This window comes from Silurus meridionalis, chromosome 8, assembly GCF_014805685.1.
Source record: "Silurus meridionalis isolate SWU-2019-XX chromosome 8, ASM1480568v1, whole genome shotgun sequence".
In the NCBI taxonomy this organism is placed as follows: Eukaryota; Metazoa; Chordata; class Actinopteri; order Siluriformes; family Siluridae; genus Silurus; species Silurus meridionalis.
Genome location: NC_060891.1, coordinates 20,477,037 through 20,549,125, shown reverse-complemented (window position 1 = coordinate 20,549,125; position 72,089 = coordinate 20,477,037). Strand labels below are relative to the sequence as shown.

The 72,089-nt window shown below is 35.6% G+C and overlaps 3 protein-coding genes, 1 non-coding gene and 1 gene segment (V, D, J or C); 2 read left to right on the top strand and 3 right to left on the bottom strand.

Annotated features, from left to right (window-relative positions):
- LOC124389565 (M1-specific T cell receptor beta chain-like) overlaps positions 1–19,737 on the top strand; it is a 20,161-nt gene extending 424 nt beyond the window's left edge. Inside the window, exons 2-12 of the mRNA XM_046854944.1 lie at positions 1–29; positions 3,988–4,047; positions 12,486–12,824; positions 12,981–13,007; positions 13,180–13,283; positions 13,401–13,411; positions 14,616–14,692; positions 17,748–18,101; positions 18,463–18,474; positions 18,573–18,670; positions 18,959–19,737. The exon at positions 1–29 is cut by the window's left edge and continues 250 nt beyond it. Of these exons, the coding sequence (XP_046710900.1) occupies positions 1–29; positions 3,988–4,047; positions 12,486–12,824; positions 12,981–13,007; positions 13,180–13,283; positions 13,401–13,411; positions 14,616–14,692; positions 17,748–18,101; positions 18,463–18,474; positions 18,573–18,670; positions 18,959–19,012 (1,165 nt within the window). The 3' untranslated portion in view covers positions 19,013–19,737. The remainder of the gene's footprint in view (positions 30–3,987; positions 4,048–12,485; positions 12,825–12,980; positions 13,008–13,179; positions 13,284–13,400; positions 13,412–14,615; positions 14,693–17,747; positions 18,102–18,462; positions 18,475–18,572; positions 18,671–18,958) is intronic.
- On the top strand, positions 19,724–19,796 carry trnag-ccc. Its single transcript has one exon. It is a non-coding gene; the product is annotated as a tRNA-Gly (tRNA).
- A 10,315-nt stretch (positions 19,797–30,111) lies between these two features.
- LOC124389564 lies at positions 30,112–30,721 on the bottom strand. The segment is given in 3 exon segments: positions 30,112–30,122; positions 30,209–30,505; positions 30,585–30,721. Coding segments are annotated over 3 exon segments (366 nt in total).
- Positions 30,722–32,268: 1,547 nt separating this feature from the next.
- paplna (papilin a, proteoglycan-like sulfated glycoprotein) lies at positions 32,269–63,651 on the bottom strand. The gene is made up of 29 exons (XM_046854943.1): positions 63,429–63,651; positions 60,211–60,257; positions 60,060–60,123; positions 59,584–59,687; positions 54,736–54,796; positions 54,321–54,423; positions 53,634–53,764; positions 53,007–53,130; positions 52,846–52,926; positions 52,363–52,535; positions 52,125–52,248; positions 51,823–51,949; positions 50,412–50,483; positions 48,274–48,478; positions 46,941–47,120; positions 46,608–46,758; positions 45,337–45,420; positions 44,691–44,814; positions 42,569–42,653; positions 42,370–42,475; positions 41,760–42,132; positions 38,720–38,878; positions 37,409–37,536; positions 37,150–37,204; positions 36,915–37,061; positions 35,379–35,506; positions 35,180–35,288; positions 34,880–35,043; positions 32,269–32,866 (listed from the first exon to the last, which is right to left on the bottom strand). Exons 3-29 carry the CDS (start codon positions 60,114–60,116, stop codon positions 32,694–32,696), a joined length of 3,528 nt encoding a protein of 1,175 aa, XP_046710899.1. The 5' UTR covers positions 60,117–60,123; positions 60,211–60,257; positions 63,429–63,651; the 3' UTR covers positions 32,269–32,693.
- Positions 63,652–66,909: 3,258 nt separating this feature from the next.
- psen1 (presenilin 1) overlaps positions 66,910–72,089 on the bottom strand; it is a 10,617-nt gene continuing 5,437 nt past the window's right edge. For both annotated transcript variants that reach the window (XM_046856556.1, XM_046856557.1), the window contains exons 7-11: positions 71,811–71,909; positions 71,620–71,706; positions 71,242–71,409; positions 69,834–69,952; positions 66,910–68,127 (exon numbers count right to left, since the gene is read on the bottom strand). In XM_046856556.1, the coding sequence (XP_046712512.1) occupies positions 67,972–68,127; positions 69,834–69,952; positions 71,242–71,409; positions 71,620–71,706; positions 71,811–71,909 (629 nt within the window). In that variant the 3' untranslated portion in view covers positions 66,910–67,971. The remainder of the gene's footprint in view (positions 68,128–69,833; positions 69,953–71,241; positions 71,410–71,619; positions 71,707–71,810; positions 71,910–72,089) is intronic.

Below are 72,089 nucleotides of genomic sequence, written 5' to 3'. Positions count from 1 at the left end.
CACGCTGCAGGACGGTGGTGTTTATTACTGTGCTGCCAGTCACAGTGAAACAAGAATTGGGCTCAGTCTTACAAGAACCCTCACCTGATGTTTCTGATTTATATGATTTTGTTTCTGAACTGCTTTTGGATTTGAAAAGAAATTTAAATGTCATGTCTGCCCCTGTCCCTCTTTTGTTGGTGGTTCTCTACATTTATGAGGCTTTTTATTTTAAATTAAATTGTTATTTCTTATTACTTCTCAAATAAGTGAAAAGGTGTCAGAAATTGAGGTCGTTTTAAAGGTCCTGTGCAACTGCAAATATTTAATATTTTATAATATATATTATAAAAAGAATCTTTAAATGGAGTCCAAATCATCCAAAATCCATCTATACTTATTATAAAATATGGTGAATTGATGAAAATTGAATGCCAGCATGATGACATCACTCATTATTACATGTACTGGTACAGGAAGAAAGGTCTGGGTGAAATGGACATGATTACTATGTCTAATTAGAAAAAAATGGCTCAAATAGTTGAACCATATGAAAAGAGTAAATACTCTATGAGCCGTCCTGAGGTGCAAAACACAACCCTGCAGATAAATAGACTAGAAGCAAATGATTCAGCTGTGTATTTCTGTGTATCGAGTAACACTATGTTTAAGCTGAGCTACACACATGAGCAATAAAAGAGCTTTCTCTAATATATTTGTGTGGTTACTAAGAGAGCAATGATGCGACTACAGTGAGATAAAGTGGATTATAAATCATATGCTGACCTCTGCAGGATAAAATGAGAAAATCTAAAGCAACATTTACAGTAAACTACATCAAAGCACTATCGAAGTGAAAGTATAGCTGTTACATCGATTTACATTGTCATATAACATAACATTGGGTATGAAATAAAACAATAATTTTAATTAAGAACTTTTTGTATTTTCAATTTAGTATAGTGCTATTTATATTGAATAGAATATACAGTAAATTTTTATACTGGTAAGAATACAAATGCATGCACTAATGCTCATGAAATATATATATAAAGTTATATATTCATTAACTGAAATATCTATAAAAAGTTCATTCATTTTTAAAAAGTTAAATATATCAATATAAATATATTGAATATATTAAAATATATTAATATTTGTTAGCCAGTTCAGTTAATACACATCATGACTTATCAAAGACTAAAACATAGATTACATAGATGATACATGATGCTGAACCTGTGTTTTGTATATATATATATATATATATATATATATATATATATATATATATATATATATATATATAAAGTTCATAATGAAAGTTTATAATGAATTTATGTCATCTAATGTAGTACCTAACGTCGATAAAATCAGTTATGACAAGCTTATATTAATGTTAGGTTGGTTAGTTGCTTAAGTCCAAGGTTTATGTCACCGTTAGTGTTAATAGACTTTTACTCAGTCATCAGACATCTTTGCATTTAAAAAATATATAAAATATGATCAAATATTATAAAATATAATCAGAATCAGAAATAGATTTATTACCAAGTTTGTTTATACACACAAGTATTTTTAACTTGGCAACAGGAGATTCCAGTGCAGGAGGAAGTACAGACATAGTGCAGCATATGCAGGGTCAGCCATGATACAGCACCCCTGGAGCACAAAGAGTTAAAGGCCTTGCTCAAGGGCCCAAGAGTGACAACTAGGCAATACTAGGGCTTGAACCCCCGATTATCTGATCACTAGCCCAGCTTCTTAACCACATATAACCAAATATAAGTGTGCAGTTTACAAATGTACCATTCGGATTCTATTTATAAATGTGTCACTTATGAAGGGCAATGTGTAGTAATGAATATTTTTATTGTTCAGGCTGAGTATAGCATGCAGAATATTTTTTTTGTGCCTGGCTGTTCTGGTGGATGGGACTCTGTAGCACCGACCAGAAGGCAGCAGTTCAAAGAGAGAGTGGACTGTGGTTGTGGGGTCCAAAGTGATTTTCTTATAGTGGTAACGAGTAACTTAAATGATTCCACTGTTGTTATAGTGCTGTTCATGATGGTGAGTGGAAGGAGTGCTGGGGATTTCTCCTGAAGTCCACGATCATCCTGATTGTGCTTAACTGAAAAACTATAATATTCTATGTAATATGCCAAAACCTAGAACTTGCATTTCCAAAGTGAATATTGTCTAACAGAACAAGGAACTGTATAAACAAAAAACCCGTTATGTCACACTAGAATTGTTTGTCTCTAGCTTATTAATGGCAGGCATTTTCATAACAAATTCCTAATAATTACTAATCAGTTCCATGCTCTTTTGCTAGTGGAATAGTGGGGGTATTTATACAAATCACAATATTTATTGTAGAGTTTAAGGGCTTTGCTAGCATCAGTAGGTAAATAAAAATTTGTAATGCAAAGTTTCTGTGTCTCCATCTCCTGGCGTTGTTGCACTGAAGGCAGCAGATCCGGCAATCAGTTATACTTTGATACAGTAATAGGAGGATGCGGGTGGGGGTTGTGACACAGGAAGATGTTTTTTTATATATATGATGCACCTGCTCGATTTCTTGGTACTCACTGAAATAGCAACATTCAGTTTAGAGTACACTGCCTGCTGAAACACCTGACAAAATTATAATAGTGTGCAATGTGTCCGATCAAAAATAAAGATAAAGTGCGGTGTGGGAGGGGGACGGGTGAGAAGCACAATACAAAAGTTTGTTTTTGTCTAATGCTTTAACACCGTGGGGACAGGGGGCCACAGTGATACATTTCCATAGACCCGCTGTACAAAAACCTCCCGACATTTACTGTTAGTGTCATTCGATCCGAGAACAGGAACATATCATTTATTGTACATAAATTTAAATTTGTGGATGCCACATATTCTTTCCAACATACAGCTTTCTTTTTTTACTCATTATTAATGTTTTTTTTTTTTTTTTCCATCATGGAAAATCACAGTGTTGGATTTTAGCTCTTCATAATATATGTGACAAAATCACTTCAAGCTTTGCACCAAAGTGATTATACATTGGAAATCATTCTGGGAATACCTTATTTCTTGTTTGAATCTTTTATGATGGATTATCCTGTGGATTTAATGCGGATTTTGAAGTGCTGCTTTACAATGTGACACTGGCTCTGAAGCACATTTTGGACATGGAACAAAACTGACTGTTTTAGGTAAGTCCACTAAATTCAAGTTTTTTTTCAAGGCTAGATTGTTATGCCAATGTTTATTAATTTGCAAATTCAAAATAAGTTTTTAAAGCCATATTAGCTATACGTAGGTTACTAAACATAATTATACCAGTTTGTTAAAACTAGTATTAGAGAGATATAAGAAATTAGTTTGCTCAAGTCTACTGTGCCAACGCGTATCAAGCATACTTTGGAGCTGGAACAAAACTCACAGTTTTAGGTAAGAAATTTTTTGGTTCTGAAATTGTCAACACTGTTGATTTAATAGAAAAGCATGGAGTGGCCCTGAATTTGGTAACATAGAAAGTAACGTTGCTTTGACCCACAGGCACTGATTATTTATTAAAGTGCATTTAATTCCTATCTACATAAGGTGTATTGACTTAGTATTCATTTAAGTGTAGTGTTTAGTTTGTCATTTGAGAAAATATGTAGTTATATAAATTTAGAGAGGTGAGCATTTAAAACATCAATGGAAAGATCTAGTGTACTGTGACAACATCAATCCAGCACACTTTGGAGCTGAAATGAAACCCACAGTTTTTCGGTAAGTTTTTAGTTCTGGAATTGTCACGAAATGATCATGTACTAGTTAGCAAAAAAAACCTATGCTTTGACTTAATGGGCACAGATTCTTTCTAGAATTGTCACTGATTCTAATCAGTAATCAAAGTCAGTAATGTTCAATATTTAATGTGCCATAGTCTCACCCAGTATAAACGTCATGTACGTTTATGGAATAAAAGAAAAAAATAACATTAGAAAGATTTAGGAAAATTGTTTGCACAAGTGCACTGTGCCAATGCCAACCCAGCACACTTTGGAGCTGGAACAAAACTCACTGTCTTAGGTAAGAAAGTTATTTCATATAAATCTTACTTATATTTTAATGATAATAAAACATCTGAAAAAAATCTAGATGTTGTAATATAAATAAATGATTTTGGAACTTTTTCTGTGGTAGGGGGGTCATTTCAAGTCTAAGACATTTTCTAAAATGTTGTTTGACTTAATCAAAAGAGCACTCAAAAAAGTCTTTCTTCCCAAATCTATAAACCCTCATATATTATGCAGATGTGTAAAAATGTTGCCATGCTAGCTTTAGAGTATTAGCGTTAGAGAGATCTGGGAAATTAGTTCAGACAGTTGTACTGTGACAGCGGTTATCAAGCATACTTTGGAGATGGAACAAAATTAACGGTTTTAGGTAAGAATGATTTGATCTTCAATTTATCACCAATATAAAACTGTTAAATTGCAATGCTTATTGAAAATCTGAGAAGTTCATTCCATTTGGCATTGCAGAAAAACCATATGCTTGGGGATTGTGGGTAGTGAAAAAGGCTCCTGTCTATGTTTTTAATATTTTCTATCTACATTACTTTTTTACTCAGCCATTGCAGAATCCAAGATTTTTTTATATATAAAACAGATAGTTAAGGCAAAAAAATCAACCATTAACATTAGAGAGATATGAAAATTTGTTCACACAATCATACCGTGATAACCGTGATCAAGCCTACTTTGGAGCTGGAACAAAACTCACAGTTTTAGGTAAGCAAATTTTGGTCTTAAAATCCCAACAGTCAGATTTTATGTAGAGTCAGTTCTACAAAAAAAAAAAAAAAGATTGTGTTAGGTTGATGGAATTAGCAATACAGTGATCTAAGAAATGAGTTAATGCAATCAGACTGTGAATACCAATAATCAAGCATACTTTGGAGATGGAACCAAACTTACAGTTTTAGGTAAGAAAAGTGTTTTGGTTTCAAATCTGACTTAAAAATATGAAATATTCACGTATGAAATAGCAGTATAAAGGATTTTTAATGGCATATATGAATGTATTTATATAACTAGACATTAGAGCATGAATATAGACACACTTTTTGATATGACAAGCAAATGCTGTGCCAATTATGAAGCCTATTTCGGCAATGGCACAAAATTGACCGTTCTTGGTAAGTATGGCTTATGTTTTGTTTAGTATGTTTGTTTAAATAAACAGGGGTGTTTATGTGTTATTACAAGAATGTTTTAAGGAAATCTTGTAAATCTAATCATATTCAAAATCAAGCACAACTGTAAGACAGTAGACATCCTGTATTAAAGTCATTTTCACCACATGGACATCCATCTTAGTTTTTTGAAGGGAGAATAACTAGTATGTATATTAAACATCAAAGACAGATGTAGAAATAAAGCAGGCAGTAATTCTCTAATATAAGTTGTAGATGTTTAAGATACAGCCCTGAAACTCTGTGCTCATATTCACAAGCATATTTTGGAGAAGGCACCAAACTCACTGTTTTAGGTAAGAAAAAATGCTACTAAAATGTCTATATTGTGTACTTTTTGAAAAGAATGCAGTGCTACATTGAGGGCCACATTCGTTTTGCACAAAGAGTGAAGGTTTTGCAATTGCTTAGTGTCAGTGTGAACAACTTAAGTCCTGCACACTTTGGCAGTGGAACTAAACTCACAGTAATAGGTGAGTAATTTGTATTAAACTTAAAAAAAAAAACATAATTACGGTTTCTTAAAAGACTTATGTGTATGTGAAGATTAAAAATTAAAAAGAGGTTTCATGCTGCTAATATTATGCTATTTAATTAATTATGTTATTATTCTGATAGAGTATAATATATCCAGTTATAATAGAAGTTAGTGGAGGGTTTTTCAGTAGCTGAGTGTTAGTGTGATAACTACGATCCTGCATACTTTGGCAAAGGAACTAAACTGACAGTTCGAGGTGAGGAAGCTTAATTATCTTTTTTTAAAGTGTGACATGTAAAACAATACATTTAATTAAGACTATATATTATGTTTCTTGACAGAGGGTAATTATTTGAACTGCATAGCTGAAGCATTATTCTAAAGTGAGAGCTCCTTTATAGATTTGATAAACCTAAAAATAATTATGCAATAATAAATGTAATAGGCAGATGATGTATAGTATGGACTATATAGCATATGATGGTTGGGTGATTGCATTAGTTAGTTTGCACACTGTGCCTCTGGGACCAGTCAAGCTTTCTTTGGTGGAGGAACAAAATTAACAGTTCTTGGTAAGAAATATTAAATTACTTGTCAGTTAAAATAACTCTAATATTAGTATCATTGAGCTATGCTAATTTGTTGAAAAAATTAAAAATATACAGGTGTTGATAGTTTATTTGGGCATAGAGAAATAGTGAGTCCTTTGAGAGTTTTTCGGTAGCTGAGTGTCAGTGTGACAGGCAACTATCCTGCTTTTTTTGGCAATGGAACTAAAATGACAGTCCTAGGTAAGAAACTTTAACTAAAAATTTTTTAGCATGTATTAGTTTGTATGTTTATTAGGTTTCCTCTGAGTGGTACTTCACTAGAGCTGCATTTTTAAAGCTATATTTAAAATGCTTTTCTGGAAAGAAAGATTCCTAACAAATTTGCTAAATATGCAATAAACATATATATATGATGTACATGTGCTGCACAAAAATAAGCACAGGTAATAAATAGTATGGACTATTTGCCACTTAATGGTTGGGTGATTGCATTAGTAAGTTTGCATGCTGTGCCTATGGGAACAGTCAAGCTTACTTCGGTGGAGGAACCAAATTAACAGTTCTGGGTAAGAAATATCATATTACTTCTCAGTTGAAATAACTATAAAATAAGTATAGTTAAGCTTTGCTGATTTGTGAAAAAGGGAAAGATATGCAGTTGTTGACAGTTTACTAGAGCATAGAGATAAGAGAGTCCTTAGAGAGTTTTTCAGTAGCTGAGTGTCAGTGTGACCAACAACTCTCCTGCTCATTTTGGCAAAGGAACTAAACTGACTGTCTTAGGTGAGAAAGCTAAATTACATTTTTGTTTGTGTGTGTATATATGTTTGATGTTCATAAAGGATTTAGAAGAGGTTGGTCATTTGAGCTGCATTTTTAAAGCTGTAATTAAACTGCTACTGTGGGGAGAGAGCTTCTTTATGGATTTGCTAAATATGCTATAAACATGTACATATGATGTACATTTTATACACAAAATAAATAAGCAATAGTGTAAACAATAGATGGTAGAGACTACATGGCATTGATGGTTGGGTGATTTCATAAGTGAGCTTTTATGCTGTGCCTCTGGGGCCAATCAAGCTTACTTCGGTGGAGGAACCAAGTTAACAGTTCTTGGTAAGAGATATGTTGTTCATTTGTAATTACTCTTTAATAAATTGTCATTGTCATATGATTTAGCTTTGGTGATCTGTGTAAAGAAGGAATGATATACAAATCTGTACAGAATACAGATTCAGTCCTTCAGGAACTCAAAATGCTTTATGTTAGAATAAACTTTCAAATAATTTGAAGATGTGGTCTGATTTGCTGTAATTAAATGTACCATTATAAAGAACTCCTTTACAATGTCATCCTTAAAGAGGACAGCTATGTCTTTGACATTATGTACATGACATTCATGTGATGCACATAAAATAATCAAGCATTAGCCAAGTGTAGACTGTACAGACTCTATAGGATATAATGGATAGATCATTTCATTAGTGAGCTTGTACACTGTGCCAACCGTGAGGCTTACTTTGGTGGAGGGACCAAGTTAACAGTTCTTGGTAAGAAATATCATGTATTAATTATTTAATCATCAAGTATCAATTAATATTAATCAAGTATCAATTATTTTATGTTATAAACATTGAGTGTTAGTGCATTGTGTAAAAGACAGACAAATCCTGATGGGTAGTTCTATAGTAAAGAGCATGCAATTGAAGCCGTTTGTTTCATTAGTGTTCACGTTGTGCCTTTGGAAATCCGGCTCACTTTGGTGATGGAACAAAACTAACTGTTCTTGGTAAGAAATATGAACATGCTCTATATATTTGCTAAACTAATGCTGTTTACACTTTGCTAATTTAATGTAAATGTAGAGAATAAATCTTTGAGCTGAAGCATAGAGATTAAAGATACAGCCTTAAATCTATGTGCTCTGCCACGCAAGCATATTTTGGAGCAGGTACCAAACTCACTGTCTTAGGTAAGAAACAAAATGATATCTATCTATAAGGTATGTTTTCTAAAGCATGTACAAGTGTAATTATATCAAAGTTAGTTTGAGGTTGTCATTCGTTTTGAGGGAGAAAAACGTGATGGTTTTTTAGTAGCTCAGTGTCAGTGTGACGAGCACAGATCCTGCATACTTTGGCAATGGAACTAAACTTACAGTTATAGGTGAGAAATGTCTGATTTTCATTCGATTAATGTTCCATGTTGTTTTTGAGGTGTATTAGAAGGCCTAAAATTTGAAATTTTAATAATAATAATAATAATTTAAATCATACTTTTGCTCTTCTTAACAAATTAGATTTGTATGCAATAGACTTGAGAAACCTTATAATAAGCTAAAGAAAATGTTTGATTGAAAGTGCAGTGTAAATAGTATGTTAGCATGCATTTGAGAACTGCAGAGTGTTTATATCCTACTGCTGTTCAATGTGAACACTCAGCCTGCACACTTTGGCCAGGGGACCAAACTGACAGTTCTAGGTAAGCATATCTGTTTTATTCAGGCATTGTTTAATGTCAACTTAGCGTTTTTGGTAAGAAATACATGTAGCAAAGCTCTCTGTAAATGTCCTAAACTAATACAGCTATAAGTGTGCAAAAAGTGCATGGCTTCTTTGTTGTAATTGTCTCATTTGTGAGAAAATAAAACACCACCACCAAAATGCTGTTATACCAAGCTGAGTATAGATGTTAAAGATACAGCCTTGAATCTCTGTGCTCCGGATTGCAAGCATATTTTGGAGCAGGCACCAAACTCACCGTTTTAGGTAAGGAAAACTAATCCATAGAATATTTTCTTACAAGCCTCTAAGATGTGTGCCAGTGTGTAATAGTAGAGCTGTTCATTTTGTACAAAAAGTGAAGGTTTTTCAGTTGCTTAGAGTCAGTGTGACAGGCTACTTTCCTGCATAATTTGGCAGTGGAACTAAACTCACAGGAAGAGGTGAGGAAGTTTGATTTAGTGTTTTAAACCATTTCTAAGAATGTTTCTCAAAAGAGATTTGGTTCAAAAGTTTGTTTTTAAGTCAGTGTGTATAGACTTAACTGAAACAAAATACCAAAGACAATCTGGTCTACTTTTGGATGGAATTTTTATTGCTGTAATAGACTGTAGAGACATGTCAACATCATGATGATGCAATTAAAAAAAAAAAAATTAGTTAATAGTAGATTGCATTTTTGGACATGATACCTGATTGAATTCATTAGTGAGCTATTAGTGCATGCTGTGCCTCTGGGAGCCTTCAAGCATACTTTGGTGGAGGGACCAAGTTAACAGTCCTTGGTAAGACATATCATACAACTAAAAGCAATCACTGTTTACTATGCTGTCCATTCTGGTGATCTGTAATAGATTGTCTAGCAATTTGACATTGGTTTGCAATTCTCTGTTTTAAATGTATGAATATTTTCCTTAACTGGCATGTGAAATGCAGTACAAGCTATTGGAGTGCTAATGCATGCATTCTGACTTCTACCTATATGTAGAGTAGTTTTAATTTAAATTACAACTATCAAATGAACTGTTGGTATGTAGCAGATCATGACAGTAGGGCAGGTTTTTTCTATAGCGTAATATCAGTGTGAACTACAACAACCAGCATTCTTTGGCAATGGAACCAAACTGACCGTGATAGGTGAGAAATTCACTTAAAGAATATGTATCTTACCACCAGCATTTGTTTTTTCATTAGATTCACTTTTACAGTTTTATGTCAGTATTATATATATATTGAAATTGTATATTTTTCTGTGGCATTAATACAGTATAGTATGTAGACATGAATTGCTGATGTGGGTAGATAATAGACTCTGTGTTTTAGTGGAGAGTTAATAGATGCATTTTCAGACTTGTTTAAATATTTTTGTTTAGTTTAGTTTTACAGCATTGTAGTGATTAAACCTTGAAAGCAGTTTCTCAAAACTTTAATTTTATTTATTTCAAAATGTAGAAATATTTAGATGTCATTCTTAATAATCATAAAATTAGTATAATAAAATGATAACTGAATTTAATGAGGCACTAAAGGCCTCTGAAATTATCTTTCAGGTTGTTAATAACAGTACGTTGTTAGAGTTTTGTTTACATGTATGCTGCATATTCCATTTGATTCATTTTAAAGCAAAACCACATGGAAGATTAACATGTTTTAGTGCTGTATTTTTAAGAACCTTAGGAATGAGTGTGTAGATAGAGTGAATAGGACTCTTTTAAGGATTGGGGCTGTAGGTTGTTTTATTCATACTGAAATTAACTGTGAACAACCTGCCTGCATACTTTGGCCAGGGGACCAAACTCTATGTTCTTGGTAAGGCTGCACTTATCTTTTTTATTCAAGCATCATATAGGCTAATGAACATCTTATTTCAATAGAGAACTTATCTTAAATGCCTAAACCTTACGTAGAATTCTTACAATAATAGATATAGCAATGACTAAAAATTACTGTGAATTGTTATGCTTTTTTGTATGAACTGCATATAATAGATGTGAACACAACATTAATTATTGGTTTCTGTCATAAAAGCAGAATATGTTTAGAGGCTCGGAGGCAATTATGCTAGAACACTTGTTCTATAGAGTTGTACGTTGGTGAAAATTAACTTGTAGTTTCGTAGAAAATTGCTTGTGGTTTTCCTGCCAAGGAGTCAGTTGAGTTCAACCGTAATGTCAAATATGAATAACCCACAAGTACAAGACATTTTTGTCACAAGTACAAGACATTTTTGTGCCATTTGTACAGTAATCTTATACAAATGTTACCTTTATTCAGTATTATTCTGTAATATGATTAGATAATTGCCTGAGAAAACATATAATCATTTTGTTAGCTGTAGTTATAGAAGTAGCAGTAATCAATCTTATTTCTTAGTATTCATTTGTAAAAATATATTTTAGTTCATGTATTTGATGCAACAGTTGATATTTTGAGCATTTCTATTTGTGTGTTTAGGCAAATATAGCCTAATATGTGTTAAATTCAAGATGGCACATACAGTACCATTTACATGATATACTGAGAACATAGAATAGGCATCACTGTATTCAATGCATTCAATACATTACAATTGCATAACATTATATATGAATTTGATGTAAACATTTTGATGAATATATAAAGCTAATTTCTCTTTAAAATCAATTCTATAACTACAATTATCTTGCTGTTTGAATTGTTTTGTTATGTGCACAGTAATTAACTTTTTTTTAAACTAATGCTCCTAAACAGACAATTTCTTATTATGTAAGTATGGGTCAACCATAAATAACGCGAATTCTTAGAAGTGACAAACAATTAAAAAAAAAACACTGAAATGTAACCATATAACCATGTATTTTTTCATATGTAAAATATATAAATTAATTTCAACTGCAAAATCTAATATATGAAAATGATGATAGGGCAAGGCATACTGTAGATATGTTGCGCGGTTATGGTGAAATAGCAAATTAAAGATGATATTTTTGTTTTGTTTCCTCAAAATTGAAAAACATTCAAATGTGAAAATAAATCATAAAAAATAATAATAATTAATATGATTGCGATGTAAAAATAAAGTATATAATACAGTCACTTTAGACATAGCTTAATATATAATAGTAAATTTCAACAAAATACTTCAAAAATATCCATCAAAAAATAGTTAAGTTTAGATAAACAAAAGCAAAATCCTTTGAAAAACATTGCTGGGACTTGTAACTGAAAGTACTGAAGCCTTTAGGTTATTACAACCACAGCGAAGTTACCATCAACTAAAATATCCAATTAGTCATTGTTCTAAGACATAAAGTAATTAACTTGTTTATATACTTAAGTGTACTGAACCACTAGATGAAGGAAGTTTTACATGAACTCAGATAATATGAAGAGTGATGGTCGACACATCAAATCCATAAAACATGTTGCACCCTGTTTGTAATTAAATGATGTATTCCCTAAACAAGGAACATTTTAATTTGCATAGTTTTATGTACTTCAGGTATCTTTTATATTATTCTTGATTTATGCAATTGGTTTAATATTCACGATTTGTAGAAAATGTGTTTTCTCACTCAAAAAATCTGTTTCATTTTACATTCATGCTTTGAGTTTTAAATATGTATATCAATACATGAGTTATTGGTATTTTGCTATTGCTGTGAGACATTTTGTTAGTGTGAAATGCTGGAATTGCCTTGGAATTATTCTGTCATAAGCTTTAACAATGATATCCAAAAACCTTATATTTTTTTTAGATCCAAATATAAGCATCACAAAGCCTGCCTCTGTCAAGGTGCTCAGTGTTTCAGAAAAGGAAACATGTACAAAGACAAATGTCACACTGGTGTGTGTGGCTAAAGGATTCTACCCTGACCATGTGAATGTGTACTGGACTGATGATAACGGCAACCGCTCCACTGATGTTAGTACAGATGAGATCGCCACCCGAAACGGCAGTTTCTACAGCATCACCAGCAGACTGAATATCAACTACAAAACAGAATGGACTAAAGGCTTAACATTCACCTGTAATGTTGTTTTTTTTGATGGCACAGAATACTCAACACACTCTGACTCTGAAACAGGACCAAAAAGTAGGTATTATTCTAATAATAATAATCATTATTATTATTATTAATAATTATTATTTTAATTATATAATTATAATTATTATTATTATTATTATAATTATTAATATTAATATTATTATTAACATACTAAAGTGCTTAAAACTTTCTCTTGTTTTTTAGTTGAGAGCGATGGAGAATATGCGGCTGGTAAGACCCATCATTCCAAAACATACATACACAACATGGTCTACTCTATAATAGGGTTATCTTTTTGATAAAATCTTAAATAAAAATGTCCTCTTGATTCAAGTGCATGCATGATTTTGAATGCTTTGGAGCAATTCAGTTTACATTACAATTCTCTTTTGTTTCCTTTTAGAAACGTATGTTCGAAAAGTGAAAACAACTATGTTGGGTTACAGCATGTTCATTGCACAAAGTTTGATATACGGCTTAATCATCTTGGTCATCGTTAAGAGACAGGTAAAGAGCCTCCACCTCCGCTATTGTAATTATCATTATAATGTTACTGGCCACACCAAGGACAGTTACTATGTACAGTTAAATCATATTATTTTCTCATTTTTTTCTGTTGCACAGGGCAAGTCAAAGTAGAAGGCAATGAGACTGGTGTGGGCATGACAAAGAGCTGCCATATGGTCAAGTGACTTCCGAGAACGCACAGTTTATATCAGTATGCTAACAGCTAGTTTAGATAAGAGCTCTATATTTAAAAGCACAATTACTTCTTAATGCTTTGCTAATTCTGTTTTAATTTGTTAGTTTTTTTTTCCTTCTGTATTTCCCTCTTGGTTTAACAGGATTTAGATATAGTTTACCTTTTTATAATATAAATATGTTTACTCAGAACATGCTCTTTGACTTGATGTATAAAACAAGTATACTTTGATTTTTTTTTAAGAAAATGTTATTAAAGTTTTCTTGTAATGCTTCATTATTTGATATTAAAATAAAATGTATGTATGTTAATGGCATTGAAAAATATTGCTGAAGGATATTTGCAAATTTATACACATACAGTAAATTTCATGCACATGGTTAATACTATAGGCTTTTACATTTGAAAAACACACACAAGTGCATTTCAGCAGGTTATGGCTTGAAATTTAATGTGAATTTAGGTCAACGTGTGACCTATAAAAACATTTGTCCAATATCATCTTCATCTTTGACCTCCAGTAAGTGCTTTATTTTGGAAGAGTAATGGTGGATTCAGAACCAGACCCTGTAACAGTGGGAGCATGAAGAGAGAATTCACTCCATATGAAACACACACATTTTTACAACGATGGGTAACTTAGCATTGCTATTCCACTTACCTGCATTTTTTGGATAATAGCCCAAAATCTGAGAAAAGCTGGTAAAGCCATTTTAAGAACTTGAAACTCTGAGTCAGGATTGTGTTGCCCTGTGCCCAACATATGAACATTTAAAGTGAAACATAAAATGTGCAAACTTTATTTACACATTTGAAATACAATTAAATTGTATTAGATTATTCACATGAACAGAAATCCCTGGCAGTCAGTATCTAATCTAGCAAACCAACTAAATCCAGCATGCATACATGATATACCACTTCCCCGTCCAATCCATACAGAGGGCTAATCAAAAAAATGTAAACAAGTCAAACAAATATTTAGCACAAATCAGACCAAGCTAATTCTGCAGAATTCTGAATGTTATAAGAGGCCCCTTCGTAGGACGTACATAGGAAAGCTTTGTCTGTTCTAGTCTCTAATAGATGAGGGGCCTCAAACACTGATAGCCATCAGTGCCTTTACATTGTTGCAGTTTATGTCAGGCCTTGTGTCAGTGTGCCAGCTTTGCTGACTTGAAGTTTGGCCCTGGGACAAAACTAACAGTTTTGGGTAAGTTGCTTAAAAATCTCAAAGCATTATCATTGTGATCTTTGTTAGATATTTTTATTCCCTTGTGCTAAAAGCATTTATTCAGCCAAAGTCATAGTATTTTAGTAGTATTAACAATTTAATTGGCTATTCAATAACCTTAGCCTTAGTCTGAATCCAAATGATATAGTTAGCGTGTACAACTCTGGAACATGCCAAACATCTTTATTGTACCCTACATCATATACAGCATGGTTTGTAAAATACTTCTTATGTTGTTCACTTTAATGTTAAATTGATAGTTTCTGACTTCTTTAGCAATTCAATGATACCTAATTAATCGGATCAGAAAACTCAATAAAGTTTATTAGAGCAGGTCTAGTTTCTGTTGTGAGTTAAATCAACGTGTGCTGGGTACACAAAAGTGGAATTTGGTACAGGGACCAAAATAACAGTACTGGGTAAGTTTACCACTGATTTTATTTTAATTTTTTTTTATTGTCATCAAATGTGTATCTTCTATACACAATGTACTTTCACTATTTGATAACGTGAAAATACATTACAAATCCCATCTTTAACTTACAAAATAATTCATTCAAGTGTACAATTAAGGTTTAGCAGCACTAAATGAAGTACAAATTAGCTTAAAAGACAAAGAACATTTCTTAGGCCATTATGATTAAAAGTTCAACTACTAATATTTAAGAACAAATCTTTAATGTAGCACTGAGTTGTCAATATAGTTTGATTTAATTTGATATATGATTCAATATCTGCTTCTGTTTAGCTTAAGATTTACAAATATGCAATATATTATTCCTAATTTAAAATTGCAAGTATCTGATCGATATATGAATTTGGTTAACATATATAATAAATAAATACATGCATTAATTCTTAGCCCATCAGGAAAGAAATAAAGTGTTCACGTTAACAATTGTGTCATATATGAATAGCCATTAATAATAGTAATATCTTTGTTACTCATTACATGCTAAAATACATCAATACAGCATTAATAAAGGTGGCTTTGCACAATGTGGGTGCCAAAACCTAACACTGTTTAAATAGCTTAAATACAATTCTTAGATCTTAAACTAACACTAATATATTGCTTGGATGTGAAAGTTCTTGAACTTAGGCACATTTATTTAACTTTAGAGTTTACACATTAATTTATCTGAGATTGTTTCCAAATATCCTTTTTATGATGCAAATTAAGTTAAAAAATACTGTCAGAAGTAAATGAATTGTTACTCATTGTTATTCATATGCACAACCCTTCAAAATTATAAAAACAACAAGCAGATTCTAGTGTTTATGTTATACACTGATGACCTTTGGCTTTGACATTGCACAACAAATATGAGATAATAAAATAAATATGATATATATGATACACCAAGATGTGTTAAACATCTTTAAAAATGGGACCTTTGGTGAGAGATCAAGTGATTTTTATTGTCTTAAAGTTAAAAAAACTGTTTCTTGCTATGACTGGATATGTTCAATGATGCACTGATATCAAAAGATTGTTGCATTCTTTGTTGCACACTTTTTCAGACTTGAACAAATGCTTTTGTCACTCTCCCTTTAAAATTCTGGTGTCTGAGCCCTTCAATGTCCAGTCTAAGCCCTTCCACATTTTTACCTGACAAAGACCTTTGTTGTGTTGTCTGTGTGTTTTGGGTTATTATCTTGCTAAATGAAAATATACTCCCAATTAAACAAGCATTTTGAATTGGCATAGGGATGTTTCTGTACACTTAAAATTAATTATGCTGCTACAGTACCATCAGAAGTTACAACCAAAAATGATGTGTGCATGTTTTAGAAGTAGCCATGCAAGATTAATCCATTGACATTTACTAAATCATATTTGACTGATGTTTTACAATATTTTTGCCATCAACTGCTGTTCAGTATCTGTTTGCTGGTACACCAGTGGTTTTCTGGACATTTCAAAATTTATAAATCGATGACTAAGTCTTATAGCCTGTCCATCGCACATTGCAGTGTTGTCACACCGTTTCCTAAAAAAAATAATATCGACACATCACAACTGAGGAAAAATATTACATAATGAATTCCTAAAAAAAAAAAAAAAAAGCATTAAAAAATATTAATTATGTGATTAGGACTGAAAAAAATAAAATGTGCTTTGTTATGTCCCAGTTTAGAGTTAGGGCGCACAGTGTGATTAAAGGCACGGGGTGGTTGTAAGCGCATTTGGTATTTTGTGGGATAAAGAACGGAACACAAACACTGGGGTATCTAATAACAGGAGGTATAATGAAATGTGTACAGTACTACACTGGGAAAAACTTCAGGGTGGACCAAAGCCGAAATAACAAACAAAAACACACTTTAACAAAAACAATTTTTTTTACTGACAATTACTGACAAAAAAACCCAAAAGAAAAGACAAATCACTTCCCTAACTCCCTCACCACAAGCAGGGAAGAAACCCACACCCAACAGAACTGGCAGCTACACCGCTGCCGATATCAGATTTTATCGATATCACCCAAATGAGGATGGGTTCCCCTTTTGAGTCTGGTTCCTCTCAAGGTTTCTGCCTCATTCTGCCAACTATCCAACTATCACCTTATTACCATTAACACATCGTGTTCTACAAAATAATAAATGCATTTTCTAACCACAAACTCAAAATAAGGTTCTAAGTATGGATCAGGTTTTTTGTGGGCAGTCACTATTTCAGCCAGTAATATAGGGAGCTCAACTCTTATCAATCCTAATTGGCACAGTAGGAACAGAATGAGGGATTTTATCCACAACTGATTTCTTCTGACGCATAAACGCTCTTATGTACTTTACAAAGAACAGGATGTGAAGTTTAAAAAAGAAAGATAAAATAATAAGATACCAGTGACAGTAAATCATTATTTTTATTGATTTATCGTTGCTGTGCTTAATGATCCTATTAAAGTCATTGACAGCATAGCCTCTTTAATAATATATATATATTTTTTTAATAAATGTTAGTTAATGACATCCATAAGAGTGAACAGTATCATTTTCCTCTAAAGCACTTTTTTTCTTTTCCTCTTAGACCCCAACATGAACATCACCAGTCCAGCAATAGAGTTGCTGCCACCTTCCCCGAAAGAGCTCTGCAGAGCCAAGAAAGACTTCCATAATGTAACCTTGGTGTGTTTAGTCTACGACTTTTATCCTGATCATGTTAGCATTAGCTGGGAAGTGAACGGGAAAGAGAGAATGAATAGTGTTGCAACGGACCATGCCGCCCAAAAAAATCCAAAAACCAAACTTTACAGCATGTCCAGCAGACTGAGTGTCCAACAAACTGAGTGGACCAACATTAAAAACACTTTCACTTGCATTGTTACTTTCTACAATAAAGATGGCTACAAGAAGATTCCACGCAGCTTCAGATATTCCCCAGGTACAGTTTGTACAAAACAAATCCAGAGATATCAGGATCATGCTTCTCAAGTTCAGAAATGTATGTTGATTCCATGATTGGGCTGACATTTTAACCTTTAACATTTTTCAACCCCAACAATTTGTGTAATATTAATCATTTTAAAAAATTTAAAGATCTGCATTTAACCATTAAAAAATGTTACTCTATCTTATGCAACAATATTTCATTTTCATGTATTGTTAAAAGTATCAGGCTTTACTTTTTAAATTTTTTTCCACAAGGTTTATAAAGTCAAGAACTCATATTTCTGATTCTTTAAAAATACTTGGCCGAGTTTCAAATTTATTAATTTATGTTGTTTTACTTTGTGTGTTTTCAGATAAAATACCAGGTGAGTTGAACAGATGATATTGTAAATCTGTAAATTATCATTGATTCTCAAAAAATAATGCTAATTATAAGTGATATATGATTACTTTGTGACCTTAGTGAGGGTGTATGCTACAGTGCAATTTGGATACTTGATGTTTCTTGGCAAGAGTCTACTGTATGCTGCATTTGTCAGCATTATAGTGTGGAAATTCAAGGTATACAGAGTCACAAACACAATGTAGTCTGTATATATATCTCATATACATACATACATATTATTTAACCATATTGGATGGACATGGTAGTCCAGCATTAATGCTGACTAAAAGTGTTTTGGCCAAACAGTAAATACATAAGTACTTTAATATATTAATGTTATTTGAAAATGTATAAAATAATTGATTAGCATAATGGAATACAGACCTCATAAGAACCATTTATAGCAAATTGTTTAGTTTTGGTTTGTTTTCTGTTTAATTAAGGATACATGTTTTCCCCTGCAGGCTTCAAAAGAAAAGACCCTGATGACTGAAGAGGAAGAGATTGTAGACAGCTAAATAATATGGAGCAAATATGCTTATGATAGATAGATAGATAGATAGATAGATAGATAGATAGATAGATAGATAGATAGATAGATAGATAGATAGATAGATTAACTAAAGAATAAAAATAAAGTTTAAGAATATATATGTACAGTATATAACTATAAACTGTTAAGCACTGAAAAAATTACAGGATTATTAGCTAATGTATGTTATTAAATTTGCATGTAACTGCTTCAAAGATAAAAGTTATAATGCAGGCTAATATATTCTGCATTACTGTACATCTATATTAAATAACCTTTCATTATTTTCTGTATATTTCTATAGCATATAAATATCGCCCTCTCCTTTACTGGCATCTTTTAGCAGATTAGTTAGTATTCAACAAAGTTCAGCTTAAAAATGTCATAAGTACTATTACTTTAGTGTATTTAAAATTGCATTTATTCTTTTAAATAATCCACTATTAAACTAATGTTTATAAATTGAATATGCATTTCAACATTATAAGAAATATCAAGCCCACAGTGTTTACCATGAACAATTTATTTCACATGCATTTTTGCAGTTGATAATTAGTTTACAAAGTTTAGAACCAAGACTCCAACATTTAATTTTTAACGTAGGCAGCCATAGTCTCTCTTTAGCAACTGTAATATCATATTTGCTAATGTGAATGAAAATTATTATTTTTTTTTATTATTAAATAAAATGTGGTGGTCCCCTGGTGGTCTAGTGGTTAAGATGCAGCGCTCCCACCGCTGCGACCCGGGTTCGATTCCCGGTCAGGGAACCATTCCCAGCCACTCTCAGTGCCGGTCCCAAGCCCGGATAAATTGGGGAGGGTTGCGTTAGGAAGGGCATCCAGCGTAAAAACATGTGCCAAATCAAACGTGCGGAGGATCCGCTGTGGCGACCCCTAACGGGAGAAGCCGAAAGAAAGTTAGTTATTAAATAAAATGTAGTAACATTTGGTGTATCCAACATTTAACAAACCTATATTAAAATATGTTTAGAGGTTTTACTTACTTTGCTACTTTTATAACCATTACAGTGTATTGATATTAACCCATGCAGAAAGTCATGTTAGTTAAGGGAACATAAATGTAATTTTCTACGGAAAAAAAATTTTAGTTTGCAGAAAAATAAAGCAATACTGATTAAAACTTTTCTGCCCACATTTTCTTACTGCTAACACTGAACTTCTCTCATATACTGTAAATGAATATTTTACTGGAAAAAAACATTTGTTGTGCAGCATTTCTACTAAACTCTGTAGTAAGAATTTATATACTCTCATCTCTTCAACAGTGGAAAGTCTGCAGATTTGAAACTCTGTGGGTGTGTTCCATAGTTCATATCACAGTTTTCCATTTTAGAATGGAAGATGATTAATGTTGTATTATGGGAACGTGCATGGTATCGTGAATGGCTACAGGAAATATAGAGTATATGTTAATTTGATATTATATTGCCACCGAAAAAAAATACATAAAAACATGTTTTAAATTTCCGCTTTACAGAAATTCTTGTAACAAAACAAATAGTAAACATAAGAAAAGCACCCCTAACAGTATGTTCGTACATTCACTGTTATTTTTATTCACTTATCAAAAACTGAAAATCAACCCCTTATGAAAGGTCTATGTGTTGAAGTATGTCAGTGAGGGCTGAGGGCAGGATGTGGTATCTGCTTGCTGAGAGAAGGGTAAAGATGCAGGGTAGACAGAGGAGAGGATGTGGTAAGCACAGTCTCAGAATGATGCTTTTGTTCCACCCAGTTCTTCACCACAGAGCTGCTTTGTGCTAACACCTGTTGTTGCGAACAAAGCCTCTGCGCTTACAGGGCTCTGCAAAGTAGAAATCCTGCAGGGCGGAAACTGGTGCAGAGCAACTTCATTTGTGAAATGTGTGTGCAGCTCTTTGAGTTTGCTCAGTGTTTGTCATTCTCATTTGTTCACATGTTAACATACCGAGTTAAGTTGGAATCACAAGCTGGTAATCAAATGATTCTAACTTAGAAATGTAATGGGGTTTGTATGTTACAACTATATTGTTTTTTTTTTTTTTTTAATGGTCTTTGATTTCTGGGTAAAAAAATGGGCATATAATCACCTCAGCTAAAATATGTCACATATAGCCTGTTCAAACAAAACAATGCAAACTGATTTGTGTGAATTAATCTTAACTGATTAACTCTTTTCTGTTAGTAAAGAACATAGCTTTGGCCCTGTCAATCATAGTAATGTGCCCTCAGACAGCAATCATTTTCCTAATCAATACTTGTGGTTTTTGTACCGCTCTGTGAAGGCACTGAGATGCTGAGGGAACTGGCTGCACAGTACCACACTGCAGAGTCACTCTGTAGTCTGTAAAATTTAAACTGACCCTCACTGGATGGACTCACCATGCCAACACTAATACAGTAGAATACCAGTATGAACCTTTCAGTAGGAGTCCACTGATACCAATAAAGAAATTGGTCAGTATTACCACTTAAGAAGCAGGAGAGCTTTAGTGCTGATTTTGTGCTACTTTACGTTGCATCACAGCTACACAATTATATATACCATTGTTGATCTCAGGCTTTTACAGTGAATGAAAATGTTGGCATATAAACTTTGCCCATGATCCATGAGGTTTAATCAGAGTGATCTGCATGCAGAATGATTATTTAGACCATTTGTAAACATAAAATTAATCATGATGATATTTGTGTATTTTTTTTCTGTCATTCACCTTCACATTACATTGCTCTTAATCTCTGACAGCAAAAATAAAAATAAAAATAAAAAAGCTAAAAGAAAACTCAGATTTTTAGGTAAAACAATCAATATTATGTGCAAATGGACTTTCACATGGCCTGATACCAAAGCATTTTTTTGTTTAGAAATCCACTTATTTTTAGCTTCCAGGAAAGTATTAATAATATTGGGTTTTTTTAGTACTACTAGACTAATTACTTTGACAATTACAACAGACAAACGGAACAAGCTCACAGCGCATGTACTATTAAAGCAATCTGCATGAACCTGCAAAACTAAGGTCAAGAAAAAACTGGACTAATAAAGACATAGGGCATATACTTGAAGGTGTTTTGAGGGTGCTTTCGTGTAATTGGGTGTGATTGGGTGCAAGAGAGTTCAGTCAGTAGTCTGGTGTCCATGAATGTGAGGGTGTCCATGATGTATGGGGTTGTAGGTAGTCACTGTGGCTATGTTTATAGGCAGCTGTGTACTCTATGTCAATAGTTCTATGTCAATGTTAATGATGACAGCAATTAAGACTATAACGTTGATTGTGGTGATCTACTATTTTCTTGTTTGTATTAATATTATAAGTATTTCTGGATGACTCTGTGTCTGCACTGTGTTTGCAGAAACATTCCTAATTAATAATGAGTAATATAATTACCATCAACCTGAGACCAATATAAAAAAAAAAGAAGAAACACATTTTGTGTTGAATCTTCATGCCTGTGAATATAATAATAAAATAATAATAATAATAATAATATATTGTTAGTTCCAAATTCCAAAAAGTTCCAAATAATGATGTATAAATCACGTTATCAGCTTACATATATTTAAGTGTACTGTCAAAATAAAAATAAAAATGCAAATACATCATAATAATCAAAGTAGCAGTTATAGTAAACAGGGTTTTATGCTGATAAAGTTTGATCTTTATCTTATAATAATCTCATGATGTTTATCTCATGATGATATTTTTATTTCAAAAGAATCTTGAGGTCAGGATCTCTCACAGAAAAACCTCTCTAGGTCACTAAATTTTATATAAAGCTTTACTCACAAGGGTTTAATCTGAATTAAAGATTTAATTTTGTGATTGGTGACTCTGTGGGACTGCATTGGATCATTTTTGTTGAATATCAAATAATGTCTCTAGGCATATAGAATACAGTGATACATTTTTCTTTGTAATAATCTTGTATTAACAACATCTACGGTACTATAGTTATTTCTTATTTTCTTTGTTATTTTAATGGGTGTGTGATTCTGGAGGTATTTGAACTTGTTGACAACTGAAACCAAACAATTTCCCTATTGGATCAAAAATGTATTTAGATTCTGAATATAAACTTTCTTTCGGCTTCTCCCATTAGGGGTCGACACAGAGGATCATCCGCATGTTTAAATTGGTACATGTTTTTACGCTGGATGCCCTTCCTAACACAACCCTCCTCATTTATCCGGGCTTGGGACCGGCACTGAGAGTGGCTGGGGTTGGTTCCCTGACCGGGGATCGAACCTGGGGCGCAGCAGTGGGAGCGCTGCATCCTAACCACTAGACCACCAGGGGAAATTCTGAAAATGTTTGTCTGAAAGGTATATTACTTGTTTTTTAGACTTGTGCAAATGTTACCTTCAAATAAAATAACTTAAATATTAGTTATGGAAAAATGCAGATGCAATAACTAGCAAACCTGACTTCACAGATCAGCTATGCTTCTATTAGTTAAGGTCTTGTCCTTATAAAGAGTGTAAAATAGTAAATAAATAGTGTATATGTGTGCAAAAACCCAAGCTTTATCATTTGTGGTTTTTGTACAGCTCTGTGATGACACTGGGATACTGTGGGGACTGGCTGCACAGTACCACACTGCAGAACCGATCTCTCTCACCCCATCAGACTCCAGAACAATATTAAGCCAGTCAGGTCTGTGAGATTTAAACTGACCCTCACTGGCTGGAGTCACTGAATTAGTATTTACAGAGGTGAAGACCAATAGGAGCTTTGCTGATGTCTCGTTCCAGTGGTACCAGTAAAGATTCGGGGTATCAGTCCCGGTTATAGAGCAGAAAATCTTCAGCGATAATTCAGGGGAAAGAATCAAATTCTCTGGATTCTGATGAACCTCTATGACCTGCACACCTGCAATGTAAAAATTAGTTTGAAACATTTAATAATGGTCTGAATTTTGTAATATTGACACCATTAGAATCTTACATGAAGTCAGTAGCCATCGTACTGTTAAAGTGCAGAGAATCAAACTCAAACACCGCATGTTGAGTAGTGCAACATACATTATAAAAGGTTAAGTGCAGAGACAGGGTGTTACTGGAAAAGGGGTGGGACTCAATGTGCTCAGTGTGTTACATGTTGATTACGATTGTAAATTACTTCTCAGACTATTTTATGTTCCATAGTTCTTTTTTAGGGAAGCAAACATGTAATGAGGCTATTTTAGAGCATATTCTCTACAAGATAAAAACTAGTTCAATGTTTTATTACTGTTGAATGATCATCCAGAGCACTTCACCAGATTTACATAAACAACAATTAATAGTTGTTTTTTGATGAAAACTGAAAAAACACATTTTTTTTTTGCAGATTTTGCAGATATACTTGACAACACAATATATATTTAAATTGCTTTTACCTCACATTGTTTAGGCTCAGACAATACAGTAGAAGGATTTATTCCACAATGTGTTAATAAAGTCCTAAATATAAGTGGAATCTTTTTTCTTATTTTCCAGAAAAACTTTCTGTTTTTATGGTAGATTTTAGGTAAATGTATTACAGTAATATTCTATATTTTTTTATATACTATGACTATGACTAAACTACTTGATTATAATCAGTATTTTTCTCAAATACATGTGATTGTGACTTCTTAAAATAATTATATGGGGGCAACTTGGAAAATGCATCACTGGAACAAACATTCGCTGTGACTAAACCAACAACACCATCTCTGTTACAATATGAGAATTTCAGTTTTAATGTTTGTGTGTTTCCTGTTCAGACTCTCACCCTCACACTTCAGATTACACTTTTCACAATTATTTTATTTAGAACATTACTACAATAATACAGTCTGACTTTACTCTCTAAGATCTTCTGATCTTGGCATTGTGTCTTTTTGTACAGCTCTATGATAACACTGGGACGAGTGAGAGTCAATCTCACTCACACCATCAGACTCCAGAGTGATCTGAATCTGTTCAGGTCTGTGTTTATATTTGAAAATATAGATTAAATGACTAGCAAACATGACTTTACAGATCAGCTATGCTTCTATTAATTAGGGTCTTGTGCTTATGAAGAGTGTAAAATAGTATATAAAAAGTGTATATGTGAGCAAAAACCAAAGCTTTACCACTTGTGATTATTGTACAGCTCTGTGATGACACTGGGATGCTGTGGGGACTGGCTGCACAGTACCACACTGCAAAGCCTATCTCACTCACTTTATGTCTAAAGATTTAAACCTTTGAACCAACACCTACAGAGGTGAAGACCAGTGTGAACCCTGCTGTCTCGCTCCAGTTGTACCAGTAAATTTTTGGATTTTCAGTACCAGTTATAGAACAGGATCCTTAGGAAAAAATCAGGGTCTTTGGTTTCTGATGGACATGTATGACCTGCACATGGCTTAAAATTATTATTTTAAAGTTGTTTTTGAAGCTGTTCTACATCATGCAGTACTGACAACATTGCAAGCTTACAGGAAGTCAATAGCCATTGTACTGTCAGACTGCGGAGAGTCAAACACAAACACCTCATTACTATTCTGTTAAGCTGCTTTGAGACAATGTCTGTTGTGAAAAGTGCTATAGAAATAACCTTGACTTGACTTGACTCATGTTGAGTTGTGGTTTTTGTGCAGCTCTGTAATGACACTGGGATGCTGTGGGGACTGGCTGCACAATACCACACTGCAGAGTCAATCTCACTCACTTCATCAGATTCCAGAGTAATCTGAAGCTCTTCATGTCTATTAGCTTTAAAATGACCCTTACTGGCTGGAGTCACTGAACCAGTGCCTACAGAGCTGAAGACCAGTGTAAACCCAGCTGTCTCGTTCCAGTGGTACCAGTAAAGATATGCAGTAGCAGTGCCAGTTACAGAGCAGGAAACCTTCAATGATAATCCTCTGGAAAGAACCAGGTCCCTAGGATTCTGTTGAACCTGTATTAGTTGCATGCCTGTGATAAACAATTGTAATTAGTTCCGAGTTGCAGTTGTAAACACACTCAATTAAGAATCATTGAATTCATCACATTATATTCTTACATAAAGTTGGAAACCAGTGTACTGTCAAAGCAAAAAGATTTAAATGGAAATGCATCATGATAATGGACTCTATGCAGAAGCAGATGCAGTAACTCATTCTTAATGCTGAAACAGGCTGTTACTTAGCAATGGGGCGGAACCCTGTGCTAGTTCACTCTACGTCAGATGTGTAAAAATAAAAATAAAAAAATAAATCTAATAGCCTGTTTGCATAAGAATGCACTTTCATAAACGATACTCCGGTAGAGCACCTTTTGCTTGTGATACAATAATCAGTCATTTCTGGTGAAGAGTCAATCAACTACCAAAACTGCCTTATTTAACTCTTTCTTGCAAAAATGCCTCACATCAATAAAACTACAAAGGGTTTCTACTGTGCACATGCCTATTTAAGTCATTGCACAGGTTTTTAAAATGATTTTGATCTGGACTCTGGCTAATTTTAAAACATCAAACTTATTTTAAAACCATACCTTCCTCAAAATTGTGTTTTGGGATGCTATTAAGCAGGAAGATATTTTTTTCTTTGTCTTTAGCTGCCTAAGAGAGGCAGATTTGTTTGTTTGTTTTGCCAAAATCAGTATGTATTTGGAGCTACTGTATCTATGATTTCCCTATTCCCAATTTCAGCAAAACTGAAGCAGCCCAATACTGTGTTGGTACAATGCTTCACTTTGGATATGGTGTAATTTGGGTGAAATAAGCTGTGTTTGTTGTGCCAACCATATTTGAATTATGCCTGATCTGATCATACCAAAGAACCACATTCTCCAGTAATTTAAACAAACTCTGATGTTTTTTTTTCTTTAAAAAAGAGCCTCTGTCTAGACAACCTACCCAATAACTTAGATAAGTGAAGAATGCAAGAAATTGTTTTACCTCTGAAAGAGAGAGAGAGAGAGAGAGAGAGAGAGAGAGAGAGAGAGAGAGAGAGAGAAGTACTTGCGAAATATTCCTTCATCTCTTTAAATTTTTCCTAGGTCTCTTTGCAGCATCCATATTAAATTTGTCTTGTTATTTCATCAATCCTATATATTTTTTTCTTTTTGTTAATGTGACTGTGGTGTTCCATTATTACCGCTTATAGAAATATACCTAAATAAAAATAAATACATCGATCAAACATTTGAATTCACAGATCTGTAAGGCTTCTAACAGTTGAGGACATATGTTTCTATAGAGTTTAATATAATTTAAGAAGCTGTATATTTGAGCATGAGACCAAGCTTTATCACATTGTTGTGGTATTTGTACAGCTCTGTGATGACCCTGGGATGCTGTGGGAACTGGCTGCACAGTACCACTCTGCAGAGCTAATCTTACTCACTCCATCAGACTCCAGAACAATATTCAGCCAATCAGGCCTGTTAGATTTAAACTGACCCTCACTGGCTGAAGTCACTGAGTTAAAACTTAAAGAGGTGAAGATCAGGGTGCACCCAGCTGCTGTCTTGTTCCAGTTGTAATTACCAGGGTACATGGGGTAGCAGTGCCAGTTATTGAAAGGAAATTTACAGCGATGATCCAGGGGAAAGAATCAGATCTTTTAGTTTCTGATGGCATACACACCTATAATGGTAAAAATGATAATTATATAAAATTATTTGGAGTTGTATTGAAATGCAGTTTAAATTAAAAATATGGTATTGGCAGCATTAAAAGCTTACATGAAGTCAGTAGTCAGTGTACTTTCAGAATGCAGAGAATCAAACATAAACGCCTCATGCTGAAAATAACAATGTTATAAGCATTGTTTAAGTGCAGGGAAGGCAGGTTACTGGATATGGGGAGGGTCCCTGTGCTTGCTCAATATGTGTCACATGTTGAGTAATGAATATGTAGATTTTTGTTTCTGAGTTCCTAGGAACCTTTGTAAACATTAAAATCTAGATATTTAGATCAAAAAGATAAAACTAAGCCACTGTTGGGTCAAATTCACATAAACTTTGTTCCCTCACCAAAGAATACAATTAAGACCAGGTCTCTTTATGATCTGAATTAGAATCAGGTTTATTAGCCAAGTGTGTTTACACACAGCAGGAATGTGGTTACAGCCGTTAGTGACTCTTATAATATAAACATAAATAGCGCTACACATTAGCTTGATAAAAGCCACTGTAACATTTACAGTATATTTATGAATCTGTTCAGAAAGCAGTAAACACATAATTTACCAATGTTTTATCTAGAATACTGCAGAGAGTTTTTGTGACTGACTTTTAGAAATATATAGGAGACAAGAACATGCATCACTGGAACAAAAATGAGCTGTGCATAAACCAACACCCCCATCTTTGTTAAGAAATGAAAATTTCAGCTTTATTGTTTTCTTGCTTCCTGTTGACTCTTTCTCACTAACACATTTCTGCCTACACCTTCACCTACATATTCTTCATTGCAAACACTTAACTACATTTGATTAGTCACTCTCAACTCATGTAACGTCCAATTCTAAAATCTTGTAGGTTTTTGTACAGCTCTGTAATGACACTGGGATGCTGTGGGGCCTGGCTGCACAGTACCACACTGAAGAGTCAATCTCACTCACTCCATCAGATTCCAGAATGATCTCAAGATCTTTTGGTCTACTAGACTTAAACTGGCCATGACTGGCTGGGTCTATCCTTCCAGTAGTTATAGATGTAAATAATAGTGTGAACCCTGCTGTTGCATTCCATTGATACCAGTAAAGATATGGATTATTAGTTCCAGTTATAAAGCACAATATCTTCAACGATGATCCAGAGGAAAGAACCAGGTCCTTTGGTTCCTGATGGACTTGTATGAGCTGCTGACCTGCAATAGTGAACAAATGAATTATTCCAGATTAGCTATTAAAATGTGTAACAGCAATATTTTATTTATGATATTGATTTCGCACCTGCAGTGAAAAGCCACTGTACTATCAGAAGGCACAGAATCAAACACAAATGCTTCATATTAAACAGTGGAACATACAATAGTGCAGGTTTAGTGCTGTTTATCGACTGTTACTGGTTAGGGGGTGGAACACAGTAGTATCTCTTCCTACAGCAGAGGAGGGGAATTACATATGAGCTCACACATCAGAGCATTTGGTCTTTCAGTTCCAGGAACTCTGTTTAGGACACAGGAAAACAAGATATTTTTATTAAAAACAGGTAAAGCCTTGCAGATCCATATAAACCTGGATCACCAAAGTATCTAGTTTCTTTAATGTAACTTTGTTAAAACATGAGGATAGTTAAAAAGGGCAGTTCCTTAAACTTTAATCTGAGTTGAAGTATAATCTCATTAGTGAAAGGTTTAACCCTAGTTCAAATAGTTCTGTCAAGGATCACTCACCTCAAGGAATAATACACTATAATTTGCAAAAGTATATAAAAGGGTCACCTGTCCTTTCCTGCTATATGTGATTCTTTTCCAAACTGTAACCACAAAGTTAGAGGCACTCAATTACAATACTCATTCACACTTTTTTTGCTATACTATAATACAATTTCGCATTCACTTGAACTTGGAAACCCAAACCTGTTCCTGCATGGCAATGCCCCTGTGCACAAAGTGAGCTACTTGAAGATCTGGTTTACAGTACATGCTTTAAAAAGGAAGATCTTAAGTGGCCTGCTATCGAGCTCTGAGCTTCTACCTCAAACCTTTGAGATGAATGGAAGACTGACTGCACCCCAGGCCTCCACACCTACATCAGTACCTGCCTTTCACAATACCCTTGTGGCTGATGAACACAAATATTCATAAGCTCACTCAAAAATCTAGTGGAACATCTTCCCAGAAGTGTGGAGGGAATTATAAGAACAACTTGGGAATAAATGTGGAATGCAATGCTGAAATATCACATACCATACTTATGACCAGGTGACCCAATACTTTTGGAAATTTAGTGTATCGTTACAGAAAAAATAATTAATTGTTCGTTCAAGTTTGGAATCATAATGAGATTGAGAGCATATACAAAACCACCATCATGAGAATTTCCTATTGTGTTTTCTTGCTTCCTGTTGAATCTCCAAGGTATGAAACTTCAGTCTATACTTTTGTATATGTTGCTACCAAACATGTTTTTCTCAGTTTGGTTCTTTTGAACAAATACGTGAGTAACACAGTTGAAACAAGTCTTGAGTCTGGTAGTTTTTGTACAGCTCTGTGATGATACTGGGATACTGTGGGGCCTGGCTGCACAATACCACACTGCAGAGCCGTTCTCACTAACTGCATCAGACTCCAAGAACATCTGGAGATCATTAGGTCTGCTAGATTTAAACTGGCCAGAACTGGCTGGGTCCATCATCCCAGTACCTCTGGAGGTGAATACCAGTGTGAAACCTTCTGTTTCATTCCAGCGGTACCAGTACAGGTCCGGATTGCTCAAGCCAGTTACAGAACAAGAAACTCTGACTGATAATCCAGCGAAAAGAACCAGGTCCTGTGGTTCCTGTTGGACCTGTATGATCTGCTGACCTGTGATAAAATAAATGTGGGTAAAATTACTGATAAAACAGCTTGTGACAATGCTTTATCTGCAATATTATGATCTTACAGTTGATATAAACCCATTTGAAGGTAACAAAGTAGAGAATCGCATACAGATGGGCCATTTTTTATTGCGACCACCTGCATTTAAGGGAACTTAATGCAGAAATTAGAAAGTGCATTGTTTAGAGGCGGGACTGCAAACACATTGTTGGTGGAAAAATTACAAAGAAACGCCTTCCAACGTGATGACATCATTTAATTCACTACACATGTTTATTGTGCTGCAAACTTTTATTTACTCACTCTTGATTGCCATTATAAATAAAGACTCAAATATTGATTATATTTTGCTTTCAATGTCCTTATTTAACCTCAGATGCCCAAGTATTTGTTTTAGATTTATATTAATTGTATTGTATATATGTATTGACTTTCTTGAATAAACTCCTGAATGAAAAAAAAAATATTTATAATTAACACCACACTAATACATGTTCAAGCAGCAAAACAAAAATGGTATTATTAAAATGTTTTTCTCATCTGGGGTATTTTGTATGAAACAATTTTATTTTATTTTATATTTTACTTATGTATTATTAAGTGCTTGTGGTGACTTAATTCTAATGCACCCAATATACCGCCATCACCACCACCATCTCAGTTTCATTGTTTGTTTCCTGTTGTGCTTTTCAGCCGGAAACATCAGCCTACATCTGCAGATTCTTCTGTACTGATGAAGACAAACATCACATGCTATAGAGGCAACATTATATAGTTTTATGTTAACAGAAATAAAAGGTGATATAGGGCAGTTTGTTATGTATGAGCTTTCATACTCTATAGATTTAAATGGTTGACAATTGCTGATAATAAAAGCGATTTTGAACATAAAATGTACACATTAACTGTCAGAATGCAGAGAATCAGTTATTAAGTTATTAAGTTTTGAAAGGTAGCAGCTGTTTAATGTTTAACGAGTCTTCACTCTGTACATTGGGTACATCAGTTTAAATTAAATCATGTAAAAATTTATAAACAGAAAATCCTTACTCAATACAGTTAAAGACTTCTTTCTAGTTGATTACTAACTTTTTCATCTGATAGTGTTTGCGGTGTGAACAGAGCCCCCTAGTGGTAACAATGATGTATTTTCACATTTACTGCCCTCTGGTGGCCATTATAACAAACGCCATTGATTTGCAATTTGTAATCAGAGTTAATTCCCTGAAATTCAGAATATTTCCAGTCAAAAAATGGCCACGCTATTTCAAATATATTCTTTAAAAACTATGACAAATTAGACTATTTTCTGTTTACTATTTTTTTACATAGTGAATATTTTAAATAAACACCTTTCAGTACTGGCCAGGTTGACCCTGGTTCAAGCTCAAGCTCAGGTTAGTGTGTGTGTGTGTGTGTGTGTGTGTGTGTGTGTTTGGCGTTTTGCACATTCTGACCATGTTTGTATGGGTTTATTCCAGGTTCTCTAGTTTCCTCCCCAAAGCAGGCAGGTTCCTGGGATAGGCTCCGAATTCATCACGGTTTTGAATTGAAATGATTGTGTCATAAAAGTAGTAGGAGAAGTACAAGCAACCTATTGTAGGATCATTATCATTTAAAATAAGACTAGTGCTTTCATATGCACTATATAAATTAAACAAGGAGCATAAATTGGGCCTATGTCCTCCTGACTGTCACTGGGAACATTATTAGATATAGATTTGAATAGAAACCATTGAAGAAGAATCTATTAATGTGTCTGTGTTTATTACCCTTTATGCAGTTTCGCTTACAAAATACCAGGATTGAGACAATACATTAAAAGTACATTACACACATCATTACACAGTATGTTAAAAAAAATAAAAGCACAGTCAATCATTATAAATAAATGGCATATGTAATAAAAAAATATTTATAATAACATAAATGTTTGTCAGCCATAAGATGAACTCAAATATTCCTCTGCTTTTACAATACATTAAATGTGCACATGCCGAAGTGGCTCTCTGTAGTTCTTGGAGCAGAATGCTTCTGTCTCGTACTGTCACTGATTTCTGAAAAGTCAGTTCCTCGAAATAGATGTAGGATATAAAGACAAAGCTGCTGAGGGACGGTCCATCTGGGCCATATGCAGAAAAGACCTAACAGTCCGGATGATAAGGCGAGACGATTAGCCGTGTCTCCCAGGCCTGCCCTTTCCAATTGAGTAGTTGTAACAGCTGGCACAACAGAAGCTGGAATAGTACTTGTGTCCACACAGGCGTGCACTGACTATCAGCAAACAGTTAGCTGATTCGGGCTCATCCACGCAGTCAGGAGGCAGAATTTGATCTCCATAATTATCTGCAGAAAAAAATATAACAGTTTAGTAATTCATCTAATTGTTGCAGTTATAAAAGTATTTTACCATCCAAATGACTAAATTCGCTCCTAGTTGGATGTACTGGGAACGTGTTACAGATAATGATTGGATGTACTGGGAACGTGTTACAGATAATGATTGGATGTACTGGGAACGTGTTACAGATAATGATTGGATGTACTGGAAACGTGTTACAGATAATGATTGGATGTACTGGGAACGTGTTACAGATAATGATTGGATGTACTGGGAACGTGTTACAGATAATGATTGGATGTACTGGAAACGTGTTACAGATAATGATTGGATGTACTGGGAACGGTTACAGATAATGATTGGATGTACTGGAAACGTGTTACAGATAATGATTGGATGTACTGGGAACGTGTTACAGATAATGATTGGATGTACTGGGAACGTGTTACAGATAATGATTGGATGTACTGGGAACGTGTTACAGATAATGATTGGATGAATGATTGTATACGTAATTTAAAAGCACCGTAAATTATAAAGATGTCCTGAAATCTCTGTTAGTGGATGTAAAAAAGTTTGTGGTTCATTTACCGTTTATTAACAATGCATAAATTATCTTGAAGAATTACGGCACAGACAACAGATTCGTATAGAATATAGAATAAACAGCTGTCCAACCCGGTGGTCGCAACCGCCACTAGATGTCGCTAAAGATTTTCGAGGTGTCGCCAAGCGCACTCTTGATTATTTTTTCTTATTAAGGAATTTATTTCCTTCATAACAGTACAATAAATAATTATTGTTGTGTATAAAATGAAATCGTGTTTTAACTGATAAGTTTTTAGTTTTTAGAATGCAACACAAAAAATACAATAAAATATTCATTCTCTGATTAAATGATATTCATGTTAATAGATTTTAATTTGCTCCTGTTGTTTGTTCATCATTTAAAATGCAGAACCTGAAAAGAAACTCTGTCCTCGTAAAACCCTTTCATGTTGTTACACGTTTTTAAGGTAATAACTGAAATGGATTGATTTGTTTGATGTTTACATCAACAGATTACAGATTTACAATAAGAGATTACAATGTGCAACGTTCTATGACCCCTTGAGAGGAACAAAAAATTGCGAGGTTTTGACTCTCCTTTTGATGGTTCCTTTTTCAAGGGGAATTGTACATGTACTGTGCTGTAAACTTAACAAAAATTGTGAATTACTTATCATAAATGTTTTATTTACTACTTTAAATAAATATTATATTAATAAAATAGTTTTTGATGTAATTTATTAGTACAAACTCAAAATTTTTCCCCAAACTTTCGAGCTACTTGCAGCTTCTCAAAAACGATCATATTTTTTTCGAGGGTTACTCTCAGTCCGGTTCCAAATGAAAAGTCACAAACTATGGAGGTCAAGGCGTGAGTGTCAAGGTCGCGAGTATCGAGGTTTTATTCTATACGCTTGATTGACTTGCATTGTGTTTAGAAACTAAAAAATCACTATACTGTACATGTCTGCAGTTTTCATAAACTCCTATTTTCTGTGAGTTATAAAGGAATAAAAGGAATAAAAATAAATGAATAAAAAAATTACAAAAAATAAAAGGTTTAATGCCTTTCTTATAGTTGCATTCTAATAAGAAAATTGTATTCTGTGTATTAACTTTTAATTGAATTATTTTTATTATATAATAGTTACCATTATATAATAAATTAAATATAATAATTAATATAATGGCAATGTAATAACATTACACCATACAATTTGTATTTTATTATTTTCTTTTACTATAGATTTGTTTATAATTGAGAACAAGTAGTTGCTATGTTTTAAAAAGAAAATACATTTACACCATTTGGCAGACGTCCTTATAATTCTATCATTTATACATCAGCGTAGTTGAAGGTTAGGGTCCATCTCAAGGGCCCAGCAGCAACAGCTGGGATTTAAACTCACAACCTTTTGATCAGAAGCCCAACATTCTCATCACTGAACCAAATTTTCCTTCCCAAATACCTTTTATTACTCGAATCTCAGCAGTGGCGCTGACAGCGTGTGTCCCAGAGTAGGCATTACAGGTATACGAGCCCTCATCCACAGGCTTCACATTATATATAGTCATTGTACCATCTGCTGACACCTGCACCCGCTGCCCATCAGGTCTCACTGGCACACCGTTCCTGCAAAGTAACAACAACGAAAAGCAATTACATACAGCAATAATACTTTTAAAATCAACATTTTCAACTAAAAGCACTAGTCAGCACATTCCTAAGGCACATAGAAAAGCTTTAATCTCAAGAGAAATACTCAAACCTGGACCAAGCTATGTTGACACTGTCTCCGGATGCTACACACGGGAGCCGAACCACACTGCCCTGAGATGCCTGAATGTCACTGGGAGCTATGGTGATCTTCAGGTCTCCTAGAGGCATAGAGCACAGAAACACAGCTGTGTCTGTCACACTGTACAGACTGTACACACGTTACAACAGGATGATTTCAAATTACAAACCCGAGACTTTGAGCTGGATTTGCAGTTGCTCCTGTTGCTGAGTGCTTGAGGCTGTGCAGGTATAGACTCCTGAATCATCAGATGTGAGGTTGTTAATCACCAGGGTGCCATCAGAGTGCTGAGAGTGCCTGTAATAGCAGATGAACATTAAACAGGAGATTGGAAGCATAAAACACATGCATATACACAAAATCGTGTATATTAATTAAAAAGCCAAATTGTAAACAGCTGCGAAACAACTATTATAACTGTGGCTTAGTTTCTTCAAATTGTAATTTTGATTAATAATAACGATCTTACAGCTATTACCATTTTAGTGTGGTGACATTTTCTTTACAAATGATCAATACATTATTTTGATTTATAACAGAGTTCTATTAAATTCTCCAATCTGATTGGTCATTCTTTAATTAATTAACAATATTTTGCATTGTTAAGTTGTTATAAAAATGTGCAATTGTAGGAAAAAACTAAGATTTTCTGTGATAAAAGTAAAGCTTCACATGAGGCCATGCCATTGTAATTTCTTATAACAGCACACATCTTACTGTATTATTCCTAACCTATAAAGCACAGAAGAATCTCAGCTTGTATCTGTTCCTGAAAGGTACATACGCACACTGCAGTCTAAATTATAATGAAATAATTTACTGTCAGGAGACAGGCAGGTCTGCCTCCTGCCATCACTAGTGAAAGTCAGATAGCCACCAGGAACATTGCAAGATTAACTTCTGCCACTAGAGGATGATAGAGAGCATCTTCTTGTTTTTAATCACTCGCAATCAGCTCCACCTGTGTGTTGGCCTATTTAAAATGAGTGCTCGAATCATCCAGTGCTCAGTTTTGAATCAATTATGCTTTATGCTGTTGGTTTAATTCCCACTAAGCTGCCACTGCTGGACCCTTGAGCAAGGTCCTCACCCCTCAACTGGTCAGTTTTAAGTCGCACTGAAAAAGGGTGTCTGCCAAATGCCATAAATGTAAATATAAGAATCTCCTGAGTACATCTTGGTAATTTATCTGGCTTCTGTAGCCATATTTTAAGAAGCTTATAGTCTAAGTATATGCAGCTGTATATAAAAAATATATTATAGTCTCAGCCCAAGTGTTTTTTTGTCCCAAGCTTTCAGTCATTCCTAACGAGTTTTGTCTTCCTCTGGTCTATCCCTGTCTCTGTGGGTGTCTCGCTGTTTTAAGATCTCGCCAGTGTAGACCTGGGTTCACACCCTGCACGAAATAACTTCGCCATTACAAATGAGCCCACCCAAAAGTACCTGGGCTCTGGTTATTGACCCTGGATAAGTTCACTGGACAAAGATCTCGGTAAAAAATTAACACAAAGAGTGACCTCATCAACAACTCAATTCCATTACAAAATAACGCAAGATAATTGCTTCCAGTTGTAATCTAAATCTTATAGTTTCAGTAACAGTGATGGCAGGAGTTTCAGTCTGATTGTTTATGTGGTAAGCCGGGTGTACAGACAAAATACTCTTACAGTATAAGAGAGTACGTTTTTACTTCTTCTGTACATACCTGAGTGTGTTGAGAACAGCTCCATTTTTCGTCCACTGTATGATGACTGAATTAGCAGCTGAAGTAGGGAGAACGGTGCAGTGTAGCCTGGCAATATGACCTGCACGTGAATTTACCAGTGTAGCGCCTGATCGGTCAATACTGAACCTAAAATAAATTTGAAAAAAATATATATATAAAGGAGTGTCTTAGTGTATTCATGCATGTAAATGTGTTTATGTTTAATACCAAATACCTGGGAGGGAAAATAAAATCAGCAGAATCTGGTCTACTGTCCCCATCTTTGGGCTCTACAACCACAGAAAGCATGTTGTATAAATTATTTAGTGCACTGTGTATGTACATGCATCCTATTAAACAATGTATTAGAAAAAAAAATATATTATATATAAAATAATATATATAGAAGAGAAAGAGTGTTAGATTAGTTATTTCTCCCAATTTCAGTTAAACAGAAACTTCCTCAATATGAAAGAATAGCAGGTGGGATTTACCTGAGACAGACAGATAGATGTAGCGGTGATCTCTCTCTCGGTCTCGTGTGGCCACACACAGCAGCCAGCCCGAGTCGTTAATCCTGACAGGGCCCATTAAAAGTGAGCCATTTGGCTGCTGTATACGCCTGTATGTTTTTAAAAAAGATAGTCACCATGGGAAGGCAATAGGAATATAAGATTCAGCAGGATGTAGGTAACCTTAATTATCAATTCTCACATTAAGGTTGCCAGGTTTTTCAAATTTTAAACTAAAAATAGTTTTGATGGTGCTTAAAACAAGCTCATATCTGTTAGTCACTAACTACCTTTATAAGAGTGCATTGTGGGTCCAAGTGCTGCTTACACAACATTTGTTCTCATATTTCCATGAAGTCATTTTAGTTTTATTTTCTCTTTCCGTATACGTCAATTTACCTACATATAAATTCCACTTTCTCATCTTGTATTTTATGTTTATTAAATCCTAGGTCGTATACTGGTTTCCTTGTTTGTTGTCATCACATATATGGCTTGTGAGGATACACAATGTTACCTCACCTACATCTATTTTTCCACCCGCATGAAACTAATATAACAGAAGGTAACTTGTCAGGTTATAAAGGCATATCCTGAAGATGTTCCTGCTTTTCTGACCGCTTTTCTGACAAAGCAGTGGCATAAGAGAAAAAAATGTCTCCTAACGCCATCACGTCAAGAATAACACAATGTCCGTATAAGTTACTACAGTAAATTGCAACACAAATTATAACCTATTGGAACAAGGACATTAAAATAAAACTGGCTTATTATAATTAATATATTGGAAATATAATAACATTACACCATACCATTTTTTACAGCTGTAAATACTATCAGAACTGCTATTATATAAAATGAATGAATCAATCCGACAAATAAGAAATTGAGAATCAGTGGATTCAAATCTTTCATCAGTCACCGACGAGGTCAATTTCTTTACATAAGATCTAATTTATTGTAAATACAAAAAAAAAAACCTTAGAAATGCTCAGGGGTTGCTTGAAAACGAAAAAATTCACCTTTGATAATAAACCATAAACTTCTAATGAACTCGCGAACACTGTCATAATTTCTACATATATTCCCAATGCCTAAATATGTGTTGATTAGTTTCAGAGTACAATAAACAAATACACAATTATGTTTAATAAATTGTTCTACTTGTAATTGTATTAATTAATCTTTATATTATAAACCAGATACACAAGTCTAACAGGGAATAAAACATGATTAGTTATGAACAGAACTAATATTTTTGATGTGTAATAAAATAATTAATGCTGTACTAACCTGGAGGGGTCAAGAAGAACACCATCTTTTCTCCACTCGACTGTCACAGTAGAAGATGGAGGCGGGTTCACCTTGCAGGGCAACACCACCCACTGGCCCACTATACCCTCCACCGTAGATGGATCCGACTTGTCTATACTCACACCCACAGCAGGCCAACTGAAGCAGGGGAGGCCACAAGAGAACGAAAAAAAGAAGACGAAGGAAAAAGAGGCAAGACAGAAATTTGACAGGAAAGACATGCAGGAAGAAAAAGAGACAGAAAAAGAGAGAGAGAACGGGAGAATTTTTACTTTATGCTGTACTATTGGCCACAAAATGGCATGTCCAAAAAGCCACCAAAGTAAGCATAAAGATCAGCCTTGTCCTGGTTACAGCCATAGAAACTCTTCTGTTTCCGTCTAAAGAGCAGACGTCCTTTAGACTACCCAGGACAGAAGTTGCTATATGCCTCAGCCAGGGCTGTCATGCATTTAATTCTGTTCAGATCACTCCAATGAGTTTAGAATCGCAAGCTATATACAGAGCATATGAGTCCAGGCAGTATATGTTTGCCTAATGCTGCAGAAGGCTGACCATCACCAAAGTGTGTCTTGTTAATTGCACCAAATGGCATCCTTTTATGAGCCCATGCTGTCAACATAATTACAACACTGCAACTTAAATCTGAATTTCTTATTACAACAGTGGCTCATTTTACAACAATAATTTCTCTGAGGGTAATTTTACAATTTACAATAGAATCAAATCTATTTTACAATAATTATTAGTATTTACCACATTCTAGATTCGGTTGAGTTGCATGCCTATAGTGTGTAATTAACCAGTATGAATCAGCAAATGAGAGGTTTGTCTTAATTGAAAGCAATTCTGATCCCAAACATTTTTCTTGCATGATATTGGCTTGAGAAACAGTATGTAAGCCCAACACCACTGGCTAACAGTCTGAAGTAATAAATGAAGTAATGTCATCCTGAAATGTATATTCCTATCTGCTCAATCCAATACTAAAAAAAAACATAAATGACAAAATGAATAGTATCACCCATTCAAAAGAGCAAATTAAAAAGCATATTAAAATAGTCTTCATTTTCATACACACAATTTAATTATTTACACAATTAAATTAAATACAAACTAATAGTATGGCATTGAGGAATAATGCCAGTTGAAGATATATTGTTTATTCAAACTTGCAATAATTAATGTAATATAATTACAACTGAGATTTTCAATGTAATAGTATTGGCCTATTGTTTATTTCAGTGCTAACTATCTTACTACTTACACTTTTTCATATTATTGTAGACTTTACTGTTTTGTTGTCTAAATATTTTTGACAGCAAAGAAAATTAATATAAACTGCAATTTTAAAAAAAGTCTTTACTTTCTCTTCATGGATTTTTTTTATCTTTTAGAACCTCGTTTGTGTTGAAGTTTATAAGGTTTTCAAAAAAAGCATCTTTAAAAATAGTCTTTGATGCTTTTCGCTTTTTTATCTGGCAACCATGGTAGAGTGAATACAGCCCAAAATATAAAACATATATTAGTCTACAGGTAATGGGCAAAAAACAAGTTGCTGTGAGAAACATAAATGTATCTGAGGTAAGCAGAAGTCAGCAGTAAGGGTGGGGCAAAATTGTCCGGTTGTCACAAATACTACCCCTTTGAAATATAATTGCCAGTGTGGATCAGGTTTTTATTCCACAAATCTACTCTCACTTTTGAAGTCTGCAAGTGTATTCATATTGCCCCACACCTAGAACACACACACCTGGGAGAAACACAAACAGATCCAGCAACGGTGGGGCATCACAGCAGTCTCCTTTATTGGATGCACTGAATGACATCAGTAAAAACAGAGGCCGTTGAATACACCACACGTACACAGTATTGTCAAAGACAGAAGAAGATGGAGAGAGAGAATTCAACAGGACTAAACTGCTAGGCTAACACTAACACACTAAACACAAACTTAAGTGCAAATTTGGAGGAATGGGCAAAAATCTACAAAAGAAGAAATGCACCAGTCCCAGAAAGCTCCAAATGTCCAACAGGGCTGCAGTGATTATAGGCAGCATCTTCTGTGCAAATTAGGTGTGCAGAGCCAGTGAGCAAATGTGTTGGGTGTGTTGACCATGATAAAGTTGTGTACAAATGTAAGCGGGCCTATAAGCCATCCCTATGATGTACTATATGTAAAAAAAAAACACTTGCACCAAAGCTGCAATGAAATAACTATATACAGTTTGTATTAATGTGTGATCTTTTTGAGAAACAAGTTCAGTGTTTACACATGCAGGAATTTATTTTGTGAACATCGATGCAGAAAATGGTTGATATTCATTCAAATTCTTTTTTAAAAATGATTTACATGTAGGTGTTTTTTTTATTATTATTTCTAATAATAAATTAATCACTGATATTTTAACATTTTACCTTTTTTTCTCAAGAAATGTTTCTTTCTTCCAGGTGAACCTCAAGAACAGGGTCAGCACCGTTTACACGGTCTATTTAATTAATTAATTGACATGAAGTCTTAATGACCTGATTTCAATTCGTAGCCACAATTTGGTCATTATATTTAGTGAAAATAATTTTTTTATTATAATTTGGTAAGACAGAATTACTCTACATCCACCAAACCAGGCTGTAAAAAAATTGACAGGACATTACTGAAAATTGGGAATTGCATATTTAAAAATATTGCAGGTACATTTTTTGACTAAAATGAGCTAGAGAATGCTAACAAAAAATTAGTGTAATTGGCTTACACCTAACCAAGTTAATAATATATTTGTTTTACACTACTAAATTTGTAAAAAAATATTGAATTAATAGCTATGATAAGGGTGACTCTGCAGCGCACAGTACATTCTGGGATTGTGTGTAAATCCTGTGTATTGTGCTCTTAATATCCAAACTGGACATAAGTATTAATATTTGTGTAGGAAAAAGGACCAGATTGTGTGAATGTGTCTGGTGTGTGTGTGTGTATGTGGCCACCTCTGAGAGCAGAGAGCAGTGTCAGGCTCCTCAGATTGGTACACAGGGCATTGTGTGGTTAAAGGGCTCCTGCACAGCACTCTTACCTGTTATTAGGGCTGCTAGACTGCACGTCTCTGGTGCTGGCCTGCGCCCCGCCGACTGCACCCAATGATGACGGGAATGCCGAGACGTGTTGGCACCTGGCCAGATTTGGCGCGTGACGGTGCTGTATGATGTGGTGACGGGCCTATGGTTTTGGCATGTCTGCTGGCACTCCTCTATAGTGGCAAAGTTGTTGCTGTTGCCATGGCAGCCACCGTACCAGAAGTGTACGCAGCGGGACGAGGCAGGGTCATAGTAATATCGAGCAGTCCATTCATCACACAATCCAACCGCCTGGGGCAGATCACATGGAGGACGCTGAGCTGGAGACACAGAAACACATAATCAGTGCATCTTTCTTAGCATTTGTTAATTTTGAAAATGTGCTTACAGTATTGGCATATTTTGTTTATTATTGATCACTTTTAGTATGTATAAAAGTGATAATATAAAGTATAATAAATATAAAAGTATAATATGTAATATGTATTTATGTTTAAAGGAGTCTATATTTTACAAAAATGAATCAAAGTGCCACATCCTGTATGTTTGTAACTAACCCCTGCCAGGTGAAATAGGGCAGCCCTCTCCGTTAGTACCCCGAGCTGAGGCCACTCCATCAAAGCAACAGCCGTATTTGGACCTGCTGCAGACCTCTTGTTCTGTCTGAGGAGACAAAAGAAAGAGACAGAATAGCATCAAGAAAAGATAGAGACCATGTTTATACAGAATAATCCATTAACAATAGCAAACACTCACAGTGGGGACAGAGGGAACGTATTCTGGACAACCCTCTTTATTGGGTCCATGTGCCTGAGTCACACTGTCCTGACAACAGCCATACCTGAAAGATGTGAAATATATACAGCGCAGGAGGAAATCACAAACAGGAATGCATATGAGATATATTAAAAAGGTAAAAACTCTACAATTAATCAAATGATTAAATATTTGCAAGGTTCCTCCCAACACTGCTGTAGAAGTGTGTTCAGTTTTAGGTTCGCCCTTCTGTCCAGTTGAATCCAAACAGCTCTGAGTTTAGGGTTCTCTTCTATTACAGTAGTTCTAATACAGCCTGACGGTATGTTTTTGTTATTGTCGATGTAGCATGAACCCCTGAACAACTAGGTTTATACCAGAATGTATTGTATGGCACTGAAAAATGCTGATCATGCTCACTTCTCTATGTTTGGCAGTTGGTGTCTCAACGATGTACACAAACCCTGCTTAAAGAACCGAAGATTTTGGTTCATCAGTCCATAAGATTTTCTTAGGTTTCTGGTGGTCTAGTGGTTAGGATGCGGTGCTCTCACCGCTGCGGCCCGGGTTCGGTTCCCTGACCGGGGATCGAACCGGGGCCGCAGCGGTGAGAGCGCCGCTAAGGTTGCACAAGCCTTAGTGCCGTTCCCAAGCCCAGATAAATGGGAAGGGTTGGGTTAGGAAGGGCATCCAGCGTAAAAACGTGCCAAATCAAAACATGCGGATGGTCCGCTGTGGCGACCCCTAACGGGAAAAGGTGAAAGTTAGTTCATAAGATTTTCTTCTAGACTTTGGTAGTCCAGTGCCAGTGCTTTATGGCCAGGCAAGTCTCATCTTCTTATTTTTCCATCTTAGCATTGGCTTTCTTACTGACAGTCTACCTGTTAAACCTCAAAGTCTTTTTTTCACAGTTAAAAGTGACACGCACTTTGACTAGTGTAAAGCTGTGCTTAAATCTGTTGTCCTGTGAGCTGCCTATCAGGCAAATTAACTTTAAAAAAATTGTCTTCTGTTGAGGCTTTGGGTTTGCCAGACTTCTTACTGTCAGTGCCTTTTGATGGTGCAGGAAATTGTATTCACTGACACTTAGGCTTTCTTTGCCAATTTTTTTTTAAGTAAAAACCTACACTTTTAAGGGTTATAATGGTCTGCCTGTCTTCCTGTGTTAACTGCGTATTTCTTGCCATTATGAGATCAATATACTACTTTTACTATATACAATATACTACTGCAGTACAATAATGTCGAAATAGTTCTTAAGAGGGTGTAGTAATACAGCCCGTTCAAACATTATTGTATAGATATTGTATTGTATAGTAAGTAAGATACAATTGTAAACATTATCAGCATTGACTATCAAGGCTTAGTTTGCTTTCCATTGCTGTAAAACAGCTGTAAGTTGTAAACGCAATACTCTTTTCCTTAAAAAAACCTCATAATTATAGTGTACATAATTAAAAAAAGAATAATTTTCCCCTCTGGCAGTTTACTTTTTTCCTTTGTACCATTTTAGGTTATTCACTGGACTTAAACTATAATAAATATATATAATATATAATAATAAAAAAAAACTATAATATAAAAATAATATTGTTAATAATGTTAAAAACTTTAAATTGCTTGGAAGTGGCCTTATAACCCTTTTCAGATCAATGGGCTGCAACAATTGGATAATAGATAATTGGTGATGTTCTCCTTGAGCTGGTTACCACACACATAAAGGTTCCAGGCCAGCAAACTGCTAAAACTTGTAGTTTTTACAGAGGTGGACACACTTGTTGATTTGCTGCATTTAATTTGCAGCACCTGGCTGCTACTTGGCCTCTCAATCATATGGAAGCAGATATTTTCAGTTTTTCATTCATTGCTTTTTTTAAATTTTACTAAAAATTAAAAAGCTAAAATAAAAACAAAAAACACCTGCAAAATTTAACGTGATGTTGAATTTACCTAATTTTAAAACAAAACCTATTAAAAAACAGATGATTTTTATTATGTCCTAATATGTAAAACCACAGAATTCAAAGAGGTTGTACTTCCATTTTCACATGACTGTTTATATATAATTAGAAAAAAATTAAATTTTATAGTTGAATAAAATATTTATTGCACTCTTGTGTACCTTGTGTGGGTACAGGATGATGTTTGGTAACATCCCTGGCCATGAGGTCCAGTGGCTGGAGTCACACCATCATGACAACATCCAAACGCAGTCTGATGGCAGTAAGAAACATCCCGCTGGAGAACTAAGGGAGGTGGTGTGAGGGAAACAAAGAAACAGACACACAATAAGTTTTGGATTGCAATGCTGAATAATCTTTTTTTTTTTTAAAAAAGCAAATCGAGACAGTGATGCATTGTGAAACTATAAAGAGAAAGTGAAACTATTAGACGCATTCATAAAGGGAATGGGCCAAGCACAAAACAGACAGAACAAAAGACAGAGATAAAACATGCGGTATAACACATAATATTTTAATTACAGTAAACTGAAACGTTTTCATTTCGAGAGCGCTAGTACACAAAACGACAACCCCAGAAGCTGCTGAAGCATGACTTGATCAGCCCATGAGAGCGGAAAAATGCCACAGTTGAGTGCCTCTAAACTATTTTGATCACACAGACAGAAGAACATGGTAGTCAGGGTCAGTTAATTAGTGCAGAGACCAAGGAGTGATGTAGTGCACTGCTGCAACAAAACAAAAGGAGAGCAAAGAAACTGAGATGTAAGAAGCGAATCACAGCTGGATGAAAGATCAAAAGGGAACCTGTGGTGGTTTCTTCAGGATTGTAGGGGTAGAAACCGAAAATAGTGTTGTCATAACCTCTTGTGTCTTGCATGCTGGGTACCGCTGTTAATATAAACAACAGAACAACAAAAATGCTATGAGTCACAATGTACATCATCCATTTTTTATACATACATCCAAAATTAATTAATGAAGTGGCTCATTGATTGCATCTAAAAAAAAAAATTATTCATACACTATTCAGACAAAAATATTGGGACACCCAATTTATCCAATCCAGAGTCCCAAACCTGCTCCAGCATGAGAGTGCACCTGTGCACAAAGCCAGCTCCATCAAGATATGCTTTACATGGTTTGGAGTAAAAGATCTTGACTGGTCCTTAACCCTACTCAACAACTTTGGGGTGAACTGCAGCACTGATTGCACCATAGGCCTCCTCACCTAGATCAGTACCTGACTTTACTATTGTGGGTGAATGAGCACAAATCTCAACAAACACACTCCACACAGCACATAACAACAGCAAATAGAGTTGTGAAATGGGATATAATACAAAAACATACAAACCTTATATTTAGATTTCCACAAACGTTTGTCTATATAGTGTATTTATGTTATATTTATGGCTTAAAGATAATCTGTGCCATGGATGAGACAAAAATTTGGAAAAGTGGTCCAAAAGGCCATGTCTGTCTAGACGTCACAGTTGGATACACAGTGCAAGAAAGAGCCTCAAAGTTCTTACAGAGCTTAAAGTAAACAGACAACCCCAATTTTGTTTTCTATGTCTTCTTGTTGCCTATTGATGGAAAATGGCATACAAATTTTATCATTTTTTTGTTACATTTAATGTTGTGGAATGTCTGAGAACAAGTTAGTTCCTGTTATACTATACACAGTCATACCCTTAAAAGTTTCTCTCTCTCTCTTTCTCTCTCTCTCTTTCTTTCTTGGCATTTATAATAAAAAATTCAAAAAATCTCAACTTCTCAGTTAGTGAAAAAACAGAAGAAGCAACATACTATGTATTGAGATTATATATAGTATATTGTTTTCGGGAGAGATTCACACCTTCTGTTTCTATAAGTATATCAGTGGGTCTGAGTTTCTTGATACAAATAAAGCACATATAATGTGAAAAGTATGTACAGCATGGTATGTGTGCTCTAAATCGTTAAGCTAACTAATGGGGGTAATAAAGTGTTATTATATTGTGTGTGAGTATATGTGTGTGTGTGTGTGTGTGTGTGTGTGTGTGTGTGTGTGTGTGTGTGTGGTAGGCATGTACCCTGGGGGCTGTAGCAGGGCTGGATGTTGCATTTCTCCACAGTAGAGGGCTTGGGAAAGGCGTTACAATGCTCCACCCCATAAATGTTTCTCTGTGAGTCTGAACAGATTACCTGCCGCTCCCGAAGCCCCGAGCTACAACTCTTAGAACACTGATAAATAGAGAGACAGAGAGACAGAGAGAGAGAGAGAGAGAGAGAGAGAGAGAGAGAGAGAGAGAGAGAGAGAGAGAGAGAGAGAGAGAGAGAGAGAGAATGTGAGATAGAGAAAGGTATATATAAACATACATTTATTGTAGGTAGAAATCTAAATGCCATAATATAGTACATCTCACCAGCCCCCAGTCACCAATATGCCAGCCGATCCGGGTTATGCAGGCAGGCATCTCACAGATCTGAGTACTTAGAGGCTTGGGAAGACTGGCACACATGTAATCTGCAACACGATTACTTCCTGTTGAACCCACACACATCACCTCTCTTGTCTGCTCTCCAGAGCCACATGTTACTGAGCACTGCATGGAATGCACACACAAAAGAATACACAATTTTCGCCATTGTTATAGCCATAATTATATAATATTATTGTATTATAGAAATAAATGTGCCATCTGAAATATTTCAAAGCATTTCTAAGCTTACGAAAATTATACCAGGCTAAACACTGTACCGGTTTGCAATATATTTATCCTTGCAAGAACTGAACTTTATTTTGCGTGTACAAATGAAATTAGGTGAGTGTGCTTTCACATAGACTGCTGAACAAGATGTGGATTTTAGTATGTGTATTTATCACCTTCACATACTGTATGCACAGATAAACACACCGATACTTAATAAATCCCACAGGTTCTAAACTCATGCGCTTGAACCTGTCTGCACTGATTTGCATAAATAAATGCCCTCAAATTAGCATAAATGGATGAACAACATCCATTAAAAAAAATATTACACCTCACAGGACAAAGCTAAAGATGAACCTTATTTGTAGTGAAGCAGATTCTTTTGCATAAAGCACAGCTAAACAAAAATGGTTTATTTGGCTTAAAAAAACTATATATATATATATATATATATATATATATATATATATATATATATATGTATGAGCAAAATAAATAAAGGTAAGACATTATTCAACTAATTTCTCTCTGAAATGGGAACATACTTTAACTAAAGACCTGGAATAGAGAAACTCTTACTACTAAAACGGTCATTAGGGTCACAGACAGCACTAAAATGTAAAAAAAAAAAAGTTCAAAAGCATTTAAAAAGTATAGTGTATGTATATTATAATTATGTTTTGGTCTAAAATAATAATAATCAACAATATGTTCTATTCTTTCTGGCTATCTGAGTTTGTCTGTTGTTTTCTCAGAATTTTGATAAACTAGCAGGAAATAGCAGGAAATCACCTTATGACCCTGCTGATAGACAGCCAGGAAGTCTTAATACTGCAACATCAGTAGCCCCAAACAAATCTTTATGCATGATAATTTGTATAGTGGGACACAAAGTACCTGAATTTATAGTCTCAATTCCATATCGTAGATAAAAGAATCTTCCTTGTCCTATAGATTTATAACTAATATTTCATGCTTCTATATGTATATAATCAGGGCATGTAAAACGCACGATTAGAGTTTACTCAAAGACACGCATATTTACCTGACTCCATGAGGACACACTGTACTGTGCACAATGCTGCATGTTGCAGGTTTGCTGGCTGGCAGGTCTGGGAGTGTAAACCTCACACAAAGACTCTTCTACCAGCCGCTTTCCAGAGGCATCGTGAGACATACACTCCACACGGCGTCCCTGGGTGCCCCCACCACACGTCACCGAGCACTGATTCCACTCGCCCACCTTCCAGCTGTGACCCACACACACCACATTCCAAAATTAAATCAGTCTAAGGATCAGTCAAAAATGTTGAGTATAATATGAACTGTGTCCAAAGCTTTTCCAACACATGCAGCTCCCTCAGAGCTAACCCAAAGCAGCACAGCACACAGCTGAACGCTGGACCATTGTCATGAGTCAGTTAATTTAGATAAGACAAAGAAAAATTATTTAGGAACAATAAAGTTTCAGTGTTTAAAAAATCATCAAGAATGGTCATGGTTTATATGAATCAACAATTTTCCAGGTTAATCATCTGATGAACACTATAAGAGAAAAGGTTACAATTCAAGTTAAGTAAATAAACTGATTTTTTTAAGCATAGTTTCAGTAAAGCATCAAACAGCAAAGTTCCAGGCTCTGCCACTGCTATAGATGCGAGATAATATTATTTATGGCCTAGGAAGTGTGAATGGATAGAATGGAGTGGATAGAATACTGCATACCCCCTGAGGTTATACAGTGGTTATTAAATAAGAAATGTTCATGAATGAATTAGATTGAGGCAATACATTGTTCTCATCTATCTGAACTCATCACAGATTATTTAAATTGTGGCCACAAGATATCAAAGTTAGGGCAACATGATTTAGCATGTTGGAGAAGCATCATACTTAGCATGTATTTAATTATTTGGTGGAGAGAAAAGTATACACATTTTTCAGCCTAATGATATTCCTGTAGCAATACCAATGACTCTAGTACGTAGTTATGATTGATTTCTAATTTTTCTAGATGGCATTACATCAATCCCTCCATGATATGTTTTCTTTAGCCACAATGTTCGAATTGAATCAAATTTATTTCTGCATCACTTATTTAAACATAAGGGTAAGAATTTTGAGAAATCTTATATGCAGAAACCCTGGAGAGTATATGTGACATTTTGTAATTGTGAGTTAAATAAGTGTTCTAAACAAAGTCTAAATAATGAGATACTACTACTATGTCATAATAGTCTACAAATAACAAGTTAGTAAGTTAAAATAATTAGTGTTTCACCATAATTTGAAGCTCAGGGCTCCTCTACTATTAACCTGTGCCTGTGTTAAGCTTAATCGACAGCCTCAATGCTGTAATTCATGGCCATGCCTTATAAAAAAATAACCACTAAAGTCTACAGTAGATCTGTAGACTACAGTTCAACTAAAAATACACCAAAAAATACTGTCCCTAAAGCCCCATAATCACCAGAACTATTTCAGTTGGCATTTCTATAGCACACAGACAGCAACCCAGCTCAGAGCTAAAAGGCTGGTGTTCATAAGTTACGCACAGGCCAATGATATGGCTCATAATACAAGGATTACATAAGCATACTGTAAGGAGAAATAGCATTCATGTTCCTCTTAATCAGAGGAAACATTCCATAAGCAGTGGGAGTAGGTGAAAGCTCTGAGCTGGACAGTTGCCCCAGGCCTTAGTTCATCTCCACATGTGGAAGAACAGGCACTTGGCTAATAACTCTTCAATGTTGTATTGAAAACATCAATACAAACAGAGTTCAAACACGCGTGACTTGTGTGACTACTCATTAAACCATTAAACATATAAAGTGATAATGGCAGTGTCTTTAGGAACTATGTCATGGCTTTAATAAGGTTTATGAGCTCTTGGGGAGATGCTATAGAAGCATGGAGAATGTGTAAAAGAGTGGTCCATGGCTAACCCCAAACTCATCTCATTTTCTAGGAAGCTCTGTAAATACTAAAAGTTTATGAGTCCTTGAAAGCCTGGCATCTTGACATGGCATGAAAGAGACTTCATATGTGCAATGGAGAGATATAGGGTTACAGCCATGAACTCATCAATCCCTAAAAAAACCCTAAAGCCACCTTTAGTTCGACATCAGTTAGTGTTTAAGATCGCATTCTGCTGCTGTGGCTTTCCTCATGCTGTGTTACCTGTACACCTGCACATAGACATGTCTTGTTTCCTTGGGTGTCCATATTTGTGGTCGATACACATACGCCATCCTTATAGAAGGAGCAATACATCAAGAGATTTCTTAGAAAAAGTGGTTCACCACTAATGACAGACAATATCAGTGCAGTAACTTGCTTAAGTTATCATTTTACATATTGTGTAGTGTTGCCCCCTAAAAATAAAGGAAATTAATTAGACCAATGGAACTTGTTTAATATAGATATAGACAATATAGATATAGATATAGTTATAGGTTTTTTAATGACACATTTATATAATGTTAATACCTTTGGCAATTATGTGCAGTAACTTTAGTGCTATACTAATAACAATAATATTAATAATAATTGTGCAATACACATGCAATTACACAGGGTTTCTGCAGGTTTCACAATGTCATTAAAACCTTTTTAAGACCATTAGGAATTGAATTTAAGACCTATATCACAACATACACTAATACATTGATAGCGACTGGCCTTAAGCCCAGGATTGAAATTTTTTCAAGCCAAGTTTTGCTACACTTCTCCATAGCTGAAAAATAAAATCCGTTTTATGTCTGTGGTACAAGCCAATCCATTTGTAGTCGTAATACAGCAAATTATATTTGGACTAGCAAAATAAATACAACACCTTTTCAATGAGCATTAGAGATAGCGTTATATAGACACCAGAAAATTTAAACCTGCTTAATAGTTTTTAAGACATAGAACAATGCCTACATTTTTAGATTTTAGAATTTTTAAGAAACCCTGTTACATGTACAATAACTTTTATAACTATATCATTGTTTTCTGACTTGTTTTTGCCATCTGTTTTACTGCTGCTACACATTTCATACAGTATATTAAAGTAAGATTGGAAATTCATTGCTTGTACATCATCTATACTTAATATATAACATAATATGTATATAAGCCTGGCACACAATACTGTCATTTGCACTACCATGCACTCCCACACTTTATGTACATTACTGGTCTGTATCCCTATTTATTACCCTATTATTTACACTGTCTATACTGTCTCATATTGTCTGTATTGTCTTGTATAGTCTGTTTTTGTCTTGTCGTGTCTGTTTTGTCTTGTATAGGTTTTTATTTATGTCTGTACTTTTGAGAGTAACAAACAGCTGGAACCAAATTCCTTGTGTGTGTCAACACACATGGTCAATAAACCTGATTCTGATTCTGATAATATTTTACTTCACTTTAATTTTACTGTGAGCAATTGCAACCCAACAATTTCTCTGTGGATCAAAAAAATATTCTGATTCTGACTGATTTTATCTATTGGCAATACAAAAATGTTAAAGCTGTGAATTGGTGTAATTCTAATTGTCATTCAATCACATAATTAGGTAAACAGGCTACTAGTAAAATCACCTACCTGCGGGTTAGGGGACACTGTTGTTCATTGCATGTACGGTTATTGAGAGGTCGAGGCAGAGATGCGCACAAGTAGTCAGGGTAGGCTTCATTATCAATAGTGCAAAAGACCAGACGGGACTGGTAACCTGAACAGAGGCATGGAATTCTCAGTAAAAATAATGACTGAATCATGTTCAACTCTAATAACATCCTAATTATTATAATTTTTTTTTAAATCAGACAAGGATTTAATTTTGACATGCTCTGACAGATACGCTCAGATGGCCTTAATGTTCAATAATGCTGAAGTTTGATTCTGACCAGAGCCACATTCCTTGCTGCAGGCAGACCAAGAACCATAGCTCCAATAGTGACCCTCTATTGGGTGGCTGATAGGAAGGTAATACTCGTACTCAATTCCTTGGTTGAGTTCTTGAGTGATGAGCTGAAAGAAAAAAAGAAAAAAGTCTCAACAACTCTAGCAAAAGTTTGAGGTCATTCCTAACATGAATGACTGTCAGGACATTTAGACTTCCCTTACTTGGTAGAATGCTCTCACCTCAATCACCAAAGGCTCAGTGGTTGGACCACGACCGGTGATGGTCTCAGGGGACATTTCCCCCTCTGTTCCTCTCTGGTAATAAAGCATAGTGCCAGCAATGGGGGTGCTCCCTGAGAATTCGATTACCCAGTGCCCATTAAGGTAGTATTCACCACGCAAGTTCTTGATGGCTGAAAATTTTCACAATGAGTAAGGAATACGCTACAAAATATTCTAATACTACAAACTAGATTCTAGCTTTAAAAGGGGTTCAACTTTTCTGTAAAGATTGTTGGAAACAGCTTGTATATAACCACTTCCAGTACTACTAAAACATCAATAATATTAATATTACTTTATTTCTACCAGGGCTGCTACTACAGACACTCTTCAATAAAACAATAATTGAACTATAGCTAGTAAACAATATAAACATTAGGTATGCCATTCACTTAAGCTGTATGACGTTAAAAGTGCAGCTAAATTCTCACACACACTCACCCAAGTAGTTACGAGTCGGTACAGTCTCAACGATACGGATGCTGGTGGCACCAACAGGGATAATGAACATTTGATTGTAACCTTACAAGAAGAAAAAAAAACATTTAATGCATTTGCCACCACAAAACTCTAGCAATTAGAGATGTGGTTGTATGTGTTACCTTTGGGTAGATCTCGCATGGAGAACGTGTTCCTGATAAAGTTGCAGGTCTGACCATTCCCTCCACACTGCAGGCATGCGTCCTCCTGCTGCCCAGAGTCCAGCATGCTGTCACAGCCTAGACGCTAGTGTGCACAGTAAGGGTTTATTTAATTTCATGAATTTGTATTTGTAGTTAGATGAATAAAAAGACACTGAGTTGGTATTGGTGGTGGTGGTGGTGGGGGTTTGTGATGTTGATGAATGACAAAATATAAAATTTACCTTTTGAATCAATTTATTCTAATATCCAATTAATATAAAAAAAGTTATAATTCATTGTGATAACCACTTAGTTCTCAAACATTCAGACTAATGTATTATAATTTATATTTCACAAGTCAAATTTCAATAAAAAAAACATGTGCATTACATGTTGATTATTTATTAGAATATATTTTCATTAAAGATTATAATTCTTTCATATCTTTTGTGTGATATTAATTCATTAAGATCAAAAACAAAACCTTTTATCCTTCAACAAGCATACCAATTAACAATATTTTTATTGTTTTTTTATTGTTTTAATATTTTTATTGTAAACCAAGAATAAAGCACTATGGGTGGGTATTGAGTCACCGATTCTCACCCTGCACACTCCTTCCACACAGATATCACTCTTTCCTGGGTGACAGGATGTGCCATCCACTACCGAGCTCCGGTGACGGAAATAGAAGTTCTCTCCTTTGGGGATGCAGTTCAGCTCACACTGGTTCTCCGCTGGAGAAGGTCAGACAAAATGCAAACACAAGAGACAATTGCTGATATTTATGCTTGGAAAAAAATGTGTTAAAAATACATGAAGTAATAAAAAGGTTTTGCTACATTATGAAGTCCATAGGAAAAAATGCAAGAAGTCAAGTCAAGTTTATTTCTATAGCGCTTTTCACAACAGACATTGTCTCAAAGCAGCTTTACAGAAATCAACAGTCAAGGTGAATAGTGTGCATTTATCCCTGATAAATAAGAAGTAATAAAAAGATTTTGTTACATTTTGAGAGTCTTAGTAAGCAGCTATCATGGATCAAATTTATATTCTAACAAATCAAAACAAAATCCCACAGCAATTAATGTCCTTTGGCGCTTAAAAAGTTAATGTTCTCAGCAGGTTTACATTTCTCAAGATGGGAATAAACAAAACCCTTGCGCTTCTGGGAACAAATGTTCCCATAAGCATTAAAGTACTTTGAAAGACAAGTAGAGACACTCTGAAGACACTTCTTAGTGTAAATACTGTGCAGTAAAGCCTTGAGAGCCTTGAGAGTCAAATACACACCTCCATAGTAAGCCAACCATTTGTAGTGCTTTCCATGAAAATCGCTGCCATCGAACTGAGCGCACTGCTCCTCACGGAAATCTCTAGAACCCTCAGGGCAGTCCTACCAAGCAGCATAAGGCAAATATATAAAACAGGAAGTGCAAAAAGGCTTTAAAATGCTAAAGTAATGAAATGTATTAAAAAAAGTAACCGTTTGGAACGTAACCACCGCGATAAACGGGGGATTACTGCACTTCTATTCTTAAATATGAATATTTAAATTAATTTCAGAAGTGATATGTTCTGCATTTTGCTATGACAAAATTTGTGAGCAGTAAACATGAAATATTTAAGACACAGAATGTTTACTTGCTTTGTTTAAACATTACACTGGACCCTACTATATATACATATTGGTTCAAAGACTGTATACCTGAATATTGCATGTGCGATAAGATTTATCTGGTCCTACACAGCTGCGGCCTCCATCAGTCCTGAAAATAGAGATGTTTACACATAAAGCAAAATATATACAGTATATATAATATATATATATATATATATATATATATATATAATAGTGCTTGTCAAAAGTAAAAAAAAAACCTGGACAGTGAAATACTGGAAGAAACTTCTGTGGACAGAGAGGTTCAAATTGGACATTTTTGGCACTAACAGAAGAACTTATGTAAGACAGATAAAAGGAGAAAAGGTTGGGCAACTTATTTTTTTTGGTGAAAAAATACTGAACCAACATTGCTACTGTCAGGGTACAGCCTGCTGCGCCTTCCCATAACACTCTGCATGCTCATAGCGAGTCTCCATCATACTAAGTACCAGCACCTGGCGCCCATTTCCACTCGGCCCTATATAAACGGTCACTCTTCCCACAGTCATCATCTGTCCTACTACTTCACATAGGAGAACATACCAGGACTACTTTTGTGGATATTTCACCCTCATTGGGACTTTTCCTATCTCGGGGTTCCGAGATTCCGTGGACTTTACCCTTCCTAAAGATCCCCTCGCATCATAGAGACTCTTACGGTACTATTTGCGTTACTATTGGCAATGTATTTCATCTAAATGTTTGAAGAAAATAACTGTCCAGATGCCAAGAGTGTTTAAAATTGTTAATCATGCAAACAGAGGATTTCTCAGTGAAGAAATAAAAAAAGTGGAACATTTGTATATACAGTGCCCTCCACAATTATTGGCACCCCTGTTTAAGATGTGGCCGTGGACTTCTAAAAATTCTCCTTTTTTTTAAAACAACATAGAACCCAAATGCAAAAAAAGAGAAAAATCCAACCTTTTATTTAAGTACATTACTTTGGTGGTAAAAAAATCACACATTTAGGAAAAAAAAAAAACTTGAAATCATGTGTGCCACAATTATTGGCACCCCTGATGTTAATACTTTGTACAACCTCCTTTTGCCAACAAGACAGGACTTAATCTCCTCCTATAACATTTCACAAGATTGGAGAACACAGAGAGAGGGATTTTTGACCATTCTTCTTTGCACAATCTTTCTAGATCATCCAGTGTCCTGGGTCCTCTCTTATGCACTCTTCTCTTTAGCTCGCCCCACAGGTTTTCGATTGGGTTGAGGTCTGGGGACTGAGATGGCCATGGGAGGACCTTGAGTTTGTGACTGCTGAACCACTTTTGTGTAGATTTTGCCACATGTTTTGGATCATTATCCTGCTGAAAGACCCAATGACGACCCATCTTCAGCTTTCTGGCAGAGGCCATCAGGTTTTTATTTAAAATATCCTGGTACTTCAAAGCGTTCATAATGCCATGCACCCTAACAAGGTTCCCAGGGCCTTTGGAAGAGAAACAGGCCCACAGCATCACAGATCCTCCACCATACTTCACGGTGGGCATGAGGTGCTTTCGGCATACTCATCTTTTGTTTCGCCAGACCCACTTAGAGTGTTTGTTGCCAAAAGCTCAATCTTAGTCTCATCTGACCAAAGCACACGATCCCAGTTGAAGTCCCAGTACCGCTTAGCAAACTCCAGGCGTTTACGTTTGTGAGTGTTAGTGAAAAGGCTTTTTCCTTGCATGCCTCCCAAACAGCTTGTTGGCATGTAGAGAGCGTCTGATGGTTGTTTTGGAGACTCTGTGACCCCAAGATGCCACTCTTTGATGCAATTCTGTGACGGTGAGCTTGGGAAATTTTTTTACTTCTCTTACCATCCTCCTCACTGTGCGTTGTGGCAAGATAAACTTGGGACCTCTTCCAGCCTTGTTTGTCACTGTTCCAGTTGTTTTAAACTTCTTAATGATTCCTCTGACTGTAGATACCGGCAAGTTAAGGCGGTGGCTATTTTCTTGTAGCCATTGCCTGACTTATGAAGGTCGACACACATCTGCCTTTCTTGAATGGTGTGTTCTCTTGTCTTTGCCATGTTGACAAATGGGTAAGAGAATTAGGCCTCTGTGTCACGTCATATTTATACCCCAGGGAAACAGGAAATCATGAATTACTAATTAAAAGTCCCTAGATACCCTGACCAACCTTAGCAACTACAGAAAAATATCTAAAAAAAAAAAAACAATTTAATTTTTCAGAGGAATTGTTAGGGGTGCCAATAATTGTGGCACACATGATTTCAAGTTTTTTTTTTTTCTAAATGTGTGATTTTTTTACCACCAAAGTTATGTACTTAAATGAAAGGTTGGATTTTCTCTTTTTGCATTTGAGTTCTATGTTGTTTTAAAAAAAAGGAGAATTTTTAGAAGTCCACGACCACATCTTAAACAGGGGTGCCAATAATTGTGGAGGGCACTGTATACTATATATAGTCAGTCTGGTATGCTAGTGCTACATTAAAGCATACAAAAGCTTGCATAAGTATTCATTTTCGGGCAACCTAACCTACAATATTGAGAAGAAAACTTTTAAAAGTATTCACAAATATAAAATATGAATATATAAAGGTCTTAAGACTGCAAATGTATTCACTCCTATTGCTGTAAAGCACATAAATCAGGGGTGGAATTCAACTGTGGATACAGACTTACAAAACTTTTTTTACGCAATCCACTGGGTGCAGATACACTCCAAAGAGCGGTGTTTATATTTTATATAATTTATAATTATGAGATTATATTTCGTAATGGGTGTGGTGTGGTTCTACATACTGTCGAAACATGCAAATACATACACACACAGATGTCTGTAGCAAACAGAGAAATCTAGGATGTGACTGTTTATATGAGTAAGTGAAATTATATTGGATGTATGCTTGGATAACATATTATAATTGTCTATAAGACTGATTACAGCCCAACTGAAAATTTTTATTTCATAGTTCTTAAAGTGTAGTCTGGTGACTTCAGGAGAATGGGAATCCAGGGTTTTTAATTCCGTCACAGTGATGATTCATAACACTGTGTTATTACTGTGTTCTTATAACTGTTGGCAGATGTGGATTAAAATGAGCAGACCTAATTAACTAGGTCAACATCAACAAAATGCCAGTGTAATCAATACGTGTTGAGTGTTTCAAAACTAAAAAGCTTTATTTATTGTATTGCATGTACTCGTGGGTTAGAGGTGCTGCTCAGTGGATAAGATGTTGAACTTCTGATCTGGTTTAAATTCCAGCACCAAAAGCTGTCACTGCTGGGCCCTTGAGCAAGGCCCTCAATTGCTAAGTTGTATAACTGAGAAAGGCATCTGCTAAATGCCATGAAAGTAAAGTACATGCTCTGTTTACTGTCCATGCTGTAAGTAACCATAGTGAGATTAGGAAGGTTTTATAGTAGGAATTGTCATTTTGATACTGAAACAGATTCCGATCATAGTACCGATACCAATACGGATTTTGACAGCAATGTCGATACTAAATCCTGTACTGATTTCCGAAATGACTTGGAAAGGGAAGGACAGCAACAAAAAGGTTGCCACACTTCCCCACAGATCCAATTCCTGCTCCTCTCTTTGCTCCGTATCAGTAACCTAGCTGTAGACCCTAGAGCTATAAGAGCAGAAAATACATTGTACCATAGTTGTACATTATTCTTGTGAAATAAATAACACACTTAACATAAATAACACTTAATGCTGTAGGATCTGTTTCTAAAAGCCTGTGTATGTGTGTGTGTGTGGCGACATTAAGTTTTGGGTAACTGCTGTTTTTTTTACTATTGGTTTTGCAATGCCTCTTTTCGTGAATCTCTGACACATCTGTATGTCGACACTTTACAATCTTTCCGTTTGTGTGATATTTAAAGACATACACACACACACACACACACACACACACACACACACACACACACACACACACACATACAGCTACAAACCCAGTGGCTTAATCCTAACAGGCATCACTTAATCAGAGGGAAGACCACATACCAACTGGTCCCATTGAATTTTTCTTTAATAAGGAACCAGTTTTAACACAAACAGCAATTAAACTGCTTTTTTGAGCTTTGAGGTTCATGTTACAACATTAATCTTAGAAAGGAAGCACAGGTTATTTTTACCGGTGATTCAGAAAGACCATTTACTGTAATATACGCGACTACAAAAAGGGAAGGGAAGTGCTTGATTGACAGGCACGATGGCTCCTCCTTAAATGCACTGTGCTCATCATCAGATGCAAGAGGGAACATGCAAGCCAGATTCCAACTCGGGCAAGATTTATGGGCACAACGCTATGCTGAACTCACAGAAGCGTTTTCAAATCGCAACTTTTAAAGACTGCAACAGTGACAGTACGATCAAAACAAAACTTGTTAACAAGCACCAGGGTTCCTTTAAAGAAATAAAGCTGCTGATGTTATTACTCGGTTATATATCTGAAAGAGTTTTGTGGAAGGTCTATGCAGAATGTAGAAATATGCACGAACTTCATTTCTTCTTTAGAACCTTGCAATGCGTATTCATTATTATGTATTGTAGCCAGGAAACGCCTGCCTTTATCTTACTCCACATTCAACCCTGATGGAAAATGAGCTCCGGGAAGCAGACAAAGGATTTGAGGACCTTAGGTCATTTTAAACAACATTTTTTTGTTTTCAGAAAGCATGCATGAGTCGAGTGTCAAAGTCAGAGAATCTCAAAACATGCTGTCATGCGATAGTTCTATTTTTTTATGTCAGCTTGGATGAGGTGAAAAAATAAATATTTCAAAAATATGTCCTTAAAAACAAATGTGTGCCTGAGGCTGCAATGACACACCCAGGGATCTTTCTCCAACATACAGACATTTACAGACACAATGCTGCCCAATTATGTGCATGAGAGCCGTCTGCTTACCGCTGACTCACACACTGTCTCGTCCTCATGGTTACACCGATGCCACACGAGCGGCTGCACTCGCCATACGGCCCCCATTCGCCCCAGTAATCAGCACTCGGCACCTAAAACGCAACGATCACTTTGAGGTTATCATGTGCATCATAAAAAAAAAAACAGAAATACTTTCATTTGACCAGTCCACTGCATTTGAAGAAATATTATCATAGTAGAAAATATCTATATAATTATTTTTGAAGATATTTCAATACAAAAAGGTTACAATTTAAAACATTTGGCCATTAGCTGATACACAAGCCAGAACACACCACACGCAATTTATGCAGGTAGTAACTACACTTGTTAAAAGACGTGAACAAGATTAATGGCATGTCAAACATTTGCCATATATATATATATAGCTTGAAACAAAGGCAAATTTTATTGGAAACTTCTACCATGACTCACACTAGTTTCTAATCTGTCACATCACTCACCATGAACACCGGAGCCAAAAGCATCTGCATGGAGGCCACAGCCAACAGCAGCTTCATCGTTTTACTACAAAAGATAGACAATCCTTGAAGAACTTCTGTTAAACATGAATCACAAAAAAACGATAATGTGTATAAACGAGTATGAGTTTACCTCTATTTTACCCCCACAGCTTGTTAATCTGTCATGCACCCAAAATTCTGTAACAGATAAGATCAAAATGGAACATTTGCAACCTTTTGAATGGGACTAGACTTCCAAGGTCAATATTGAATGTCACAAAGCAGTGCAGGCTTTAACAGAAAGGAGTTTTAGACTGACTGTTCAATTTCAATGCATTTTCTTATTTCTTATAAAGTATTTATTAATACATTTGAGCAATGTATTACCATGAGAAGAACCATACGCAAAAGGGAACCCATCCTCTTCTAGGCGACATTAAATTATGCGAGTGTAAATCATTATACTTTCACAGCTGCATATTTTAAAAATGTGCAGAAAAGTGCAGAAATGTGCATGCATTTTGAGGTAAAGTCCTGGGATGAGCACAGAACAGTCCTTCTGATTATAGCCTTGGATTCAGCCTACAATGTTCTTCAATACCCATCCATGCTGAGATTATCTAGTGAAACAACGGGGGCACTCTGTGTTTAGGACATGCACATCTTTAGGACCAGAAAAAGCATTGAAGTGTCAAACAGAGGAAGAGCATCTGAATGCATGTAGGAGGTGATAAGAGAAAAAAACACAAACATATGCAGATGTATAAATACAGAGAGAGTTTTACTGTTGGTCTGTTGTGGTAGTAGTTTTGGGGCTGCTAAATGTTCAATATATAAATGACAAGCCCCTTACTTGACCACCACATGCACACATATGTCCAAACACATGTTTTTTAGAATGACAGATTTAAGGACACCACAAGCTACAAGAGCAGCTTTAATGCAACTTGGCATCAATTCTAAAAGTTTCATGCTACTGTAGTGGAAGAATATCTATCTAGCAATAAATATGTTTCCCTAATCCCTGTATGGTAATGCTGGTTAGAGGGTAAACACCCTCTAAAATCTTCCATTAATCTTTCTTAAAGTTAATCAGATAAAAAACACAGCTTGTCATGTTAGTAAGAAACCACAAAATCCCTCCATGCATGTGGGAAAGCTTAAAGGAATGTCTAAAGAACTGTTGCAAAGCTCTGACATGAAAAAATCCTTCCAAAATTCTTCCTTACAAAAACAACCTTAAACCTTATAAACAATGATGTTTTTATTTATAAGTGCCATCCACCATCCACCCTCTGCCTAACAGATGTGCTTTTATAAAAAAAATAATAACACCTAAACAAGCAGATGTGTGAACTCATCATACATATAAAGTTGCTTATCTTATTATGAGGGTCAGATGCTTTTTAGTTATTCACGGCGATGGAGAACTGGACTGTTTTTGCTAAACGTTCCCCTCTATCACAGGCACACCCCTGTAATGGAGGAGAACGTCCCTCCAGTGGTTACCAATAGCCCAGTGGAGTAGCAAATTTTCATACCAATGTATAAATTAGATTCGCATCACATTAGACACGGCATAAAGGCACTCGATTGGCCCAAATGATAATTGCATCAAATTTTGTTACACTTTTATGCATGACTTTAAAAGCAATTCAAGCACTCACATGGCATAGCCCTGCTGATTTGAACATGAATTTGAGGAAAACCAAACGGCTAGAATACACAAAATCAGAAGGAAAAAAAAAAAAAAGCTTCTAAGAGACAGTTTGGGGAGGTACCCAAGCTGCTGCTGCCAGTGTGTGCATGCTGATGCCTGTCAGGTTTCATCTTGAGGTGTACTGGCAGTCATTAATATTAGGGCCTGGAAGATATGAACTTTGGTATTCCAGAAACTGTGCATGTATTGTTAGTGAATATAGCAACTGTTATATTTGAAGGTTGCCTCTTCAGTTAGGATCCAACATGCTTAATTCCTAATCTGGAAGAAATCATACTCAGTGTTTAAGGGTATTTTCTAGACTAATGTCTTTCAGTGTCAACAAATTCTAAAAGTGTCCACACACCACTCTTAGTTTACTTGATATCATATGGAGCATGCAGTACTCAGTGTTTTCTTAAATTCCTGAAAGCACACACGCCCACTAAAACCCAAACAAACCAAAAGTATTAGGAACAAGTGTCTGCTTTGAAGATCTCGATCAGACCAGTCAATACTTACAAAAACACTGAGTCAGCTGGAGTGAATAGTGCAAAAGTTTAAATACCTGTACGACAACAAAAAGCAGACATGTATTATGCACAATTTGATTCATGGGGTAGTTTCTGCAGATATTTCTGCATCAGTGGAAAAACAGATCATACTCCAACACACTAACAGTGGAATTAAAATAAATGACACCCGTCCAATTTTTTAACCCCCTTATTTAAACATGATATAAATCTCCTCTAATAGCATGTATGCCCTGCTTTTGCTTTTTTAAGCACCTCCGCCCTCTTTTGTATCCTCTCAGCAGCTTTACGCTCTTCTGAGCTCTAACATTCATCCTTGTTTTTTCTTTACATTTCTGTTCCAACTCTGGAAAACGTATCTGTCATTTTTTTCTACTCTGCTAGATGTCATACATCGTCTCTAATCAAATCTGGAGTGCAAGAGGTTCCTGAAAGTACATTTCGAATACTGAATCCAAAAGGCAATTCAAGTCCAATTATGTACATTATATCTTACACAATATACGTATATAATTATGCAGCAAGGAAATATACAGTTTAGCAGCTTTTTTATTCATTTTCTTTTTTTTTTTTCTGGAGATCAAAGTGAATTCAAACATTTAATTGAAATGTACAGCCACAACATCTGGCCAGAGGTGTTGCAAGAGAACATCCAAGTTACACATATTCTCTATTCCAGCGGTTTTTAAAAACACAGTTTCGTTATACTGATGGAATTCACAAAAAGTTATTATTTAATACTGGATTTTATTATTGATTACTATTACCACTTGAATCAAATAGGCTTCATCTGACCTTTAAAAGTTTCAAGCTATTATAAGTATACAATATGTCAATGTGGATTCAGTGTGGTCTTCATGTGGACAGGGTATGGAAAAGAAAGTAGCCTAATTATAAAGTTATATAGGAGTGTGTTCCTAAAATCACTGAAAAAAGTAAATGAAAAAAAAAAAAGTAACTTATTTTTTGTAATTATTTAGCAAAATCAATTTTTTAAAACAGGTCCTAAGCATGAAAGATCTTTAAACCCACAGCTTGGGTTTCTTTTCCAGCTCAGTGAGGACAAGAGAAGACCAGGGCGATGCTTTTGTTTGCAGTAGAACTCTGAGAAAGCGCAGAGAGAAAGTTGAGACTTACCGGCCACAGTGCAGTGCAGTGCAGTGCAGTGAATCCCTCCAGCTCTGAGTGGGCGACTCTTTAACTCCAGGCCATGTAGGACTGCGTGCAATCAGATCGAGTTCTCCACTGTACTTCAGCAAGTCCAGCTGACACAAGCCGGCGTGTGTGTGTGTGTGTGTGTGTGTGTGTGTTCGTGCGCGCGCGTTTTCTCCGTCTCAGTGTGCTGAACCCGTTGAGAGGTTGTTGATGATGATGATGATGATGATGATGGTGCGCCTTCCAGCGATAGGGGCGGGACTTTTTTTTGGGGAAAACCCATGGGCTCATTTCCAAAATGGCTCCCTTATGAACTCCATACACTAATATAGGAATCTCCATTATAGTATACAGGGAGGACGGAACATAAACACATTTCCTACCTAAGTTGAAACTATTTGGTAATGGTTTTAATGGTTAGTAGTTAATGATTTGTATTGGTATTAATAGTGGAAACCATAAGAATCCCTGTGACGTTTTCTTTCTTTCTTTTTAAATAATAATTACTTCATCCTGTATAATGTGATTCTTCATATATTAATTATAATGCAATATATGTCATGTACTTAAAGTCGAGGATGCCTTAAGGGTTCTGCTTGTCCCTCATGAGTTCTTTGAGGGTTCCATGGACAACACATTGGTTATATCTATCTATTATACAAAGAATCCCAATATCTATTTAATATATCCTGTTTATATGTATGAATGTATAAATGTATGTATGTATGTATGAATGTATGTACACTATCTTGCCTAAATGTTTGATTTGATCAGACCTGATTGTTTCCACCTGGCCCACATGCTCAAGCGATCATCTCATTCCAGATTTCTCATTATAATAAGATCCACATTTCAGAGAATAATTTCCACTAGAATTTCGAATATTCTCTAGAGTATAGTCTTTGAGTGTTTCTGCTCATTTGGCCAAAAGAGCATTAGTGAGATCAGCTACTGATGTTTGGGTGAGGAGGTTCTGCATGTAGTCAGAGAACTAGTCCATCCAAAAAGTGTTAAACCTTAACACAAAATATCTTTATGGAGCTCACTTTGTGCACAAGGACACCGTCATTCTGGAACAGGTTTGGGTCTCTAAGTTTCAGTGAAGGAGAACTTTATTGGTATAACATTTATAATAATGACATACAAAGACATTGTGGCAACAGTTTGGAGAAGAACCACTTAGGGGTGTGATGGTCTGGTGTCCACAAACTGTTGGCCATATAGTGTGTATACACCTTTTTTTTTTTTTTTTTTTCAGTAGTGCATACAAGTTTATTGTTTTGTTTTTCCAGCAAAATAGTATGTATCTATGGAAGATAGGAGGAAGGAGTGGAAAAAAAAGAGAAGAAAACTCAAATCTTTTTAGCAGATGACATATGTGATGGCAAAACCCAACATTGTTTTATAATTTAAATATAGAAGGGAACATGTGCAAAATAATTGCACTAATATTTAACTGCTATTGAATATTTTAAGCCTAACACACAATAAGGCCTTGTTGGATGAAACAATTTGTATACAAACCAATCTACTTGTACAGTTGTCACTAAAACATCACCATGCGCCAGAGTTCATTTCAATTATTTTTCTGCAAAAAGGAACAACCAAGCAAACTGATGCAGCCACCTGTTACAATCTGGACGCATTCATGAGCATTATACAAGTATTCTAACACACACTGAGCCATTATGCAATGTGTATATACATAGACCTAAAAGGAAACCAGTAAAGCCACAATGGAGACTCTGGAAAGGAAAAAATTATCATCCGTTTCCTAAAGTGGCTCCCTACTTTAACACAGTGGTGCCTACTACGTCTGCTTTGACGATAGTTAGTGGTAAGTAAAAATATAAGTTTGTAGTGGTGCCACGCCAACTGAGGTTAAGGCATACCAACAGCATGTGTGCTGTGATCCAGCTGTAGCCTACAGACAGTGTTGTAAGCCTAATGATTGAAAGGTGGATCTGCTTTTGCCTCTGGGAGGGTCGCAGTTGTGCTTATAAAAAATATCACAGGTCAGATGAAAAAGAAAGCAGCATGAGGTCATGCAGAGCTCACTGATCCCCTGAGATTCTATTTCCTTTCATGTGTGCAAGATCTGTGTGCACATACCATTTTATGTTCATTATGCAATATATATGTAGAGGTCAGTGAACAGGCAGTGAAAAAACATGAGAGTTGTTGCTATTCTAGTGCATCTCTGGTCTTGGGTAACATGCATTCAATCTTTTTTTTTAATGGTTAATCCTTTTCCACTCCTCAGGCATACATTGTCTCATGGCAGTCATTGTGATTCTGATTAGAAAATCTTTAATTACGCTCGCAGGCTGTGTGCACATACGTTTTTGCAAATGTGCACCACCACAGATAACTGCTTCATTTAAAGTTAAAAATAAAAAGAAGAACGTGGAAAAGCAACACATGCCACATAAAAGGTGCCAGTGAAAGTCTGCTCTTTTCCGCTTGCCATTTATTCGAATGTAATCCAATTTTTTTTTTCTTTTTTCTCAACTGTCATAAGACTTCCACATATTAATAGCTTTCACCAGCTGCTTCCTGGTTCATTTAAACTTACCAGAAAAAAAAAAAAGTATAAGACAAACAAAAATGCACATATTAGATGTGTGGATACTTCTACTGGACGTAGATACTTCCAACTTTTGGTTGCTTAAATATTCATTCACCTGTCTCTGAGTGATAATTATGAATCACAGGTGGGGCAGTCATGTGGAATACAGCTTTTTAAAAGACATAAAGCTGAATACCATCACAACAGAGATTGTGTTGCTACTTGCCCACCATTATGATTCACATGGTGGTAACTAAGACCATCAGAGACATTTGGCAATCGTCCAGTTTCATTCAGGGACACCAGGCAAGAGGTATCCATGGAGTTACTGTATTGTTCTGGTAGTCTGCCAGGCCTTTATGGTAAATAAATAAGAGTGACTCATACTGTAGTATAGAGGTAGTGGTTATAAAACAGGACCAGACAATCTAAAAGCTGCTGTTTATTCCTCTCAGACTGACCTTTTAAACTAATGAACACAAAACAAGTCTGCTTATTATTACATCCTTAAATGTAAATAGTGTACTTTCCATAATTGCAATAATTTTCAATTCATGTGCCTTGAGTTGTTGTGATTTAACTATATTGAATAAAGTGGCATTCTAACTTTTGCATGCAATCTTCCAGACTTGTTAATTCTGTGGTGGTGTTTGGAAAATTTAAAACAACTCCACTCAGATGTTACAGATGTTGACGGTTTAGCCAACTCAATATTGAGTATGCTTTGTTATTTCATCTTAATTCTCTACTGCAAACTAATGAACAGGTGTCAGAATGTATTTATCGATGGAGACTTCAAAGCACTGGATAAGAGCATCTGCCAAATGCCATACATCTAAATGTAAATGTAGCTACTTACCTCATTACAGATTGCAACAAAGAGGGGAAAAAAGATCTTAAAGAGCTTCTCCTTTATTCAAGAATCTTATAGTTGGTTATGAACCAATTACAAAAACAATCAATATACTTTTTTTGTTTTGTTTTTTTGTAGGAAAACAATGAGAAGTTAAAAAAAAGTTGAGAGGTAATTCTATTAACATAGACATTCAACAAAACAGATGAAAACAATAGAAATGACTAACACTTTCCTCAAACTTTGGTGAAACTTCTGTTTAGGACCATATAATACATTCCAAAAGAGATGCACTCAGATCATGAGAGCGAAACAGTAGCCTCTACGTTTCTATTCCTAACAAACTGCAGCAATAAGTCAATATACCTTACACTAAAGAACATGGTTGGACTGTGCCAGTGTTCAATTCCAAACCATAATCCTAGACACACTACAGGGACTTAGGGGGAAAGAGGTGGTATTACAATAGGGGCTGTTGGGGGGGTGTACAGTACCAACCACTTAGTCAAACTCACATACAAGGTAATGAAAATAATGCTTTGTAGAAATAAATGGAAAAGTGAATGTATCAAGCTTCGGATCCATGTATGGTTCCATTTAATGCAGTAGAGTTAATCAACCCAGAAATAAGCCATGCAGGGTTCCTCCCACCCCATCCAGTTATTATAAAACATTCGTTCCAGTAGTTAAATATGATTTTTTTGGTGATTAACAAAAATTTGCTAATCGTCCTCTTTTCAGAAAATTTCTCCCATGAAAAAAAAAAAATGCTACACAATTACCATAAATGCAAGTGTCAATCTAATGGGTCATCAGAGAGATGCAGCATTATTTTTTTTTTTATGAACAATGAGCAAATAAACCAAAAGAAAAACAACAACAAATTAAAAAAAAAAAAAAAAAAAAACACGAGAGGAATGACTTACTCAAGGTCCCACTCAAACCAAAAAAAAAAAAAAAAAAAACCCTTAATACAGTCACAGAGCCATCACAGAGAAAATGGGGCAATGGCAGAGCCACCGAGTTCCCCCGTTCCTGTTTAAGGTTCAGGTCCTCTGTGGTACGACCAGCGCGTGAAGCAAGATGCTGGATAGCGCTTTTTGCTATATGTAGAACTGGTGCACAGCTAACTGGTCCATAAATGGGCGTACCAGGTTATCTGTAGCAAAATAGAAAATCAGTCCGAAAGTAATTGAGATGGGAAGAGCTGGGAGAGCTTTCTTAAAGATGGCCAAGAGCAAGAGGGTTAGGCACAGGCCCTGAAACATAGAAAGAGAAACACAAATCATTGTGAATGTAAAAAAAAAGGGGAACAATATATATATATATACACACACACACACACACACACACACACACACACACACACACACACACACACACACACACACACACACTAGAGAACTGACATTTTATTTAATTCATTCTTATTTTAATGTGCTTTTAACAAATGGGCGTTTAAAGAGATAAAGCGGTTATAATGTACATTTACAGCATTTGCGAGACTCCCTTATCCAGAGCGACTTGTAACTGAGCAGGTGAGGGTCAAGAGCCTTGGTTAAAGGGACCAGCAGTGGCAGCTTGATGGCGCTGGAAATTTAACTCATGACCTACCGATCAGAAGTCCAACACCTTAACCACTGAGCTAGCATTTGACTAGACTCAACAGCTATAATCAAGGTGGTGTTAGCTCAGTGGTTAAGGCATTGGACAATGGATCGGAAGGTCACAGGTTCAAATCCCACAACCACCGAGCTGCCACTGTTGGGCCCTTGAGCAAGACCCTTAACTCTCCCCTGCTCAGTTGTAAGTCGCTCTGGATAAAGGCATCTGCCAAAAGCCATAAATGTAAATGATCATGGTATTTGTATAAATCACACATTACATGTATTTGAATAATAAAGCAAATTCTTTTGTTTTTGCTCTACATTGAAGGAAATAAATAATCAGCTTTTCAGAAAGTTTCATTTCAGAGTTTCAGCTTTCATTTCCTGATTTATTTAAACCTAGAGGTAAAAAATGTTCAACATGTTAAAATGAGTATTTATGCAATGCTCTGATGGTATACTCTAGTCCAAACCCCCGGATTCACTTTAAGACACTGTTCCAATACTTTTGCTGACTCGTGTGATCTGCCACCAAAGGTGCAATTCTTAAAATCTAAATGTAAACACCAGGAAATGAAAGCTGAAAATCCGATCCGTCGAATGTTTGATCTATTTAGTGTACAGTATTAATGACAAAATGGCCTCGACATTCCAATACTTGGGATTGGATGCATGCTGCATATGTGCACACATGCTTTCATTTTCAAAAGGCCTGGTCTTTTCTTCTGGTTTGATTAATTTGTTTGACATTACTCATCTATATGCCTTTCTGTAAATTATATTCATCTTTACTGGTAAAGCTGGACCTGTGACAACTTATGATTCAAACTGCTCCAGGGATAAATAAATCGGTAAGACTTCCTTCCTAACTGATGTCAAGTCTTTAGGTCAGCTTTGCTACATTGGACTCCTGCTTGATTATTTCATTCTGTGCAAGCAACACATCTGGATGCTGTATAGTCTATAAATATTTTCAGTTACAGTTATAATAGGACACAATATCCTTATTTATTTAAAAGTCTGATTAGTGCCTTCAATTTGGAAGCATTGAATTTATTCGTCTCCTTGTCAGTATCATCATGAATTTGGTGCTGATTCAGGACACTGGAAAAAATACCAGTCCTCTCGCATGCCAGTACACACATGCACGGATGCACACCTGAGTAGCCAATTCACCTATTGGCATATTTTTGGGAGCTGGGAGAAAACTTAAGCACCTGGAAAAAACCTGTGAGAACATGTTCAACTCCTCTTACCACAGTTCAGGAGTAAATCAGACCCTTGAGCTACAATGTGGCAACACTCTCAGCATCACAATATTAATAAACATAGTACAGATGTTCATGTGGAATACTTACAATAAGAATGGCTACAAAGCAAGCTAAGGTTGTGTTCCAGTCACCGCTGGCTGTAGCTGAAGCCTTTCCTACCAACATACTATAAAAGATGAAGTCACCAAGGCCCAGCTTCACTCCCCCTGGAAGAACAAATTCATACATCTTAAAGCGCTCTCCATCCAAGCAATTCATAATAATAAATCTCAAACATGTAATAAAACCTAAAAAAAATCTGATTTCTATATGGATTTTAAACACTTTGTAAATGAGAAGATAAAGTATAGGTAAAAAATGTGTTAGAGAAGCGTTATAAAAAGATTTATATCTTTATACATTTATATTCGATGCACTAAAGCATTTCTGTATGAATAAGAGCCAATCCGTGCATCTGCTTCCACGTTTAGGGGGTATTTATAGTTTAAAGAACATTACTACTACTACTACTACTACTACTACTACTACTACTACTACTTCTTCTTCTTCTTCTTCTTCTTCTGGCTGCTCCCATTAGGGGTCGCCACAGGCTTCACCACATCCATGAAACTCCTTTGCACATGACCAAACCATCTCAATCGGATCTCTCTCTTTTTGTCTCCAAATTGTCCTCAATGTCCCTCTAATAAACTCGTTTCTAATCATGTCCATCCTCTTCACTCCCTATGAAAATCTCAGCATCTTCAACTCTGCTACCTTCAGCTCCACCTCCTGTCTTTTAGTCAATTCCACTGTCTCTAATCCATACAACATCGCAGGTCTCCCCACAGTCCTTTAAACTTTCCCTCTTGCAGATATCCTTCTATCACAAATTACTCCTGTTATCACTCTACTTCACCCATTCCGCCCTGCCTGCACTCTTTTCTTCACTTCTCTAACACACTCTCCATTACTTTGCACTGCTAACCCAGGTACATGAACTCCTCACCTTCTCTACCTTTTCTCCCTGCAACCGCACCACTTCACTGCCCTCCCTCTCATTCACACACATGTACTCCATCTTACTCCTACTGACTTTCATTCCTCTTCTCTCCAGCACATACCTCCACCTCTCCAGGCTCTTCTCAACCGGCTCACTACTCTTATCACAAATCACAATATCATCCGCAAACATCATAGTTCATGGAGAATTCTGTCTGTCTGACCTTGTCTGTCAACCTGCCCATCACCACTGCAAACAGGAAAGGGTTTAGAGCCGATCCTTGATGCAGTCCAACCTTCACCTTGAACCAGTCTGTCGTTCCTACTGTACACTTCACTGCTGTCACACTGTCCTCATGCATGTCCTGCACCACCCTCACATACTTCTCTGACACACCTGACTACCTCATACAGTACCACAACTTCTCTCTCGGCACCCTGTCACGCTTTTTTGATTGTAGACAGTTATGTTATACTGGAGGAGTGGCAATCACGTGGTTCTACTGATACTCACTCTCCTCCTCGTCATCTGCAGGTGGTGGCCGTGCTGATGGCATCTGCTGGATCTGACGTCTCGAATCGTCTGTGGACTGCAGAGGTCCAAGCCGATGCTCTTGTTGGCCAACCCAATCTGGCGTGAAACCCCCATCGTCCTCTGGCTGAGCCACTGGAGCCGTTGCAACTACAGGATACATTAAGAGGCCTTAAAGTGAGGTCAAAAGTTAAATAAAAATAAATATTAAATAAAATGGATCAAATTTGGTTTGCCAACAATGCATACTAATTAATTTCACAGTTGTTGTTACGGATGTAACAGACACAGATACATTGCAGTAGCTGAAATAAGTTGTGACCCTTCTTGGCCACTGTAGCAGGCAACTATAAGACCTACCATGGCTCTCTTCTTTAGGGGCAGCTTCTGAAGAGCTATTCCTCGGCCCCCCGTTATCTGCCATGCCAACCAGCCACACCATAGTTGCTAGCAAACACAAAAGAATGTTATTATTAAAAAAAAAAAATGACCACAACCTGATTAATAGGAGCAAAAGGAGTTTTTATATTTTTTCTCATTTAACATCTTACAAGAGTAGATGAGCCCTGGAAACATCGGTTCATTCCTTTCTTGAGCTGTTTCAACCAGGATCCGAAGAGGTCCTTTAGGGCACAGTACAGCCAGCAGGTCTGTCAAAGAAAATAGGTGGAAAAACCTCAATGAGCCAAATTAGCCTGCATTTCATATCCCTGCATTTGCTAATTCTTAAACCGGTTTACTCCCAAAAAAAAAAAAAACTACTTTTAATTGCTTTCAATGTAAAACCTATACTTTTACAAAGTGCCTATAATTGCTCAGATTTCTGCAGG

What these genes read in the sequence shown, in the direction of transcription:
- paplna (XM_046854943.1), bottom strand. Translation starts at nt 60,116, where the DNA reads ATGAAGCTGCTGTTGGCTGTGGCCTCCATGCAGATGCTTTTGGCTCCG. An exon ending in GTCTATGTGCAGGTGTACAG is followed by an intron (nt 48,479 to 50,411) that starts GTAACACAGCAT and finishes TGTGGGTCACAG; the next exon opens with CTGGAAGGTGGGCGAGTGGA. An exon ending in TGAGATTCGAGTAATAAAAG is followed by an intron (nt 32,867 to 34,879) that starts GTATTTGGGAAG and finishes TTTTTTCTGCAG; the next exon opens with ATAATTATGGAGATCAAATT.